General features: G+C 47.1%; 2 protein-coding genes and 1 non-coding gene across 5 annotated transcripts; 1 reads left to right on the forward strand and 2 right to left on the reverse strand.

Annotated features, from left to right (window-relative positions):
* The first annotated feature begins 15440 nt into the window (after positions 1-15440).
* On the forward strand, positions 15441-15654 carry LOC114702365. The gene has a single exon (XR_003735968.1). It is a non-coding gene; the product is annotated as a small nucleolar RNA U3 (small nucleolar RNA).
* Positions 15655-19824: 4170 nt separating this feature from the next.
* On the reverse strand, positions 19825-33129 carry Trmo (tRNA methyltransferase O). 2 transcript variants are annotated; one of them, XM_028882788.2, is made up of 5 exons: positions 32987-33129; positions 31647-31821; positions 30167-30324; positions 24772-26031; positions 19825-20235 (listed from the first exon to the last, which is right to left on the reverse strand). In XM_028882788.2, exons 1-5 carry the CDS (start codon positions 33060-33062, stop codon positions 19976-19978), a joined length of 1929 nt encoding a protein of 642 aa, XP_028738621.1. In that variant the 5' UTR covers positions 33063-33129; the 3' UTR covers positions 19825-19975. The 2 variants fall into 2 exon arrangements, with proteins under 2 accessions (XP_028738621.1, XP_028738623.1); XM_028882790.2 differs by lacking the exons at positions 30167-30324; positions 32987-33129 and having other exon boundaries at positions 31647-31722.
* Positions 33130-37169: 4040 nt separating this feature from the next.
* Positions 37170-56056, reverse strand: Hemgn (hemogen). Of its 2 annotated transcripts, none has more exons than XM_037202590.1 (5): positions 55906-56056; positions 45936-46067; positions 42829-42922; positions 39009-40276; positions 37170-37841 (listed from the first exon to the last, which is right to left on the reverse strand). In XM_037202590.1, exons 2-5 carry the CDS (start codon positions 46012-46014, stop codon positions 37732-37734), a joined length of 1551 nt encoding a protein of 516 aa, XP_037058485.1. In that variant the 5' UTR covers positions 46015-46067; positions 55906-56056; the 3' UTR covers positions 37170-37731. The 2 variants fall into 2 exon arrangements, with proteins under 2 accessions (XP_037058485.1, XP_028738577.1); XM_028882744.2 differs by having other exon boundaries at positions 38943-40276; positions 55906-56055.
* Between the last annotated feature and the right edge of the window lie 4892 nt (positions 56057-60948).

Below are 60948 nucleotides of genomic sequence, written 5' to 3' on the forward strand. Positions count from 1 at the left end.
CCATATGTAGCCCAGGCTGGCTCAGACTTGCCAATCCTCCTGCTTTAGCCTCCCAAGTTCTAGGATTACAAGTGTGTACCATACCTGACTTTACATAATTTTTATGTAAACTATGGTTTATTTCTAACTATGTGTGTGTGTGTTATATGTTGGTGTACCCACTTGGGGCAGGGGTGCCTGTAGAGGTAAGAAGAGGTCTTCAGATTCCCCCAAAGCTGGAGTTACTAGCAGTTGTGAGTCACCGGACACGAGGGCTGGGAACCAAACTCAGGCCCTCTGCGAGATCAGTCCATGCCCTCCTCTCCAGACCTCGCATAACACTTCTGAACTGAATAAATTATTGAAATAGAAAACCATTCAGTGACTACCGGGGGCTAGGAATGGATGCAGGTGGGAGGAAGTGGGATGGATAGAAAATGGTGACCTGAGAGACCTGTTCACCCTGGCCAGGCCTGTGCCAGCACCCTCCTTACAGGAGTGCCTCGCTACCCCGGGAAGGATGGGGTAAAGAACACACAGGGTCTCTGTGCGTGCTCCTAAAAATCATGAAAGTAGGGGGCTGGAGAGATGCTCAGAGGTTAAGAGCACTGGCTGCTCTTCCAGAGGTCCTGAGTTCAATTCCCAGCAACCCCATGGTGGCTCACAACCATCTGTAATGAGATCTGGCGCCCTCTTCTGGCGTGCAGGCATGCATGCAGATGGAACACTGTATACATAAATAAATAAATCTTTAAAAAAAAACATGCAAATGTTGAGGGTAAACAGCGGGCACTGAAAAGGTATGGTTCTGTTGGTTAAAAGCATAGAATGGATTAAACAAACTGACACCATTCTCTCATGGAGGCCACTCTTCCCGGAGTGATGTTAGAAAGATCTGCCTACTAGTTCAACACAGCCTCCTCAGCGTGGGCACCTGCTGTAACCAACACTGTGCCCAGGAAATGGTCAGGGGTGGAGCATTTTCCCAGAATTTTAGAGGCCTTGGGTTCAACCCCCAGGACTGCAAATAGTGGTGAGGAGGAGGAAGAAAATGATGAAGAGGATGATGATGAAGAAGACGACGACGACATCCACAGGCAGAAAGAAAGAACTGGTTAGGGGCTGGAGAGGTGACTCGGCAGTTCAGAGCACTGGCTGCTCTTCCAGAGGACCCGTTCTATTCCCAGCACCCACATGGCAGCTCACAACTGTCTGTGACTCCAGTTCCAGAAGATTCAGATATATATGCATGTAAAACTCCAATGCACATAAAATAAAAATAAATAATTTTTTTTTTAAGAAAAAAGAGCTGATTAGTCCCAACTAGTTGGTGTTTGTGCCAGGAGAGAAGGAATCAGAAAGACATATGGGAGCAGTTAGTCTATACCATCTTTCCTTAAGCTGGGTGACGAGTTCAAGAAGGTTCCTCTGGGGCTGCAGAGATGGCTCAGCAGTTAAGGGTACTGGAGGACACAGGTTCTGTTCCCAGGATCACATAGCGGCTCCAACTTCAGGTAATCGGATGCCTTCTTCTGGCCTCCACAGGCACTGCACACATGTGGTACACATACATACGTGCAGGCCAACACCCATACACATACGATAAAAATCAACAAATCTTCTGAAAGAAAGTTCATAGGATGCTAGTTGCCAGCCAACACACAGCTGTAACCCTCAAAGGGAACATGAGATGATTTCTTCTCAGGCAAACACGAGTGACCATAGCTCAGAAGTGACCATAGCTCAGAAGTGACCATAGCTCAGAAGTGACCATAGCTCAGAAGTGACCATAGCTCAGAAGTGACCATAGCTCAGAAGTGACCATAGCTCAGGGACAGATTAGGTTGTCCTGAATGCCATGTTCTGCTGTGGAATTGGTTACACAGGATTTCAATAGTCACAGAACAAAAACGTCATAAGCCAAGGCACTAAACAAAATGCCTGGGGGGGGGGGACGGCAGGTCAGCAGGTCAGCAGGTCAGAGCAAAGAAGAGTCACTGCTATGGACTCCAGATGACAGTCTCAGCTTTTGGGTCAGGGAAGCTAGTATCTGCTAAGTTAGTACATCTCAAAGGTTTTATGAGAGAGTGGACAAGACATCGGGTCAGACACAGAAGGGGGGTGTTAAATGGTCACTAGTGGGACTAAAGATAGCCAAAGATGTCTGGATGTGTAACATTCCAACTCTCTGCAGTCCGGGAGTTCCAATCAGTCAGCAGAGGAGAGTCTTCACCACGGAGCTTCAGCTTACATGGTGATGGTGATGAATGCAGTGTCTATTCCTTCTCTTATGTGGACGATATATCTCCTCAAAAATATCTGTAGGCCTAGGAGGATAGCTCAGTCGGTAATGTGCTTGTCACAGTGTGAGAACCTGAACTCCCAAAACTCGTGTTTTTAAAAAGCCCAGTGTAGTGACAAACAGTTGCAGTCCTAGCCCCGGGGGGGGGGGGGGGACAGGCTGGTTGGGGGGCTCCCTCACTGGCCAGCCAGCCGGCCTAGACTAGTAGACCAGCTCCAAGCCATAGACAGGCCCGATCTCAAAGATAAAGGGAGTGGGCCCGGCGGTGGTGACGCACGCCTTTAATCCCAGCACTTGGGAGGCAGGGCCAGGCGGATCTCTGTGAGTTCGAGGCCAGCCTGGGCTACCAAGTGAGTTCCAGGAAAGGCACAAAGCTACACAGAGAAACCCTGTCTTGAAAAAAACAAAAAACAAAACACACACACACACACACACACACACACACACACACAAAATAATAAAATAAAATAAAGGGAGTGGCAGCTGAGAAATAACATTCAAGGTTGACCTCTGGCCACACACACACACACACACACACACACACACACACACACACCTGCACAGTCACACTTTACTAAGGGGTCTGACAAGGGCCTGTAGAACAGGAACCTAGCCGGCCTCCTGAGCGCAGGGAGGGACTCTGACCACTGGGCTCCACGCTTCCCTTGAGTCCCGTCCTCTTGGGCCTCCATGGTTTTTCAATAATGCAAGTGCAGCTGGCTGAACCAAGGGCTCCAGGACGAGGCCACTGTGTACATGACCATCTGTGTGACGGGTGCCCCTAAGTGGGCAACATGGATCATACAACGTGGTATCCAAATCTGAACCTTAAGGGGAATTTCTGAAGGGAAAAAACAAAAGGAAGAAAACAAAAGAAATTGACTGCAGGTTCAAGATTGCCTATCCCCTGTCCCAGATGAAGGGGCTGGAGAGACGGCTCAGCAGTTACAAGTACTTCCTGTTCTTGCAAAGGACCAGGGTTTCCTTCCCAGCACCCGAGTCCGGCAGCTAACAACCATTTGTAACTCCAGCTCCCAGGGAGCGAACGCCTTCTTCTGGCCTCCAAGGACACCTGCACTCATGTGTGCTTACACACGCACACATAGAAATAATTTTTTGTTTGTTTGTTTTCCCGAGACAGGGTTTCTCTGTGTAGCTTTGATCCTTTCCTGGAACTCACTCGGTAGCCCAGGCTGGCCTCAAAAACTATTTTTCAAAAATTGTGAAGTTTTAGCCAGGCACGTTGCTTCACATCTGTAATCCCAGTCTTTAGAATGCTGAGGCAGGAGGATTGCCCCAAGTTTCGGCCCATACTGGGCTACAGAGTATTAAAAACTTAAAAAGGGCAGTTTGGAATCAAAACCATCCTCCGATACAATACCCAGCTCATACCCATCTCTTCCTCTTGTCCTAGGCTGGATTTTACCCTTCACATTACCAAGTATCGGCAAACCTGTCGCCCAGGGTCCCAGGTTGGTGCCTGCCCTGACCACAGCTGGCGTTCACAGGCTGTTCTCCTCCAGGTTCAGCATTTCCCAGATGTTTCTCTCTCCCCACGAGACCGTGGAGCAATCTCCCTGTAGCTTACGAACACCCACTCACCCAGGCTTTCACAGACGCCCCCTCCGATGGTCTCTTTCCCACACCCCGACAGCACTGCTAGATTCTCATTAGCTCTGGAAGTCTGAAACCTGAGGAAGATCACATCATTATTCACGGTTCTTAGGAAACCATGAAACCAGAACTTTCAACCTCCTCCCTATTGCTGTTCGGGGGGCCAGGTAACACTTTGCTTGGGGAATGAGTCCATGTGTTGTAGGACATGTGGCAGCCTCTCTGGTGCTGTCCCCTAGATGACAATACTCACCCACTGGGGGGGGGGGGGCGTGGCAAAGGTCTCCAGACACTGCCAGATTCTGAGGCTGCCCCTTGTGGAAACGGCTGCCCTAAGCCTCTGAAGGTGGGGCAGGGCCCAGTCACTCTGTGTTCCTGTGATTCTGATACTTGTCTGGAAGTATCATTGTTTTCCATCTTCATGGTCCGTTATGGCGGCACACATGTGTGTCCCTGGCACTGGAGAGATTGAGGCAGGAGAACAAGGCCAGCCTGGGCTACATTGTAAGATTGTAGCTGAATTTCCCACAGAATCAGCCCCACAGAAACAAACCAGCTTCCCGTTTTTCCAGGCAACCAGGGCATCTCTAACTGCTGTACGGGAATTTCACATTTTTTTGACTTAATGGGATTTATGGCCTACTCATGGACCACCCATGCGGATGAATGCCTGTGTCCCTTTGTTCTGTGTGGTGATTTGGGTTTAGCTTCCTGTCTTCCTAGAAATCCAGGCAGCAAAGAGAAATGACCTCCATGAAAGGAAGGTGAAGAGCGCAATGGGTGCTGGGGTCCAGGCCCAGACAAGACACACCCACATCACCTAAACCCTCAGACTGATGAAAGCCACCTCCCCCACTCCCAGGAGCAGACAGCAAGTCAGGAGGCAGAGTCCACACTGAACAGCACTTCCCAGGGATGTTTGAACACCGAGGAACCCAGGGAACACATCATGGTGGACAGCTAACTGGGCTGCTCACATCTCAGATCTCTCTCTCTCTCTCTCTCTCTCTCTCTCTCTCTCTCTCTCTCTCTCTCTCTCTCTCTGTGTGTGTGTGTGTGTGTCTGTCTGTCTGTCTGTCTGTCTGTCTGTTTCTCTGTCTCTCTCCCCTTTTGTTTTTTTCAAGACAAGGTTTCTCTGTGTAGCCCTGAATGTCCTGGCTTTCTCTCTCTGTAGACCAGGCTGGCCTCAAACTCACAGAGATCCACCTGGCTCTGCCTCCCGAGTGCTGGGATTAAAGGCGTGCACCACCACTGCCCAGCTTCAGATGTCTCTTTTCATCCCCCAAATACTTCTCCCATGGGTGCTATCATCCAGTCAAACTACCCAGATAAATTGACAGCAGAAAAAAAAAAATCCACTTTCTAAGTCAGAGTGGCCACCTAGGAAAGCTCCTGTCTCCCACATTCTCACTCTGCGTTCCACCCTGCGCCCTGGCAGGCATGGCAAATCCAGGGAGGAGAGGGGCCAGCTTGGGCTTCAGTAGGGTATGATCAGCACAGGACCCCTAGCTGCCTGTTCCAGGCTTGCTGCCCTGCATCTGTCCACCCACCTTCCCGGAAGCAGCTCAGGGAATTAGTTCTGATGCCACGCCCCAAGCTGGAGTTCTTGACACCTCTTCTTGGATCCCGGCCCTTTCAAAAGGAGCATTTCAAATAGCAGCCATCAACACTCCCAGAGGGTGGGTCTTAATCCACAGAGGATCATTAACTTCACCCAAGTGATGGGTCGTCTGTCAGCACCTCCCGTTCTTCCACCAATTATCTATCTGCTAATTATCTGGGATTAAGAACTGACACGGAGCGACATGGTCATTAACCACATATTTGCACGGCTTATTCATGTTAGGAGGGCAGCTCGGTCTCACCGAGTCTAATTGGACACGCCCACAATGCTGCAGAACACAGTTCCATCGACCAGGCTGTCAGCAGCCCATGAAGGACCAGCAGGATGTTGTGTTGACTTCTAAAGGGGCTTGTCCCGGCACAAGAGGGTTTTTTTTTTTTTTTTTTTTTTTTTTTTTTTTTTTTTTTTTTTTCTTCACGCTGGATGCCTTGGCTTTCTGGCAGGATGGATGACAGCTTAACTGTGAATGCACATGTGATCATTTGTCAAACACTCATTAGCCGAGGCACAGTACCAGGCACAGATTTGGCCCTAGGGGGTTTTACAAAGGTGAAAGAGACACCATTCGTACCAACCCTCAGGTTTCCCTTCAAGGAAATTACAGGCAAGCAGGGACCAGAGCTGGGAGCCAGGGAGGGGTAACACGTGGAGGTGCTGTGCCACCAGAGAGGCTGGAGAAACCTCACGGAGAAGGCCGTGTCTTCAGACAGAACCAGGTGAAGATTTGACTCCGTGCTGAAGACACAGGGAAAAGGCCTCCAGGACACAGAGCAGCCAGCAGAAGCAGGTGTGGCCAGGATGGCAGACAGACAAGGCACGGGTGGAAGGAGGCGGGCTGTGAGCATCCTGCAGAGCTTAGTCTGCTTCCAGCTTTGCATGATTCTCCTCTGGGTATGGGCACACGGGGAGGAGGCTTTCTCTCGGTGTGTATATGGGGGGAGCCAGGCATAGTGAGATTTCTTTTCTTTTTTTTCCTTTTATGTTTATTTTGTGTGCATTGGTGTTTTGCCTGAAAGTATGCCTGTATGAGGGTGTCAGAGCCTCTGAACTGGAGCTACCGTGTGGTTGCTGGGAACTGAACCCGGGTCCTCTGGAAGAGCAGTCAGTGCTCTTAACCGCTGAGCCATCTCTCCAGCCCCCCTCCAACCCACCCCCAGTGAGTTTCTATGGAAGTATAAATGATATATGGCAAACTTCTCAGAAACTGACCACACCTATGGAAACAGCAGTCAGATAAGGAAACCAATCATCACCAGGCACACCCAGAATCCTAGCGCTTGGGAGGCAGGGATGGGAGGATTCGGAGTTAAAGGCCAGCCTGGGCTACATAGTGAGACCCTGGGAAAGGAAAGAAGGAGAGTGGGGGTGGGCTGGGGGATATTAGGACTAGAGAGATGGCTCAGTGGTTAGGAGCACTGGCTGCTTTTCCAGGGGGCCTGGATCCAGTTCCCAGCACTCACATGGTGGTTCACAACCATCTGCAACTCAAATTCCAGGGTATCCAACACCCTCTTCTGACTTCCTCAACCACCAGACACATGATGCACAGACATACATGCAGGCAAAACACCCATACGCATAAAATAAATAATGTTATTTTGTTTTGTTTTTCAAGACAGGGTTTCTCTATGTAATAGTCCTGGTTGTCCTGGAATTCACTCTGTAGACCAGGCTGGCCACATACTCACAGAGATCTGCCTGCCTCTGCCTCCTGAATACTGGGATTAAAGGTGTGTGCCGCCACTGCCCAGCAATAATTTAAAAAATTCACACACACACACACACACACACACACACACACACACACACACACACACACACACACAAGATACAGTTGTTGGGGCTGGAGGGATGTCTTTGCAGTTAAGAACACTTGCAGTTCTTGCAGAGAACCTGAATTTGGTTCCCAGCACCCATTTCAGGCAGCTTAGTCTCCTGTAACTCCAGCTCCAGGGGATCTGGCGCCCTCTTCTGGATTCAGAGGGCACTTGCACTCCTGGACACATTCTCACACAGAAATATACATAATTTTAAAATAATAAAAACAATTTTTAAAAGGTACAAAGTGTTGCTAAAACTCCTGAAATCCATGGTGGTCCCTCTCAGGAACTCTGTACGCACAGACAAGTCCCATCGTGGCGGCACCAGAGACCTTCCCCTGTCTTACCCATGTATGTGACTTACTCCGCTAACCTCTCGGGTTTTCTCTTATGGCTCTGTAACACCCCATCCGTGGACAGCAATGCCCTGTGATGCTCCAGTGCAGTGGGTCTCAACTCTCCTAATGTACTGCGACCCTTAAATACAGTTCCTCATGTTGTGGTGACTCCCAACCACAAAATTATTTTCATTGCTACTGTTAGGAATCATAATGTTAGGAATCATAATGTTAGGAATCATAATCTGTGCTTTCCAGTGGTCTTTGGCAACCCCTGTGAAAGGGGTTGTTTGATCCCCCCAAGAGGGCCGTGACCCACACGTTGAGACCGCTGCTCTAGTGGCTGTGTATTTGCTGGGTTCAAATCTCACGGTAGTCTCGTCGGGCCATGGGTTGTGTATTCCCTCTTTAATAGACACAACTAGTTTTCCAGAGTTGTTTGCACTTCCACACACCCGCCAGGACCTGCACCGGGCTTGGGTTGCCCTGTGTCCTTGCCCACACTTGGTAGTGTCTGTCTTTTGATGCTTTGGACTTGTTCATAAGGGAATGAGGACCTGGTGGAGGCAGCATCCCGCATCCTTCGGGCAGCCTGAGGACACAGTGTTTGGAGAAGTGGCAAGTGATGGAAAATGGGGCCAGTCATGGCCCGAAGTTAGTGGTCAACATAGGAGCAACGGAATTGACAGTGACGGAGGTGGGATGAGAAAGGGCAAAAAGCTGCACCGTGAGAGGGCATGTGGAGGCTTGAACACACATGGAAACAAACTAAGCTGGAGATGAGAGCGGTGTCCATTTGAAGGCAGAGGAAACAGACCCCTTCTGGATACGCGTGAGATGTGGAGAGGGGATGAAGATGTTCCCGGGCGAGGGTCTCAGGAATGACGAGGTCAAGGCTGGAAACAGCTTGAGATCCACAGGGGTGAGGGTTTGAGTCAGGGGTGTGGCTGAGATCTCCCGGAGAGTTACGTGAAGTCAAAGCGAGGAGGAGGAGGAGACGCTTGCCTCCAGGGGGCAAGCAGAGGACGAAGTGGGGGAGACTGCATCGCTTCCCTCTGAAATGCTGGCATGGGCTGAGAAGCGTGAGTCAGGCACTCCCAGCCCCAACAACAGCCCAGGGTCCATCTAAGCAGCCGGGACTTTCTCCTGCAGGAGCTTGCATCACCGACCTGAGAAGCTGGTTGTGAAATCCGCATCAGGTTGCGTACCTCTGGCAGCGTCTTGGGGACAATGGGCACCGAAGACTCAAAGCATCTTGGTGTTGGAGTCCTCATCGCCTCCACAACATTGCTGCCAATTAGTTATTCCGCACCCCGGGCAGGGAACTCACAACTTCCCACGACAGCCCACTCCAGTCCTAAAACCAATCTCAACCACATGGGAAGTCAAAGAGAGCGATAAAGCTGTTTCTACTCCAGTGGGAATTGCCCTGGGTGGAGTCAAAGGCCAAAGACATCGTGGAAAATACTTTTCTACCCTACCGCCCCCCCCCCCTTCCCCGCAACACACACACCCCGTCCCTTCCTGCTGGGCTCGGGGTTACAGAGCCGGCTCCCCCCACCCCCACCCCACCCCACCCCACCCCCGACACACTCAAAGCTGCGGGGATTGCATCACCATTTGCACACGGCCCCGGAATGCGCTCAGCCTTGCAGGCATTCCTCTGGCTCCTTGCAGCGGGGCCTACACCGCCTGGAACCCGGCCAGGGTCTCAGGGCTGAAGCGGTGCGTGCTTCAGCGCAGACCCACTAGGTTGGACACGTGGGAGGATGAGCGGCCGTGGATGAGAACAGACCCGCTGCAAGCCGCTTCAAGCTTCCCTCCCTCGGTGTGACCCGCACCCTGCCCTGCGCTGGGCTCTGAGAAAGAGCTGGGCGGATCTGATTTCCCAAGGGCCCCTTGGGGCAATGGATGCTTTGAGAGACAGGCTCGCAAGAAGGAAGTGTGGGTCTGTTCTCTTTGGGCTTCGTTTTTAGAGGTTGGCAATGAGTTTTTTTCAAAGTAATACCATTAAGTAGGTTTTTGGGTTTTGTTTTCAATATAATTGTATGAAAAGCTTCTTCTGGCCGGAGCTTGTGTCCCTTGACCTGCCTTGAATCCCTCCCAAACTTGTCCCCAGAAGCTGTGGGAAGTCGTCTCTTACTTAATTAACTGCTATTACATTTCTCAACCAGATGCTGGGTCAGGGGTGACCGGCAGGTCTGCACAATTCACATTCTCCACTTTTAAAAAATACTTTCCCTTTTTATTTTGTGTGTCTGAGTGTCTTATCTCCATTTTGTATATGCAGCACATGACTGTAGTGTCCCAGAAAGCCGGAGAGGTGTCAGATCCTCTGCAACTGGAGTCACAGTGACTAAGCATATAGGTGCAGGGAATTGAACCCAGGCCTCCGGGAAGGGCAGTGGGGTGCTCTTAACCACTGAGCCATCTGGCCAGCCCCATAGGGCAATCTGAGGTACTAATCTTCAAGAACTTCATCCATCTCCTTAGAGACTTTTTTCAAGTAGGACGGTGTCCACCACCTTCATTTACTCACTTGGGTGTTCTGCATTGACCCCTTTATTATGTGAGCAATGAGAATTTGGCTTACACCACGTTCTTCGCCTCCTTAACAGAATCTTATCATAATTTCTGTCCCAGTGTTCAGTGTCTCTGATAATACCACTATTTAACAGGTTTTGTTTTTTTCTTTGAAAGAGGGTCTTGCCAGGTGGTGGTGGCACATGCCTTTAATCCCAGCACTCAGGAGGCAGAGGCAGGCAGATCTCTGTGAGTTCGAGGCCAGCCTGGTCTATAGAGCGAGATCCAGGACAGGCACCAAAACTACACAGAGAAACCTTGTCTTGAAAAAACAAAAAAAAAAAAAAGAAAGGAAGGAAGGAAGGAAGGAAGGAAGGAAGGAAGGAAGGAAGGAAGGAAAAGGAAGGAAGGAAGGAAGGAAGGAAAAGGAAGGAAGGAAGGAAGGAAGGAAGGAAGGAAGGAAGGAAGGAAGGAAAAGGAAGGAAGGAAGGAAGGGAAAGAGGATCTCTTTAAATAACCTAAGGTGACCTGGAACTTAAGATCCTCCTGCCTCAGATCCTCAGGAATAGAAGCAGTGTTGTGCACCACCTTGTCTGGCTAACACTTTCCCCAAGAACCCGGCGACCCTCCCTTTTCCAATTATATTGGAGTCAGGGTTTATATAGAAAGAAGGCCGGGGTGAGGTGGGTGGCTTTCATTGTAGCTTCCACATGAGTAAAATATATCATGTCTGTCTTTCTGTGCTTAGCATCTGTGGTGGTTTGAAAGAAAATGACCCCCATAGGGAGTGGCACTATTAGGAGGTGTGGCCTTGTTGGAGGAAGGATGTCCCTGTGGGGGTGGGCTTTGAGGTCTCCTGTGCTCAAGCTACACCCAGAGACACTGTTGCTTCCTGTTGCCTGAGGATCAAGATACAGAACTCTCAGCTCCTCTCCAGCAGCACCATGTCTGCCTGCTGCCATGCTTCCCACCATGATGGTAATGGACTAAACTGCGGAACTGTAAGCCATCCCCAGTTAAATGTTTTCCTTTATGAGAGTTGCTGTGGTTATGGCGTCTCTTCACAGCCATGAAAACCCTAAGACAATGTCTTTCACTTAACATCTTCCAGTTTCATTGGCATGAGGTTGGTTTGTTTGGTCAGGAGTTTTTTGTTTGATTAGTTTGGTTTTTTATTCTTTGTTTTTTTTTTTTTGTTTGTTTGTTTGTTTTTGTTTGTTTGGGTTTTTTTTTTTTTTTTTTTTTTTTTTTTTTTTTTTTGAGACACAGTTTCTCTGTGTAACCCTGACTGTCCTGGAACTTACTCTATAAACCAGGCTGGCTTTGAACTCAGAGATCTACCTGCCTCTGCCTCCTGAGTGCTGAGATTAAAGGCATTTGCCACCACCACCAGGTTGGTTTTTTGTTTGTTTGTTTGTTTGGCTTTTGGCAGGGCCACATAGCCCAGGATAGCCTCAAACTCCTGCCCTCCCAGCCCCACCTGCCAAGCGCAGAGATTACAGATGTGGACCAGGCCTGGTTTAGGATTTTACCTTTTTTAATGGTGAATAACGAATGCTATGTTGTAGATATATTAAAAGTTCCTTAGTCACCAAAATTTGTTTAGCTCCATAGCTGAACCAAAGGGCATAGTAGATGTTATCTATTTTGTATTATTGCTCTTTAACAACCTTCTTCACAGAAATCCATCCTCGTTCACCATTTAAGGATTTTGTTTTTATTTTTTTCTACTCACTCCTGTAAAACTCCAGCCTTCCACTGCATCCTGGAGTGTAGCCACTAATGCACAGCTTAACCTTTTCTTTTCTTCTTTATAGTAAACAACCCCAAAATTTAGTGGCTTAAAACTATAAACATCTTGCCTAGTTGGTGGTTGTCTTTAATCCCAGCACTCAGAGGGCAGAGGCAGGTGGATCTCTGAGTTCAAGACCAAATTGGTCTACATAGTAAGTTGGAGGCCAGCTGGAACTACATAGTGAGACCCTGTCTAAAACACAAACAAAATAAACAAAAATATCTCAACCAATAAACATCTCTCTCTCCTTCTCACTCCTGGTTTGGTTTGGTTTTGTTTTCTCTTTCCTGTACCTTGGCAGCCAGGCCAGGTCAGAAAGAGTTGGATGGTGTGAGATGGCCACTTCTCTTCCATATTCAGTTACTGGACTGATGTCCTCGGAGACTTGGTCTGTCACTGGCAGGCAGGCTGATCTGCAGAGGGCCAGTCCTGGTGCACACGCCCCTCCCCCCTCACTTCATGCGTGGACCCTACGCTCTCCTGATCTAACTGTCGCCAGTTTTCCCTTGCTGCCGCTCATTACTTAAGTGCTTTTTTTTTTTTTTTTGCATTTAGAGATGTTAAATGTTTGCATTGAGAATATTTTGTGTGTGATGTATGTGCACAGACACCTGAGGAAGGTATCTAGTTGCCCTGTTCCTCTGAGGCAGGGTCTCTCTCTGAACCCTGAGCTCTTGTTTTTCAAAAGACTGGCAATCAGCAAGTCCCAGTAATCCTCCTGTGTCTGCCTCCTCAGTGCTGGGCGTACAGACCCATATGGGACCATGTCTGGCTTGTCCTGGGTCCTGGGATGCAACTCCGGTCCTCATATTTGAGCTGCAGAAGTTCTTTTTGAGGTGTTTTTTTTGTTTGGTTGGTTGGTTGGCTTTAGTTTTCTCAAGACAGGGTTTCTCTGTGTTGTTTTGGTGCCTGTCCTGGATCTCACTCTGTTGCCCAGGCTGGCCTCGAACTCACAGAGATCCGCCTGCCTCTGCCTCCCGAGTGCTGGATTAAAGGCATGCGCCACCACTGCCTGGCTGCAGGAGCTCTTAATGGCTGAATCATCTCCACTCCATACATGTACTCTAAAGCATCTTTCAATGTAAGTGAGCATGCATCTTGGCAAGAATAGGAAGGCAGGAAGGCTCAGCTCTTAGGAGAGCTTCCTGATCTCACAGAGGACCCATGTTCAGTTCCCAGCACCCACATGGTGACTCATAACTGTGTAGCTTCAATCCCAAAGGATCTGATGCCCCCTTCTGGCCTCCGAGGGCACTGCACACATGTGGTGCATTTACATGCACCCAGGCAAAACACTCATACACACACAATAAGATAAATCTTTTCAACAATAACAACAATAATAGGAAATTAGGAAAGGGGGGGGGGAAGCCCAGAGGAAAACTCTCTAGTCTCCCTAGTGTTCCTAGACTGTATCTGCCTTGCTTGGCTCTACCAGTTCTCTTAAATACAGACTCCTCCTCCACCTCCAAGTCTATGGACAGTCCTACTGCACACCACACAGGCTCTGCCCCGCCCACATGCTGGCCTGGTCTTCCTCCTGCTCAATGCCCCTGCCCCGACACGACACGCACACACCTCAGTATAGGCACTCACTCAGTAGACACAGCCAGTCTTGGGTTGCAAAGTGGGTTTTTATTGCTGACTCAACTGACCAAGTTCAGGGCTCCCACCCAGACAGCAGCAGGCAAGAGGCAGTCCTGGGGACACCTGGAGAGCAACTTCTGCAGTCACAGAACAGGTGAGTGCTCTACGATGCAAGTACACGGTGGGCCAGTAGATGGCGACAACGCGTGAGTGCATCCTATAAGCAGAGCCCCTTAGTCCAGATGGGATGGACCGCTTTGGCCATTTCTGGACCAAGGAGCGCTGGTGGCTCAGACCTTGGCCAGCAGCACCATGCACCGGGACACCTTTTTACTCCCGAGAGACACAAGACTATGCCCAAAGGTCTGGGAGAGCAGGAAACAGCAGGCCACTCTCAGAGGCAAGGCTTCAGCCCCAGGTAGCCGCTTGAACATGCTAAGTTCGACAGCACATGTACAATGTGGGTAGGTTTTGCCTTCGTGATTCACAGGCAACGTGGCAGGAAAGGCCGTGTCCTTTATCGTAAAGGGAGGAAGGACACACAGTGGTGGATTTAAACACCGAAGTCTAACTCATTAGCTGACACTCCCCACATGTCAGACCCACTCCAGGTGGAATTGGGACATCTTCCTTATGCTCCTGCTCCTGGTCAGGAAAAGTGCACAGCAGACCGAGGAGAACACAGCAAGCAGTGCCTTTCCCAGTGAGTTCCAGAGAACCCTCTGCAGAGGCACCCCTGGGCTGGGGTGTGACTCGGGCACAGCACCTGCCGAGCAGGCAGAGGACACTGTTCAAGCCCCAGCACCAAGAAAGAAGTCATCTTCACCAGAACGCACGTCTGTCCTTCCAGAACCTCACGTGTATAAGCTTGGATTTGTATAACCTCAGTTTGTACACGTGGATGGGGAATATAAACGTAGGATACAATTTACTCCGCAAATTTACTCAGTTATAAAAACCCTTTTGTATCACAAGGAGTATCTTGGTATTTGTGTGAGAACATGAAAACTTTATTCACAAATAACTTTTCTGGAACTCAACCACCACTTGAGAGAATCAACAATCTAGTCAACGGCCCCAGTCTTTCTGAAAAGGACCAGTTAACAAATACTTCCAGCTTTGTGAGTCCATCTGTCATGGGTACTTTCTTGGGTTTTTGCTTTGTTGCTTGAGTAGTTTTCAATTATATTCTTCCTCTGACGATGTAAAGACCAATCTTAGCACCAGCCAGAGAAAAAACAGGCTTTGGGAGACCAATGAGACGGCTCAGTGGATAGGGGCACTTGGTGACCTTAGTTCAGTCCCCAAGATCCACTTAGGAGGAGAGAACCCGTTCCAAGAAGTTGTCTTCTGACCTCCACAGGTATGTATCTGCACATGTACATGTACATACACACAATTAAGTGAATAAATGAAAAAAAAATGTATAAAGAGTCGGCTTTGGGCCACTGTTAGCCACAGTAGTCTGAAATACTGTGGAGATACCAAATGAGGTAAAATACTTAAATTTGCTTTGTGAGTCGAAGTCTAAGGTAAAGAATTATTAGACATCTTTATTATGTAACGGTTGCATATGTCTTTATTTTAGAGTAGTGAAGGTATGAGGCAAGGTGCCTATGTGGAGGTCAGAAAACGCTATGAAGTAGTCAGTTCTCTCCTTCCAGCACTTGGGTCCTGGAGAGCGAACTCAGGTGGTCAGGTTTGGTGGCCAGCACCTTACCTGCTGGGCACCTCACCAGCCCTAGGGTTGTTTTGAATTATGATGTGGAATATGGGACTCTAAGGCTAGTCAAAAGCCCATGGCTCGGCACTACTGTCTTGTTAATGGTCCTGGTGTCAAACCGCCTCCTGAATATTTAAGTTTGTAAGTTTGAGGGATCATTTCTATAGTTCGTCTCTAGAGCACTTTCTCTGTGCAGAGCACCTGAGCCCATGAGGACCAGACAGCGTTCCCTCCTGAGCATGCAGCCGGCTCTAAGTGCTGCTCTCTGCTGAGCCTCCTCCTCTTCCACTGATGGTCATTCTTACCTCCCCTTGGGAGAGGGAGAGGGAGGGAATGCAGTCGGAGGGGGGTTAATGTATGTATTTATGTTTGCAGCCACAGATCTGTGCTGCCCTCAACCTTCTGTTACATGCCAGGGTACAGAGTATAAAGGATTACAGAATGCTCAGCCCTAAGAGGAACGGACATTGTACCACACCCCGTCCTCCCAAGGTTCATGGGTCATTACAAAAGAAGGGATGTACAGAGCAGAGGAGCCAGCGATGAAGGATGACTACAAGAATGTAGTATCTAGCCGGGTGGCGGCGGCGGCGGCGGCGGCGGCGGCGGCGGCGGCGGCGGCGGCGGCGGCGCGGCGGCGGCGGCGGCGGCGGCGCACGCCTTTAATCCCAGCACTCGGGAGGCAGAGGCAGGCGGATCTCTGTGAGTTCGAGGCCAACCTGGGCTACCAAGTGAGTTCCAGGAAAGGCGCAAAGCTACACAGAGAAACCCTGTCTCGAAAAACCAAAAAAAGAAAAAAGAATGTAGTATCTTCTAGACAGCAGGGCAGCTGCACTATGAACTCACAGTAGTGTGACAGCAAGGCTTGTGCCAGTCCCAGCCACCAAATCCCAGCACGGAGATGAGAATTAGGCATCAAATCCCACCTCTAGCCACGGGGCTATTGGCAATTGATGGCTGCTGGGAGGGGAAGAGAGAGATGTGTAAGAGCGTAGCCCCTGAGAAGCCAGCCACGCCCTATGAAAGGCCACACACCCAAAATTATTGGGCAGAGCAAACTGGTCTTGATGGGTTTAAAAAAAAAAAAGAAAGAAAGAAAAACAAAGTTGGGTGGGTGGGCAAGGGTGGACCTGGGAAGAGTTGGAGGAGTGAATATGATCAAAACATGCACAAAACTCTCAAAGAACTAATGAAAAAGACTTACAAGAGAGAGGGAGGCCGGGGAGACAGCTCAGTGGTTAAGAGTACTTGTTCTTGCAGAGGACCAAGGTTTGAGTCCCAGCACCCACATGGCACTCAGAGTCATCTGTAACTCCAGTTCTAGGGATTCTGACACCCTATTCAGAATTCCGTGGGTGCCAGGCATGCAGGCGATACAGATACATATACCCAAGGAGAAACTCCTGCACACAATTAACTCTACTGCTCTTGTAGAGGACCAGAGTTCGGTCCCTAGCACCTAGGCCAGGCAGCTCATAATCTCCCTGCGTACCTGTTCTCATATGAAATACCCACATACAAATGCACGCACACACATAACTAAAAACAATGAAAATAATTTTTTTTTAAGAGCTGAGGACCGAACTCAGGGCCTTGCAAGCGCTCTACCACTGAGTTAAATCCCCAACCCCAAAAATAAAATTTTAAAAAGGTAGGGCACATGAATTAGATAAGAGAATATAAAGCTAATTGTTTTTCTAGTTCTAATTCTGTACAGATCCTGCATTTCAGTGGTGGATAAGAGTATATAATATGGGGCTGGAGAGATGGCTCAGTGGTTAACAGCACTGACTGCTCTTCCAGAGGTCCTGAGTTCAATTCCTAGCAACCACATGGTGGCTCACAACCATCTGTAATGAGATCTGGCGCCCTCTTTTGGCTCGTAGGTATACATGCAGGCAGAATATGTATATATAATAAATAAATAAATCTTTTAAAAAAAGAATATAAAATATATTCAAGCAGAGCAGTGGTGGCACACACCTTTAATTCCAGCATTTAGGAGGCAGAGGCAGGTGGATCTCTGTTGAGTTCAAGGCCAGCCTGGTCTACAAAGGGTCAGGACTATTTCACAAAGAAACCCTGTCTCAGGAAAAAAAGAAAAACAAAACAAAAAAACAAAAAACTCACTTAAGCTGGTCATGGTGATACAGGCCTTTAATCATAGGACTTGGAGGAAGAAGCAGGCAGAGGAAGAAGCAGGCAAATCTCTGTGAATTCAAGGCCAGCCTGGTCTACAAGGAGAAGAAGGAGAAGAAGGAAAAGAAGGAGAAGAAGGAGAAGGAGAAGGAGGAAAAGAACTTGTGAGTTCCAAGACCGTGAAATGGATGTCTTTAAAAAAAAAAAAAAAAAAAAAAAAAAAAAAAAAAAAAAAAAAAAAAGTATAAAATATATTCAATACTGAAAGTAGAAAACTTAATGTGAAGTTCAACAACTTCTACTCCAAATGCTAACTCTAGCTGTATAGAAGTTCATTAAATCGTAGAGACACCGGCCAGGCAGGGGTGGCGCACGCCTTTAGTCCCGAGTGGAGGCAGAGCCAGGCAGATCTCTGAGTTTGAGGCCAGCCTGGGCTACAGAGTGAGTTCCAGGAAAGGCACAAAGCTACACGGAGAAACTCTGTCTCGAAAGAAAAACAAAACAAACAAACAAAACTGTAGAGACATTAGATCTGTTTTTTTATTTTGTTCTTTTTTTTTGCATTTTTGTTGTGGTTTGGGGGTGGCGGTGTCAATTCAGGGTTTCTCTGGATTTTTTCACAGTAATACTTTTCTTATGTGGATACCATTTCTGGACTCTACAAACGTGCATATATACACGATATACACCCACATGAACACACACACACACACACACACACACACACACACACACACACACGGGCATCAGAATCAGACTAAAGGGCCCAACTAATGCCAACCTCTTAGCTATAATACTTTAACATACTTTTAGATGTTTCCACTAGAAGAAGCCAGGCAAAGGCTAGAAGGAACCTGAGTTATTTTTACAGCTTCTTACAGTCTCTATTAAGAAAAAAAAAAAAAAAAAAAAGCTTTAGAAAAATCGAATTAAAGATCTTGTCCCAAAACATTGTGAGTAATGATAAGACAACAGAGCTACAGAGCAGACTTCCCAGGTGTGGAATGTCATCAGCCACAACTGGACAAGTCTCCACAGGCCGTGGGGTTCTTTCCAAACCATGATCAATCAGCTCTGAGATCTGTAGCTGTGATTAGGAAAGAGTGTCAAGTTGACAGGTGTCTAATTTGGCTACACCGATCATAAATCCTCAGTTATCTCAGAGCATCTCATTAAAAATCACCTACAGGCCACACATTCCTCTAATCGCTTCCTACATGGCACGGAACGTACAGTGTTAATTAGTTTATCAAACTGTAATACACTAACTCATTTATGTCCACTTCCTCCACAAACCATGACTTGAGGCACAAAACTTATCGAGCCAGGGATGGTGGTATAGGCCTATCATCCCAGAACCAGGAGACCGAGGCAAGAGGATCAAGAGTTCCAGGCCAGCCTAGGCTACATGAGTGAGCACCTTGAACTCTGCCCCACATTTTGTTCATCTCATGCTAATCACTAGAAGCTGAGTCACAGCAGCCTCTGAACAGCCAGTCAGAGACAAACTACTAGTAACTCTCTTGAGGTTGGGGGTGGTTTTCCTTTATGACTCAGGATATTCAAAGAAGCTCAGAGTTTTCATTTGCGTGTGTGTAACAAAGTCCCTCAAATGCAGGAATTTAATTCATAAAGACTTCTATAGTCACTTCGTTTTATTTGTTAGTCACCTAAGACATCATAACTCAGTGTGACTTACAATAGAGAGGTCAGGCTCTTGAGTGAGAAAAGCCAATATGAACTGATGAATGGATCAGCTGTAAAGCCCATTAGGGTGTTCTCTGTCACCGGGTGCGGTGGCGCACACTTTTAATCTCAGCACTCAGGAGGCAGAGGCAAAGGCAGATCTCTGAGTTCGAGGCCAGCCTGGTCTACAGAGAGAGTTCCAGGACAGCGACAGCCTGGACTACACAGAGAAACCCTGTCTTGAGAAACCAATGAAATAAAATAGGATGTCCTCTGAATCAAGCACCAAGAGTAACACGTGTTTTCAGGCACTCATCCACAGCAGCATTCTGGGAGGCTTCAGCACTGGAGCAAAGCACAGGGTGAGCACTCCATACTGTAGAGTTCTCAGTGAAAGAAGTTTATTAACATACATTTCCTTCACCAGGCACAATGGTACACACTGGAGGCAGAGGTGGGTGGATCTTTCTGAGTTTGAGGTCAGCCTGGTCTACAAAGAGAGTTCCAGGATAGCCAGGGCTACACAGAAAACCGTCTTGAAAAACCAAAACCAAAAATCAAACCATTTCCTTCAAATAAATATTTTATTTTATCTTATTTTTTGGTTTCTCAGGCTGGGTTTCTCTATGTAACAGCCTTGGCTATCGTGGAACACGATCTGTAGACCATGCTGGCCTCGAACTCAGAGATCCGCCTGGCTCTGCTTCCCAAGTGCTGGGATTAAAGGTGTGCGCCACCAGCACCCGGCTCAAATCAATATTTTAAAAGGTGCCAACCAAAGCAGTAAAACAACAAGAGCAGGTACATCCAGAGGTCAACTGGGCTGTCTAAAAACACCATGGGGCTCAAGACCCCAGAGCCACCAAGGACTCCTCAGGGTCAGTCATCTCAACAGGCTCAGAAGCCAGTTGAATCCGCAGAACCTCAGCAAAGCCATCGCCAAACCAGCACGTGACGTGCGCCGTGTCGACAGTGAAGAAGAAAAGGCGGTCCTGACAGAGCTTCCGTCGGTACACAGACCGAGGGTCTGCGGACAGCACAGCCTCAATGGCACACCTGGCTTCCTCTGTGGACTGCAAGTATTTAAAGGGCATCCGACCGGCATCTGCAACGAGAAAGACACAAGCTTGCACTTACAATCACGCAGGTCAAACCTGGAGACAGTGAGTTTCAGCATGAGATGTGGTAGCTCAGCAGGTCACGTGAAAGGAACAGGGTCTGGAAACCTATTAATGTCAGAGACTTGCGCCTCCAAAAGTTCTCTTCTACTGAACAAAATACTCGTGGTGCCTTTTCCATGAATCTCCAAAACAGGAGAGGCAAGCTTTCATTGCTGTCCACAAATACCACTCTTTCTATGTTCAATCTATACTTTAACTCCTGTCATTTTCCTAATGAAAGGGACACTGTCAAAGAAACAAGTGGCATTCTCAGTATTCTCAAGGCTGCCCACCCTCCACCCCAGACATCGTTAATTCCAGCACTTGAGAGGCAGGAGCAGGTACTATGGAATAATCCTTCCATACAGTGTGAATATGCATTACTCTCATTGGTTAATAAAAAGCTGACAGCCCGGTAGCCAGGCAGGCAGTTAAGCAGGAAAGCCAAACCGAGAATGATAGAAAGGGTGGATTCAGGGAAAGACGCCAGCCAGCCACCCAGGAAGCAAGACATGCTAAAGAGCAGGTAAAGCCATGAGCCACATGGTAATACACAGATTAATAGAAAAGGTTAAATGTGCCAGGCAGTGGTGGTGCACTTAATCCCAGCACTCGGGAGGCAGAGGCAGGTGTATCTCTGTGAGTTTGAGGCTAGCCTGGTCTATAAAGCGAGTTCCAGGAAAGGCACAAAGCTACACAGAGAAAACCTGTCTTGTAAAAAAAAAAAAAAAAAAAAAAAAAAAGAAATGGTTAAATGTAAGTTAGCTAGTAACAAGCCTGAGCTATCAACCAAGCATTTGTAATTAATAATCCTCTGAGTGATTATTTGGAAACTGGCGGTTGGGAGAGAAATGTCCAACTACAGGCAGGCAAGATCTCTGTGAGTTTAAAGTCAACCTGATCTACATAGTAACCCCCAGGCCATTTAGTGCAGAGGGAAGAAGGAAAAAGGAAAGGCAGAAGACCAGGCATCCAAACCCCACTGCTAGAAGCAATGCCACATTCCTAACAGATGGAGAGTCCAGGACAAAACTTCAAAAGACCATTAAGAAGCTCAGCATCCTCAGAGAGGCCCAGTCATGTATTTCAGGTAAACAGATGGTCACCCTTTCAAGTGACAAAACCTCCCATGTGTATGCATTCTTCAACAAAAATAAAGTATATATGGGCAGCTGAAGAGATGGCTTAGCAGTTAAGAGCACTTGTTTTTGCAGAGAACTCAGATTCAGTTCCTAGCACCCATATGGTGGCTGACAACCATCCTAAGCTCCAGGGGATCTAACACCCTCTTCTGACCTCCTTGAGCACCAAGTACACACATGGTGCACACACACCCATGCAGGCAAAACAATCACAGGCATAAAGTAAAGTAAGAAAATCATATATGTGTGAGTATGTGTATTTTAAGGACTGGTAAGAATGACAGTGAGTAAAGGTGTTTGCTGCCAAGCCTGACAACCTGAGTTCAATACCTAGTGGTGGAAAAAAAGAACTGATTCCTGCAATTCCACATAGGCACAATGGTGTGCACAGGTGCAACACACACATATACACGCACATATAAATAAATAGATAGGTAGATAATAAACAACAAACAAATAAATTTATGTTTGGGAGCTTTTTTTTGGTTTTTTGAGACAGGATCTCTCTGTGTAGCCCTGGCTTGCTTGGAACTCACTATGTAGATCAGGCTGGCCTTGAATTCACAGAGATCTACTTGCCTCTATCTCCTGAGTGCTAGGATAAAAGATGTGTGCCACCATGCCTGGCCAAATGGTTTTTGTTGTTGTTTGGGTTTTTGTTTGTTTGTTTGTTTGTTTGTTTTGAGACAGGGCTTCTCTGTGTAACAGCCCTGGCTATCCTGGAACTTACTCTGTAGACCAGGCTGGCCTTGAATTCAGAGAGATCCATCTGCCTCTACCTCCCATGTGCTGAGATTAAAGGCGTGCGCCACCACCACCCTGCTCCAATGTTTTTAAGTGGCATATAAAACCCCATGGGGCCTCATGCCCTTACTGTAGCCTCTGGGACCCTCCTCAGTTCACTGTGCTACAATGACCTCTCAGCAGCCACACCCCCTTCCTCTCGGGCTATGCACTGGCTCTCCAGAGGCTGGCTTCCTTTCCCTGGTCAAACTGACTCGCTCCTTCATCTCCTTGGTATCTGCTCTCGTGTGTCTCCTCAGTGAGGCCTCCTCTGGCCATCTACTTCCAAATGCAACCCTCTAACGCTGCCCTTCTCGGTTACGTCCTGGGCCACCATTACCTTCTAACAGTGTGTGCTTCTGTGTGCTTCACACAGCAGTGTGCTGACTTCCTATGCCTGGAGCTTACGTCTCTCCGCCCATTAGAATGCAAACTGTGGAGGCAGGGCTTTCCTGACCCCCTTTCCTCACTGAGGTTTCTCGCACAGGCAGGAACAGTGCTGGAGAGGCTCAGTGAGCAGCTGCACAGTAAACAAATGCACTTACCTCCCCCTACGGCCATGCTGGCTGTTTACTGAAAAGTAACACAAGAACAGCTCTCAACCCTGTGCAGATCTGTCATCTCCTTGGAAACCAGCTACTTCTTGCTAGCATCCTCATTCCCACCTCTTAACAGCCACCAGCTCCCTTCATTCTCCATCTGCTATGAACTGGGGAAATCAAACAACACATGCTAAGAACCATGCGTTAAATCGGCTCCCAAACAGAGCCCTGTGGCCTTCTTGTGGCAGGAAGTGCATGCCCTGTGGGGGGAAGCACTATGGCAGGAGGATCTTCTCTCTTTGTGAGATCCTGGGGTCCCCTGACAGAAGAAAACAGATACCTCTTTGGCCAGACAGAAAAGCAAGAAAGAAATTGGGTGTACCCAAGTATAAGCAAGCACAATCCACCATTTTCTGAATGCTGTCGGAAAAGAGAACAGAGAAAGGCAAGCAGAGCAGGGAGAGGGCTCAGTGGTTAGAGCACCCGCTGCTCATACAAAGGAGCTGAATTCCGTTTTTTACTCCCCACGTCGGGCAGCTCACAAATGCCTATAACCCCAGCTCCAGGAGATCCAGAGCCCTGCCCTGGTCTCCACCAGCACCTACATGAACACATACCCCCAAGACAGGCACACATGCATACACATGATTACAATCAAATAAATATTAAGTAAATGAAAGATGAAAGCTGCAAGTCATGGGCATCTCCTGAGGCAGCAGTCACTCTCAGATGCCTTCTGAGCACCTGGACTAACCACCAACCACACAGCTGTCAAACAGAAAGTGCCCTGTGATCGTGCATCCAGTTTATAATCCTGCTCTTTAGAAATCCAGTCATGGGGCTGAAGAGATGGCTCAGGGGCTAAGAGCATTAGTAGCTCTTCCGGAGGTCCTGAGTTCAATTCCCAGCAGATTCATGGTGGCTCACAGCCATTTACAATGGGACCTGATGCCCTCTTCTGGCATGCAGGTGTATATGCAAATAAAGCACCATATACATAAAATAAGTAAATTTTAAAAAACTATTTAAAAAGCTGGGCAGCAGTGGTGCACACCTTTAATCCCAGCACTCACAGCACTCAGGAGAGAGAGGCAGTTGGATTTCTGTGAGTTCAAGGCCAGCCTGGTCTACAGAGTGATTTTCAGATCAGAAACTCTGTCTTGAAAAAGGGGAAATACACACACACACACACACACACACACACACACACGTATATATAAATTAAAAGGGGGGTGCTGAAGAGATGGCTCAGTGGTTAAGAGCATGACTGTTCTTCCAGAGGAGCCAGGCTTATTCCCAGCACCCAAATGGTTACTTACAACTATCTTTAACTCCAGTTCCAGCAGATCCAACACCCTCACACAGACATACATGCAGGCAAAACATCAATGAATATAAAAATAAGTAACGGCTGGAGAGATGGCTCAGAGGTTAAGAGCACTGACTGCTCTTCCAGAGGTCCTGAGTTCAATTCCCAGCAGCCACATGGTGGTTCACAACCACCTAATGAGATCTGGTGCCCTCTTCTGGTGTGAAGAGAGAATACTGTATATATAATAAATAAATAAATAAATAAATAAATCTTAAAAATAGCTGGGCGGTGGTGGTGCACGCCTTTAATCCCAGCAGATTAGGGAGGCAGAGCCAGGTGGATCTCTGTGAGTTCGAGGCCAGCCTGGTCTACAGAGTGAGTTCCAGGAAAGGCGCAAAGCTACTCAGAGAAACCCTGTCTTGAAAAACCAAAAAAAAAAAACAAAAAACAAAAAACAAAAAACACCCTTATAAATAAATAAATAAATAATCACACTGACAAATATTCCATAAATATAACTGCTTTTGGAAGTGCCAATCCTGGCTAGATTTCATATAAAGGAAAGCTCATCGTGTGACTGGGTCTGTAGCTGACATGCACAGGCCCTGACCCCCAGCACAATAAGAAACGATACAAAACAACAGAACGTGCGCCCATCTCTCACTCGGGCCTCAGGGACCCTAGGTACCCTGCCTGGCTTACCTCCTGAACTGAGCTTCCTCAGGTCCATGTCTGCATGAGGAGTAAACCGGACTCGTAAGGAGGCTGCAGGAGCCTCCCTCACCCAGGTGGGGACGGCACTGCAGGGCGCTCTGTCGGCTGTCCCGGCGGCACTGCAGGGCGCTCTGTCGGCTGTCCTGGCGGCACTGCAGGGCGCTCTGTCGGCCGTCCCGGCGCTGCAGGGCGCTCTGTCGGCTGTCCCGGCGGCGCTGCAGGGCGCTCTGTCGGCTGTCCCGGCACTGCAGGGCGCTCTGTCGGCCGTCCCGGCACTGCAGGGCGCTCTGTCGGCCGTCCCGGCACTGCAGGGCGCTCTGTCGGCTGTCCCGGCACTGCAGGGCGCTCTGTCGGCTGTCCCGGCGGCGCTGCAGGGCGCTCTGTCGGCTGTCCGGGCGCTGCAGGGCGCTCTGTCGGCTGTCCCGGCGGCGCTGCAGGACGCTCTGTCGGCTGTCCGGGCGCTGCAGGGCGCTCTGTCGGCTGTCCCGGCACTGCAGGGCGCTCTGTCGGCCGTCCCGGCACTGCAGGGCGCTCTGTCGGCCGTCCCGGCACTGCAGGGCGCTCTGTCGGCTGTCCCGGCACTGCAGGGCGCTCTGTCGGCTGTCCCGGCGGCGCTGCAGGGCGCTCGGTCGGCTGTCCCGGCACTGCAGGGCGCTCTGTCGGCTGTCCCGGCGCTGCAGGGCGCTCTGTCGGCTGTCCCGGCGCTGCAGGGCGCTCTGTCGGCTGTCTGGGCGCTGCAGGAAGCCCACGGTGTCTCTGCGCTGCTCCCCTGCAGGGCCAAGGCGTGGTCCATGTTCCCTGACCTATCTGTGCCTTCGTTCCGAGAGCTCTTCGGATCCCGTGGGCCAGGCTGCTCTTCAGCCATACCCACGCTGTCACCTCTGCTTGATTCCAGCACCAAATCCACTCTTCTCTCTCCATCCTCAGGTACAAGGTGCTGGGTTCCCGTGCTGTCTCTAGACTTCCGGGAGTTTTCTTCTGGGGTTCTGTCTTCAAGGCATTTCGGTGTCTCCTCAGCGCTCTGGCAGTGCTGTGCTTTCCCACACCCTGAGAGCAGGCGCTGGTCACAACTGTCAGCTGTGCCAGCAGCCTGGGACGCAGCCCTCGGCTCATGGCGGTTATTCTGCATAGTCAAGTCCTCCAAAGGCTGCAAGTTCTGTGGTGAGTCATAGTCAGCAATGTAGGGCTTTATGTCGAGCACAGGTGTGCCGTGGATCATGTCAATTCCAGACAGGTACACAGCGCCACCTGAAGGGGAGAAAGATCCTCTGGCGTGCTTACAGTGGACAGCGGTACAGGAAAATGGAGGGAGGGATTGCCCACTAAGTCTCTCTCCAACCCTCCCCCCCCCCCTTGCACTTCACTGAGCCCACTTGGACTGTCCTGCCTGGAAACCCACATCCTCACCTGCCAAACTCCTCCTCCTCACGGCTCACACAGAACACGTCACTACAGACCTTCCTGGCTCTTTCTTCTCAGTCCCACAGAGGCATAAGTGAATAAACCTCCACTCAAGCCTTCTCATACAGAATGGCAATGGCTTTCGATGCCTCTGTGCCTTGACAGTGAGCAGGCCCCCGGAACACAAGCTGGGGTTCACTCATCTCTGCATCACTGCTGGGCACATGCCAGTCTTCAGCAGGTCACCAAGACCATTGTATATTTCTGCTGGGGCAAGCAGACTTTAGGAGGCCTGACATGCTCCCCAACTTGGTGCCCACGCCCTGTGTAACCCCTTCTCTGAGTTTAACTTAATCTAAGCCAAAGAATATGGCAAAAGAGTTCTGATACCCTCCAATGATGATTTCCATATAGGACTCCTTGCTGGCCACAGACGCAACCTGACCAACTCTCCCTGCAACCTGGTGAAATGCACAAGCATGCTGGGAAGCCAAGCAGCCATAAGATGCCCTAGAAATGTGGGCAGCCTTCAGGACCTCAGGGTACCTCCAGCCAACACCAGCATAAAGCTGGGGCCCTCAGTCCTACACTTATAAAGAAATGAACCTGGCAACAACCTCACTGCAGAGGACCAGCAAAGATGAGCCAGCAAAAATGAGCCCCAAAAGCTCATATATTTGAATACTAGGTCCCCATCCTGCAGACCCCTTGAAAAACAGCAATGTTTTAACACACCATCAAGGTGTGCTGCCTAAACAGATACACTTTGGATCATTTTATTACATAGAACTAGAGATATGTCCATGAAGACTCAAAAAAGTCAGCAGGGTACAAGACCCTATAATTAAATATTAAGACAGGTCTCCAGTTGTCCCACTCAGATAGCTGTTGTCCACTTCCTGCTACTCGTACAGAGTCTCCTACCCTGACTCTTAGAACACTGACTGAATGAGAACCATATAGAGCAGGTGTTCACATTGATTCTGACTCTATTTTAGAAAAACATGGTTGCAAGAAGACCCAGATGTCTGAAACATACGATGTGCAAGCCTGGAACTGGGTAAAGATGGCACAGGACTATCTAAATGACAGGTCTCACAGGAGAACCCAAGAGTTCAGAGGAAGCTCCCATGCTGCTCGTGGCTCCAGGCTGTCATTTGTCCCTGCGCGTGACCATTACTTATTCTGCTTTTCTCTTATCAACTGCCTTCTGACACAGGAGTGACTGGCCCATGATCTTTATGATGGCTATGAAAAGAAGCACTCCTGTCTCCACCCCTACACTATTCATAATTGATTAGTGTCTGCCCATTCACTTTTCTGATTTCACCTCCGTCAACAGAGAGAGGCTAAGTTCTCTGCAAGCAGGAATTTTCATCTGAGTTAACCACCAATGTATCTCTATCATCATCTAAAAACAAGATGTGTAGTGGTGGCCTGAATGAGAACGGGCTACAGAAGCTCGTCTATTTGAATACTTAGTCCCCAGTTTGTGGGACTGTTTGCGAAGCATTAGGGGACGTGCCGTGCTGGAGAAGGTGTGTCACTGGGCATGGGGTCTGAAATTTCAAAAGCCCATGCCTTTCCCAGTTAGCTCTCTCTGCCTCAAGCTTTTGGATCAAGATGTAAGCCCTCAGCTACTGCTCTAGCACCATGTCTGCCTGCTGCCATGCTGGTGGACATGGACTATAATCTTCTGAACAAACACTTTCTCTTATAAGTTGCCTTGGTCATGGTGTCTTACCACAATAATCGGGAAGTAACCAAGACAAGCAGTTTACGTGCATGCTCAGAAAATGTTCTAGAGCAGTTGTCCAATTTGGTAAGCCATCTTTTTTTGGAGGCGGGGGGTTCAAGACAGGGTCTCTCTGTGTAGCTTTGGAGCCTTTCCTGGAACTCACTCTGTAGCCCAGGCTGGCCTCAAACTCACCGAGATCCGCCTGGCTCTGTCTCCCAAGTGCTGGGATTAAAGGCGAGCGCCACCACCTCCCAGCTGGTAAGCCATCTTAATAAAACCAGGTGGATAAGCAATGACTTTGCTGGAAAACCTACCAACAATTGAGCACAATTCAGCACAGTTCAGGTCCCAAAAAGAACAAAATAGCCTCTTGACTGTTTAGTCCAGTGTCCTGAGGAGCACTGAAAACCTACTGGGTAAGATCCTCAGCAACAAAAACTCTGTAGAGTCAGAGAGGCAGGCCCATGCTTCTGCCCCCTTCAGGAGCAAGCAATCAAGATGCAGCCTGGTGTTTGAAACCAGGAACTTATGCAGGGACACTTGGCTTTGTCTGGGAGGAAGGGACTGGACCTCCCTGGACTGAGTCTACCAAGTTGATCACAGTCCTCGGGGGAGGACTTGTCCTGGAGGAGGTGGGAATGGAGGGTGGGCTGGGGGTAAGGGGAGGGCATGGGGGGGGGAGAATAGGGGAACCCATGGCTGATATGTAGAACTGAATGGTATTGTAAAATAAAAAATATATATATCAAAAAAAAAAAGAAAAAGAAAAAGAAAAAGAAAAAAAAAAAAGATGCAGCCTGGATGGTTTCTCAGAAAATTAGGAATCGAACTACCTCAAGACCCAGCCATACCACTCTTGGGCATATACCCAAGGAATGCTGATTCATACCACAAAGGTACATGCTCAGCTATGTTCATAGCAGCACTATTTGTAATAGCCAGAACCTGGAAACAACCTAGATGCCCGTCAACTGAAGAATGGATGAAGAAAATGTGGTACATATACACAATGGAGTACTACTGAGCAGAGAAAAACAATGACAGCATGAAATTTGCAGGCAAATGGATGGAACTAGAAAACATCATCCTGAGTGAGGTAACCCAAACCCAGAAGGACAAACATGGTATGTACTCACTCATAAGTGGATTCTAGATATAAAGCAAAGAACAATCAGACTACAACCCACAGAACCATGAAGGCTATATATATATATAGCATGGGGGACCCTAGGGCGACTGTGGCTTATAATAAATTTTAGTTTTACTCAAAAAAAAAAAAAAAAAAAAAAAAAAAGATGCAGCCTGGAATGGGCTCCTACTCCTATCTACATGCTGTCATCCTCTGCCTCCCTAACAAAAACTTGGTCTGTTAGTCAAGAGTGAGCGAGAAGCTCTCTGAGCTCCGGTAGAACTCAGTGGGTAGAGTGCTTGCCTATTATGCACAAAGCCCTGGTTCAATGCCAGCACCACCTAAACGGAGTGTGATCAGTTCTTGGGAGGTAGAGGCAGGAGATCAGTAGTTCAAGGTCATCTTCAGCTCTATATGGATTTCAAGGTCAACTTGGATACTTGAGACCTTGTATCAAAAACAATAATAAAACAAAACCAAGAAGCTCTCTGAAAACCTCCCATTAAAAGCAATCCCATCTTCTACAACGGCACTTCTACGGTCTGACAGACGTTAAAGCCAGTAATGTAACATCCCAGGCCACTAAAAACAGCACAGCTGTGTGGCCTGCACTGTAGTCTAAATGTCTCTTTCCTTCAGGCTGCAAAGAAGAAATAACACTACTCCTCTCCTGCTTTTCACATGTGCATGAACAACTGGGCACTACACATCACAACTGAAAATAGTCAGTGAATTTTAATTATCTTGTATTTCTTACATCCTAAGTCTTAAAAACGTTATTACTAATCTAATGATTACAAAATCTACGAGTTTTAAAAGTAGCACTGGTTTTTTTATAGCAGAATGATAAAAAACAAGCTCTGAGCACCTCTAAGAGTTGGTTTTGTAGTGTCCCCAATGCTGACACCTTTTCAATCATTGTACTTCCCTAAGTGTCTGAGGGCTCTCAAAGGTGACGCCACCAGTGTTGGCATGAACAGCAGCTAACAGTGAATTCTAAGCTGATTTGATAAGACTTTTAGGAGTAAGATAGGAAAGGTCAAAGCAGAAGTGAGTGAGCTACCTCCTCCTTGCCCAGCGTGGCCAGCATTAGTAGAGTACAATGAGTGAGTTACCTTCCACCTTCTCCAGCCTGGCCAGCGTCAGTCCTATCGCATTAGGGCGATGTGGGCTCCTTGTGGAGAACACTCCAGTCTTCGCCCCATTCAGCCTAGGCGGCTGCACTTTTGCCTTGTAGTTCAAATGGCCATTTTTGTGAAAAACAAACAAAATCCTATTGAAAATAAACCAAACCATTTGTTTAAAAAGAGGACAAATTATTTTAGTATAATGATTTGAGAAAAGAATGTAATCTCCCACTAATTAACAGAAAGAATAATTTTTCTTAAATTATCAATCACAGAAAATGAGCTCTCCCTCCATCCTTGTGGGAAGAAAGTCATCTCCACATGCTTAGTACTCAACACAAAGACGGCATACAGCAAGAACTTAAGACTTGTATGTGGCCAAGTGAACACCACTCTGAAGTGCCTGCTGTTTGCCATGCAGTATGCTAACGTTTTCATACCCATTTAGTACCGTAACAATCCTAGGAGGTATTATTTAGCCCTCACTCTGAGGGTGAAGAAATCGAAGCTCACAAAAGTTCAACCTGGCAAGGCCTTCTAAACAGAATATGAAAGCCAGAAACCATGAGGAAAAACAATTAACAGGTTTGAATTAATTAAATCATTCAATCTAGGTCTAGGAGATGTTTGCTATACGTAGTGGGTTAGCTGATATTTACAATATGTAAGTCATTCTTACATAAATCATCAAGTAATGAACTCAACACAGGACTCAAAGCAAAGAACAAGAATGTGCAACAGCTAACACTGAGTCTCAATAATAATTCAGAGGACAAACAAAAAACCTAACACTGTATTTCTCTACTGGGCAAGGTAAACATGGACAGAAATCGAATTCCTAGTGAGAGCAAGTAGTATCCAAATTTTTAAGGCTTTCTGTCTTTTAGGAAGGGTAAACTGAATTCTTCAAAGGCCTACAACAGAGCCTTTCTCTAAAAAAGGTCAGATGGTAAATAGTTTAGGATTTGAGGCCAACCAGTGGCGGTTTAAACTATTCTGCTACCAGAGCAGAATTTTACAGTGGTGGCCACACACAATACATAAACCAACAGTATGCCATAGACAGTATAGATTCAGATCATGCTACACATCGGGTGCAGCTGTGACCCCATAAGCTAATGTACACAAATAAGCAGTGAACCATATGCGGTCCCCAGGCCCCAGTTTGCTGAGAGGCCAGCATAAAGACCCATGGGCAGAGTCAAGGAGGTCTATGGTTTCAGTTCAACAGAAGGGAGCCATCATGATCAGAACAAGCTGTAGTTAAACATGTTCCCTTAGTGACTCCCAAGATCCTAAAGGTGCCCAAATATGCAAAAAACCGAGTACACAAGCTGAGTGTGGAAATCCATACATGATCCATAATCGTAGAGATAGGGATGGTATAGATGGCAGGCTCCAGAGCTGCCTTCAACGGGCGAAATTTCTCAGGGCCCAATCTATCACTTCTAACTATAAAACAACTTACCAAACATGAGAAAACTGTTCTAGGCCCATCAAGGAATGTTCAGGATTATTAAAGATGCTCTTTCTGATCTTCAAACAGGCTCTGGAGTGGCTACAGATGGATGGCTGCCTTGGAGTACCATTCTTGGCCGTGAAACATGATTCCAAGTAGCCTATTGGCTCAGTGAAAAGATTTCCTATGAAAGAAAATTGGGTAAGATTACTCAAAAGTTCAAAGATGTATTGGTTTCATAGTTCTAAAATCTAGGTAAAACACAATTATTAACGACATTATGTTTAAATACAGAGTCCTGCTATGTAGCTCAGGGCAGCCTCGAACTCATGAACCTCTAGCATCAGCCCCTTGGGATCACAGCTGTGCACCAGCATACCCACCCCAATTTTTATTTATAATTATATAAATACATAAATCATATTAACATAATAGTATTGATTATATATTGAGGTACAATTTATAATTATAATTTATATTTATAATTACTTCTTTGTATGTTCTTTGAAGAGATGCCCCAGACCTCCATTTTACCTCATTTGCATTAAATCTTATTAGCACAACCAGTAAGATTATAAATCTGAGACTGTCTTCTCACAGAACATTTCCTTACTTTTTACTTTAAAAACTCTATTACTTATACAGAGAAAAAGTTATATGTAACATGTATGTAAGTTAAAGGATAATGTACCAACCAGCCACACCAACCACAGTGCTTATACTAACTGCTTGTATCTCTGTAGACTGCTTCCAGGAGCTGCAATCTGTGCTTTATCATCATCCGTTTCCTTCCAGAAGATGATCTTATATGTACTTCTGACCCTAAACAATACTTCTTTTACTCTGAAAAGCAGACACCACACTGTAAATTATCTTCCTAGACTGGCTTTCTCTGTCCCTCTATATTGTGTATGTTTCTGACAACTTTCAAGTTTTTTTCCAAGAGTATTTTTGGGTACTGCTGTATTATTTTTGCTTGTTTGGGTTTTTTTGTTTGTTTGTTTGTTTTTAAATCCTCGTCCATGCTCCTGTGGAAGAGGATTAAAAACGAAGAAACTATCATCAGCCACATACATCCTAGCTCCCTAAGGAAAAAGATCATAAAACACACATGATCGACCCAGCCAGCTACTGTGCTGGGACTAGGGCCAGGCCACACCCCGTAAGGAGCATAATACGTCACTCTCGTTGGCCTGGGCGTGCCACGTGATCACGGGGACACGTGACCCTGACTTTGGCGGCAAGGACAAGAACGCCCGGCAGGCAGTTCGCGTTCTTCTCGGTGAGGAAGCCAGCGGCTGAACGTGATGCTGCCCCGGGCGCGGCGCCTCCGGTTTCCTATAGTTTACCTGTCTCCAGGGCCGGCTGGGCGCACCCGCACGGGGCTGCCGTGCAGCTGGAACCCCGCTCCGCCAAGCCGCGCATGGCTGCGGGCCGCTGAGTCGTCCCCACGCCGTGCGCAGCTTTCTGTTTCCGCTTCCGCCCTGTAGGCCTGGGCGCCTGCGCACTAGTCGCTCGGCGCCGGGGCTCGGAGGACGCCGGTCATGGCGGCCCGGCTGCCGCGTGGAGGGCGAGTTGGGCGCCGAGAAGCCGAGCGCGCGGCCCACCTTCCACCCTTTATGCGGCTCTGGCGCTCTTGGAAGAGCCTGCAGTGTGTCCTCCGCAGATGGGACACGTGGGTAAAGATGTCCACGCAAAGATAACCCTTGAATTATAAACGGCCTCCATGACCAAAGAATGACCCCGTTTCAAAGGGAAATGGTGTGAATATCTGTGATCACATAGCAAGAGCTGGAGTTTAGGGGGCTTTTTTTTTTTTTTTTACATTCATGTGTGCGTGGGAGCGTGTGGAAGTCAGATGACGGTGCGGGAGCCGGTTCTCCCCTTTCTCCGCGTGGCTCCAGGGATCCAATTCGGCTCGTCGGTGTTACCGGGTTCCTTCACCCGCTAAGCTAAAGAACGGAGGTCAAATGTTTAAAATTCTGCTTGGGCGTGGGCTACGGGTTATATTTACCATTCTGCTCCGCTTTTTCAGCAATAACTATTTGTTGAATAAGAAGCCCAGGTAAATCAAGAGTGGTGCATGTTACAGCCAACCCAGGCTAGGAGTTAATGTGGTCGTTTCTTGAGCGCCAAACCACAGGAACCAAAATGAGAGTAAAGAACCAGCACATACATTGGAAAGCTGGGATTTCAAAATCTCGTGGGTTTAGAAGGAGGTGGGATGGGGAATCCACCACACATTACCTGTTACATAAAATATTAAAAATAACGCAAGTCCGAAGATTAAAGGTGTAGCCATGAAAAACTGTTTCTTCTAAGTTCATTGTCACTGACTAGCAAGTCACTAGTAGGAAATAACCAATATTAGGAGGCAGGTTTTAAAGAAGAAATTGTGAGTCTTTTAAAAATTAAAACTGATACTGTGTCCTCTATCAGGAGTTTTGTAAATGAAATTAGCAAAATGCTTTTTTTCCATTTTTCTTTTAGGGGCTACTGGTCTTGTCTAGCTAGAGAAACAAGTTTTGAGTTTAAAAAGAGCTGAATAAGCTGCAACTGCCACTAGTCGGCGCTGTTAACACCATAGTCAAAACAGAAAAGTGAAAGGTTTTCTCCAGAAAGACGTGCTAGTCACTTGATAATCATACCAAAAGTGTGTAATTGCCAACTGTGCCAACTACTGAAACTCAAAGTAGACTTGGAGGCACTAGACCTAGGAATCTGCCTTTAAAAACAACGGGGGGGGGGCGGGGGGGCGGCTGGAGTGATGGTTCAGCAGTTAAAGCACTGGCTGCTCTTCCAGAGGATCCAGGTTTGATTCCCAGCACCCATGTGGCAGCTCACAACCGGCAGTAACTCTACTTCCATGGGATCTGATGCCCTCTCCTGGCCTCCACAGGCACACACACACACACACACACAAAATTAAAAGCTGGGCATGGTGCATCCCAACACTGGGGAGGCAGAGGCAGGCTGATCTCTGTGATTTGGGGGCCATCCAGGGCCACACACACATTTTTTTTTTAAGTCTTCAGATGTAGTTCCCGCATGCCCAGACTCCTTGCTGCCACAGAAGAGGACAGCACAAAGTGGAGCAAAGGTGGATTCTTGGGGAATTATAATTCATGATCTCAAAGTTCTAAACCAACAAGAAAACAGGAATAATTTGATGCACACTGGTGCCTGGTGTAATTAAGAAAGTAGCGTGGATTTATAGGGAATGGTGAAGGAAACAGGACAAGGGTCGAGGGAGATGGCCCAGTGGGTACAGTACTTGCCATGCAAGTAAGGGACTAGAGTTTGGGTTGCCAGCACCCATGTAAATGCTGGGTAGGTGTAGTGGTCTGCAGAAGACAAGTAATCCCTGGAATAAGCTGGCTAGCTCAAGTATCAACTCTGGGGTCAAGTAAGACCCTGCCTGAATATACAAGATGGAGAGCAATTGAGGAAGACAGACATCAATATCTGGTCTCACATGCATGTGCACACATGGGCACCCATGAACCCACACACTTTCACTAGACCCAAGAACACTTTTTTTTTGGTTGTTTTTTGTTGTTGTTATTGTTGTTTTTCGAGACAGGGTTTCTCTGTGTAGCTTTGTGCCTTTCCTGGATCTCGCTCTGTAGACCAGGCTGGCCTCAAACTCACAGAGATCTACCTGGCTCTGCCTCCCAAGTGCTGGGATTAAAGGCGTGCACCACCACCGCCCAGCTGCAAGAACACATTTACACAGACCTTTTTTTTTTTTTTTTTAAGCAAACTGGGGATGTAGCTCAGTTGGAAGAGGGTTTGCCTAGTATTTGCTCAAACCCTCACATTGCATAAAGCCAAGTAAGGTGACACATGCTTATAAGGTGAGTTTCAGGCCAGCTTGGACTCTGTAAGACCTGTCTTCAAAAAGACAAATGATAAAAGAAAAACATGAGTAGTGAAGAGCACTTGTTGCTCTTGCAGAGGATCTGGGTTCGATGCCCAACACCCACATGGACAGGCATAACTCCCTGTATCTGTAGTTCTAAGGGATCAGATGCTGTCTCCTGACTTCATGGGCACCAGGCATGCTATGGTACACAGATGTACATGCAGGAAACATACACATAAAAAAATTGACTGTTTAAAACCTTAGAGCGGGGTTGGGGATTTAGCTCAGTGGCAGAGCACTTGCCTAGCAAGCACAAGGCCCTGGGTTCGGTCCTCAGCTCTGGGGAAAAAAAAAAAAAACAACCTTAGAGCATAGGCCATTCAAAAACAAGTGTATCTATGCCTAGATGTCACCTCAAGTAGAACCCTGGAGGAGAGTCCTGAGCACCCATATTCTTGAAGGCTCCCCTGGTGGCTCTTATGTACCATGAGTGCTCTGTGGCACCCATTGTGAGGGGTGGGGCTTGCCTTTTTGATACAGCCTCAGAACCTAACACATGAGTGAGCTTTTATTTGCCAAAGTTTGTCATATTTTTAGTCTCCAATGATAACCCAAGGAAAATCCAAACCAACTGGACACCAGGGAATATTTTCAAATATTTTCCCAGAATTGTTTGTGTCCCTGCCTCTGGTCTCTTGTCATTTTCAGTTCACTGTGACCATTGTCACCAGATGAATTCCTGAAATACAAAACCTTCAACTTCTTTGGAAAGCCTTACTCCTCGGTTATCTAATAAATGATTAGGTCATTTACGTCTACAAGACTACACCCCGGCCTGGAGACATGGCTCAGGCGGTTAAGACTACTTTCTGTGGCCACGTGTAGTGGTGCATGCTTTAGATCCCAGCACTCAGGCAGAGGCAAGCAGATCTCTATGAGTCTGAAGCCAGCATAGTCTATATGGCTGGTTCCAGGGCATTTTGGAGCTACACAGTGAAACTTTGTCAAAAGGAAGAATAAATACACTGCTCTCCAAGAGGACCCAGGTTTGCAGGTTGCTTCTTGGTGCCCATGTCGGATGCCTCACAGCCTCCTCTAACTCCAGGTGCGGTGGCTCTCTACGCTCCAATAATAGATTCGCTGCCTCGTGACAGATCTTAACATGTAAATATGGACCTGACACATTGACTCAATTAGCGTGCAGTTCTCTTGACCTTGAACTAGTTTGGGTGTCCTGTGCAGATCCTTCCCGTCCTTCAAGTCTCCACATCAGGATAGATGAGCGCTCCTCCCGTTACGTGTACTATGCATATGGCAGCAGCACTGTTGCCTTTGGGGGAGGTTATAAATGATATTTAGTGTAGATTTGAAGTATGAGGGTTAAGAGAGAGCACCTCTCATAGGAAGGAAAACACCCCCGAGAGCAAGGGCATAGGCTCCTCGGAGAGGAAGCTGCTGTGCTCACTGCTTACTTTTGGAATGATTTGTTTCCCAGTGAGACCCGGTTAACCCCTAGTGAACAAAGATGGTTTTGGTGTTTTTACCACCCCACCCCCACCCCAGCACATAGCAAGATGCTGTCTTGGTAACACAGCTTGGCCCATAGTAATGATTTCATGTACATTTTTCACAAATACAGTTAAAAAAATAGAAATAAAAGGTCCAGATTCACACACAGAAGTAAATGACATTTATCAACTCCAAAATATTTTGCAAGAAGTTCCAGAGTAAGAATTGTTCAGATTAGCTCAGAGAGCCTTGTAAAGCTTGAATAAAATTCTGATATTACATCAATAACTGACAAAATTCACAAGAAACTATATACTTTCAAAATATTAAGTGTTCCTATCAAAATGCTATCTTCTCAGAATTACCAAATATATGTTTCTTCTTAGAGGGGAAAAATCAACTACTCACCCCTTCCCCTGCTCTTATTCATCCCTCCCTCTACTATCTCCCCCCATGTACATATGTACATCCTCAGACAGCGCACACACACACACACACACACACACACACACACACACACACACACAGGCACACCACTATTGTGTATGTGTTAGAGCCTTTAAAAGTTAGTTCTCTCTTTCAGATAAGATCTACATGGAAAAAAACACCAGCTAAAATAGTAATACAAATTGTAGCAGTTGCTACAATGTTTCAGTAAAATCATACAAGAGAAGATGTGTATGCTCCATTCATTTGGACTGCAACTTCATCCGAGTAGGGTTAAATCAGAACATAGCTATAGGTGTCATCTTCTCGACAGATCTCTTGAGGACCCTGCGGACGTGATGGTGTTGCTGGATCTTGACTTCCTTTGGCTTTTTCCTCCAATTCTGTAAAATCAAATAAAACACAGGATAACAGATTCATTAAACAATATTGGCACAGTCGGTTACTCACTTGGGAGAGGGAAGCCATGCCACAGACCACGCACACACATTTTAGCTCGGTTAGATACTTAGATATTAAAATGCCATGTCACAGAAATGGTGTTTCTATACTCTTGGAATTTTCTTTTTAAGTTTTTTGAACAGGGTTTCTCTTGTGTAGTCCTGGCTGTCTTGGAACTCACTTTGTAGACCAGGCTGGCCTCGAACTCGAAGAGATCCGCCTGCCTCTGCCTCCCAAGTGCTGAGATTAAAGGTGTGTGCCACCACCGCCCAGTGGGATTCTTTTTTATAGAGAGCAATATGTGCTGTTTTTTTTAAAGATTTATTTTTATGTGTATTTGTGTGCTACGCTCATTTGTGTGCACCAGGTGTGTGCAGGAGCCCTTGGAGGCTAGAAAAGGGCATTAGATCTCCTGGAATTAGAGTTACAGGCAGTTGTAAGCCACCAAATGGGTGCTGGAAACCAAACTTGAGTCTTCTGCAAGAACAGTACATGCTCTTAACCACTAAGGCCTCTCTCCTCCAGTCCAAGGTGGGTTTTGTTTGCTCGTTTTGTTTTTGGAGATAGAGTCTCATTATGTAGTCCCAGCTGTATGGAACTCACAGAGATCTGCCTGCCTCTGCCTCCTCAGTCCTAGGATCCCTCCCCGTGGATCTTTTTTAGGGCTGGAGAAATGACCAAGTGCTTAAGAGCACTTGCTACTCTTCCAGAGGACCAGCATTTGGTTTCAAGCAATAAAACCAACCAGCATAGTTACATAGTGAGTACTAGCTCAAAAACCAAAAAAGAGCATTTTTTTTGCACATAATTAATCCTATTCCAGATTTGTTTCTCTTACTATAATTTCTCAAAATGGGTAAATAGAATTTTCAGTTATTTACAATTTTTGGAAATGTGCCAACAGAATGTTGGTCGCCTGAAAGAGACATTGTACTTGAAAGGATCCAGTGCTATTCACAGCTCCCATTGAGATAACTGCGTACTGTCAAAGACAGCTTTAAATCACAAATTCTGAGGGAGTTGTTGCTATACAAATACCCTACCTTGAGAGAAAGCACAAGCGCCCTCACTGTCCTGGTGGGCGTTAGAGTCCTGTCCTTGGGCCCCACCTGCTTCCTGGGTGTGTTCTGGAAGGCGGTCTTTAGGCCCATCCCTGTTCTCACAGGTCTTGAGGGAGAGGTCTTCAGGCCCAGGCATTTCATGGCAGGTTTCGGGGGAGTAGTACTCCAGCCCAGACATTGGTTGACATGTTTCCGGTGAATGGTCTTCAGGCCCAGGTGAGTCTTGGCTTGTTTGATGAGAGGAGACTGTAGGCTCAGTGGGTTTGTAGGTCTCATGAAAAATGAATTCAGGCTCAACTGCTTCTTGGTGTATTTTTGAAGAAATGTCTTCAGACACAGGGCATTCTCGTGTTTCAGAGAAGCAGCCTTCCGTCACAGCCATTGCCTGATCTGCTTGGGAAGTTTTCTCTGGGGTGACTGATGTGGGGCATGTATCAAGTGGACAGCCTTCAGGCACACCTGACTGGAGGAGAGCTTCAGGAGAGCATCTTTCTGGGCCAGCAGCACCTCCAAGTGTTATCCAGGGAACAACAGCCATCTCTTGACGTGTTTTAGGGGAGACGACTTCAGGTCTGGCCACATCTTGGCACATTTTCGATGTATGCTCTCGAAGCACAGCTGGTATTTGGCACATTTTAGAAGAGAGAGCCTCGGGTCCAGCCGTATCTTGGGGTGCTTTGGAAGAAAGGTTTTGGGGCACAGCTGTTTCCTGGCACATTTTAGGAGAGAGCGCCTCAGGTCCAGCCATATCTTGGGGTGCTTTGGAAGAATGGTTTTGGGCAAGCACAGCTGTTTCCTGGCACATTTTAGGAGAGAGCGCCTCAGGTCCAGCCATATCTTGGGGTGCTTTGGAAGAAGGGTTTTGGGCAAGCACAGCTGTTTCCTGGCACATTTCAGGAGAAAGCGCCTCAGGTTCATCCGTGTCTGGGCACATTGCAGAAGAGTACTGAAGTACAGCTCTTTCTGAGCACGTGTTAGGAGAGAGGTCTTCAGGTTTGGCCCTGTGTCTGTGTGCTTGAGAATGGTTCTGTGGTGCTAGATCCTGGCACTGAATGCTTTGTTGGTGTGCTTCAGAACAGTGTTCTGCCAGCCCAGCTTTGGGGGGGCAAGCCACCAATGGGAGGGCTTCAGTCACAGGGTTGACAGGGTGCCGGGTTTCTTCCTCAGCGGGGTCCAATGCTTTCTGCATCCTTTGCTTCTCTGTCGGTGACTGAGGTGGTGACTGAGGCTGTGCCCTCGCCGCTGTGCCCCCCTGTCTCTTCGGGCCCCTTGGGTTTCCTCTTCCTGTTCTTTGACACTTGCGTTTTTTCTGTTCTCTGCAGAGAGACCAGAATTAATGTCAGCCACAGGGCTGCAGGGTCCAAATGAACGCTTCCAAGATCCACCCCTGTCCTTGTGGCCCTGTTACATGATCTTAAGCCCTTACTCTCCCCAGACCTAGGTGCTCAACTGCTAAGAAAGTAAGTGTTCCTGTAGGACTTTATGGTTTTAAAGTTAAAGTGGTGTGTGTGTGTGTGTGTGTGTGTGTGTGTGTGTGTGTGTGTGGTGTATGCATGCATGTGCGTTGTGTAATGGGGGGAGGGGAAGAGAGAGAGAGCACGTTTGGGGAGATAGTAGTTCCCAGGGTAAAGGGCTTAACCGAGTTCTATCTTCAGCACCCAGGTGAAAATATAGAGTTTGTGGTGCCGTGAGTTTGCGATCTCAGAACTGGAGAGGCAGAGGTCCCTGGACTTTCCTGACCAGCTAATTGAACCCAATTGATAAACTCCAGGTCAGTGAGAGACCCTGTCTCAAAGGAGGTGGATGGTGTTCCTGAAGATGACACTTTTGGTTATCTTCTGGCTAGCTCATTCTTACACACACACACACACACACACACACACACACACACACACACTCATGTACCTGCACATACACATACATTAATAAGAAGGAGGGGTGTGTTAACCCAACCTAAGACTGTATGAAAAAGCCTGTGGAAACTCACTGCTTGGCAAGCTAATTAAAATTTTAATTAGGACGAGGCGGTGGCTCAGCACTTACTGCCAAGCCTGGTGACCTGAATTCCCCCCAGGATCCATACAGTGGGAGGAGAGGACTGACCCCCACACGTTGTCCTCTGACTTCTACCTGCGTGCATGCACCCACACACTCGCGTACTAAATAAATCAAATATAACTTAAAATATAACTTTAAAAATAGAGTTTGGGACTGGAGAGATGGCTTAGAGGTTAAGAGCACTGACTGCTCTTCCAGAGGTCCTGAGTTCAATTCCCAGCACCCACATGGTGGCTCACAACCATCTGTAATGAGATCTGGCGCCCTCTTCTGTATACATAATAAATAAATAAATCTTTAAAAAAAATTTAAAAAAATAGAGTTTGGCTGGAGAGATAGCTTAACAGCTAAAAAGTACCTGCTACTTTTTCCAAGTACTCAAATTTGGTTCCCAACATCCACATGGGGCAACTTACAACTGCCTATAATGCCAGCTCCAGGGGGATCTCATGTACCTCTGGTCTCTGGGTGCACCTGCACTCATGTGCACACACACACACACACACACACACACACACACACACACACACACACGTAATTTTTAAAATAATAATAAATCTTTAAAATACAAAACAAAGCCAGTGAGATGGCTCAGTCGGTAAAGGAACTTGCCACCAAGCCTGATTCATCACTGGGACCCTCATGTTGGACATAAAGAACCAACTACTGAAAGTTGTACTCTGATTCTCTCTCTCTCTAATAAATAATCATCATCATCATCATCATCTTCAAGGCCAGAGAGATGGTTCAGTGGCTAAGAGTATGTCTATACATGCAAACAAAACACTCATTCGGATAAAATAAAATGTAAAATAATAATTTAAAATTTATTTTAAAAATACCCGAGTGGCCTAAAGTTTAGTCCATGCTCCCTCATAACTAGGGCAAGTCATTCAACATTCAACCTCTCCATTTCTTGGCTACCTTATAGGTAAGATGAGACAAATAATACCTTCTCGTTTTGTGTGGTGGCTTTAAGAGTTACATACAACTTAGGTGAGTGACTCACAAACACAGTATGAAGTAGAACTGTGGTGTGACTGTAAGAGCCTTCTCTAGTCTTTCCTGAGCCTCTGGCACTGTCGGGGTTTACTTCTGTTACTTCAGGCTACGCGGTAGATGCCGTTATCTCCATTGTGCAGAGGACGAAACTGAGGTGTGCTGGGATGTTCCACAAACTGTCCACGGTCAAGGACTAGGAAGTTGGGGGCGTTAGGGCGGTCATCTTTGCTCATCAGCTGGGGCTTGCCCACCTGCCCTCTGATTTTAACGTGCATGGATGCTTTGCCCGCATGTACATCTATACCACAGGGGTTCTGGGAGCGATGCTCCTGACTGCTGAGCTGCACCTCCGGCCACTGGTTTTTGTGTGTTAACATGTGTTCTCACTAAGCCCTGTGAGGCCTAGAACTCATAACTTCTAACCGCCACTCTATCGAGTGCTGAGATTACTCATCTGCACTACCAAGTCAGGCCTTAGGCACCTTTTTTAACACCAACAAAACCAATAAAGGGTAGCAGGAGCTACCCTGCATGGTCCAGCTTCAGTGGCTGGAACCTGCCTCAGGGGATGGTAGAAACAACAGAGAAAGCAAGCAGGAGAAAGTTCTGTTGTCATGACTACCACTGAGACATTAGGCAAGAGAGTTAACCCATTGGAGACTACTTTAAAAACAAACAAAAATAAAAATTTAAGCATGCGGGGCACAACACCACCTGACTTAGAGGATACTTGGGAAGGTGGTGTGGGCAAGGGCATGGCATGGCATGTATCATCCACACCCATCCCTCTCCCGGGTAAAGAACCTACCCAAAGTTCCATTGTGACGTCTGCTTCTCCTGCGCTTCAGCTTTTCTCTTCCTGAGTTGTTCTCTGTTTCTCAAACTCCAGGTTCCAACGACATCTGCCAGGTGAAAAGGAAAGTTACTGGGGAGCGTGACAGTGACCTGGGGGGTGCCTCAGCAAGTATCCCACCACAGAAGTTTTATTTATCTAGTTATTACTTATAAATCTTGTTATTTCATGTGAATAGTGTTTTGTCTGCATGGATGTCTGTGCAGCACATGTATGCCTGGTGCCCAAGGGGGCCAAAAGAGGGCATTGGATACCTTGGACCTGGAGTTAGAGACAGTTAAGAACCACTATGTGGATGCAGGGAATTGAACCCAGGTCCTGTGAAGATCAGCAAGTGCTCTTAACTGCTGAGCCATTTTTCCAGTCCCTACAGAACTTTAGACTTCCTCTCTTGAGTTTTGCCCTTGTTTTTTGAGGCCAAGGACCATCTCCTCCTTATTCTTCCACCTTCAGAAAATGTGAAGGAGATTTTTTTTTTCTTGAGACATGGTCTTACACTGTAGCCCTGGCCTGGCACTTGCTGTGTAGAGCCAGGCTGGCCTCAGACTCAAAGAGATCCACCTGTCTCTGCTCCTGGAGTGCTGGGATTAGAGGCATGTGGTAATACACCCAGTGTAGCTAGCAGACCTTTAGTGAGCATTTGAGTGTGAAAAGCTTCAAGACCTACACAGATGATACTGTTTGTAAGAGTGCTGTTGACCTACTGACTTATTCAAAATAAATTTATATTTGTACAAGTAATAAAAAAAAATAGATCATGTTCGGTCATCTTTGTCATAGTAACCTGTTTTCATTGTATTCCCTATTTCCATCCAGGCCATATATTATACAAAATAGTTAAGATAGCACACCATGATTCTATCTTTTATTAACCTAACTTAGATAAAAAATAGTTCCTTGACACAGCCTTCAACACTATAATTTTCCAGTGACATGGTACTGAACCTAGCTGATATGTTCCCTAGCCAGTCACTCCACTCCTGGGAAACACGTAGCACGTCACTACTGATTTTTTCCTTATGTATCAAACTGTACTAATATCCAACTGATAGCTAGGCGATGGTGGCCCACTACTTCTGTGATCTCAGGAGACAGAGGCAGGCAGATCTCTGAGTTCCAGACAAGACAGGGCTATACAGAGAAACCCTGTCTCAAAAAAAGAAAAAAAAAAACAATAAATAGTAATAATAAAACTGAAATAAGCATGCTCACTCATATAACTGTTTTTTTTTTTCCTTTTGGAGGGAGGAGTGGTAGATAGGGTACCTATCCTGTCTAGAGGGAGCTGGTACATCCATGGTTGGCCTTGAATTCCCTAGCCTAAGCCTCCAGAGTGCTCCACCACACCCTGCTCAACTTATGCTTTTGTTATTAGATTTTGCTCTTAGGAATGTGTTTCTTAAAATTATTTGGGATACTATGGGTCCTGTGAAAAGCAAGTTCTGGGCTGGGCTGGTGGCTCAGCAGGTAAGTACTGCCACAGAAGTGGAAGGACCACAGTGCATATCTCCAGTGCCCATGTGTGGGTTAAGTGGGGCTGGTGGTCGCCATGCAATTCTAGTTTGTGGGGCCTGGGACAGGGACTCCCAAAGCAAACTGGCTAGGTAGACTAAAACTGGCAAGCTCTGGGTCCACGTTGGACACTCCAACTCAATAAACAAGGTAGAGAAGGATGAAAGAAAAAGACACTTGATGTCAACCTCTGGCCTACACACACACACACACACACACACACACACACACACACACACACACACACACACAGGTCCACATACATGCAAATATGCATCACACACACAAAGTTTGCAAGAAAAAAATTTTAAGAAGTCTATGACCACCTAAATTTGAGAAAAACTAGTAGGTCTTTGAGACTGCCCCTCTCAGCCTGTGGGGGTGTCCAGTCTACACGGGAACTCCGAGAAAGGAAATGCCCTTGGACCAGGGCACTTCTTGTTCTTAGGACAAGAGTTTTTCTTCTTTCTTTCTTTAGTTCATTCTTTCCTTCCTTCCTCCTTTCTTTCTTTCTCTTTTTCTTTCTCTTTCTTTCTTTCTTTCTTTCTTTCTTTCTTTCTTTCTCTTTCTTCTTTCTTTCTTTCTTTCTTTCTTTCTTTCTTTCTTTCTTTCTTTCTTTCTTTCTTTCTTTCTTTCTTTCTTTCTTTCTTTCTTTCTTTCTTTCTTTCTGGTAGTGCTGGGAATTGAACCTAGGGCCTCACACATGCTGGGCAAGCATTATTCCCAGGGAGCTTTGTTCCCTGTCCAGGGATTCTTGATGAGGAAAAGTCATATTTTTACCAACTTCTAAGTAAATTTACATTTTCTTTCAAAGTGTGATTGTAAGTAAAAGCCACAGTGGTCTTAGCAGTGTGGCACTTTATCACTCAAATAAATTACAGAATTCTTTCCTATATGACATTATAATTCTTGCACGTAGCTTCAATGATCACTTGTGGATATGGGTCTGTTGGATTTGATACTATGTTTATACTGTATCGCATGACTTAATGCATCTATAAATAACACATACATTGCTGTGTCACAATTTTAGCAATCTTGGTAACTATCTTAATACAATGATGACCTTTGTAATCACATGTATTTAATATTTTTTTATTTCAAGGAAAGATATATAGATTCATCAGAAGCTAACAGTTTTCACACTATAACCTAGGGTATCTCAGAGCCCAGGGTTCCACAAAATATTTTGAGAAATGCTGCTCTAGAACAGACCTTAAGATAAATTAGAAGCCAAAAGAGTGAGCATCAGACAGATCAGGCCCTGGTGGAGCTCCGTTACCACATCCTTCCAGATGTCCTGCTGGCTTGCTTTGCCACAGAACAGGAGTGTCCTGGGTATTTTCGCTATCTTTCATTGAAGAGACTTTCTCACTAACAGTTTGTTTACGGCCCCTGGGTTCTTACCACCAAAATGCAGCTCTTCGGGTCACAGTCCATCTTCCCCTGGACGTACCCCACTGCTGCTTTCTATCCGACCCATACCCAGTCAATAAAAGAGGAAAATGATGTGTCCCCCGCAGCCACCACCTCCGAAGGTCTGTCATTACCTGGAGCATGGGCTCTCCGTGGATGAGGTTCAGGTGTCTGGAGGAACTTCAGAGGAGATCCATCCTTTCCCACGTCCATTCTGCCACAGCGCCTTCTTGGTATTCTCTCTGACTTCACAAGCACCCTAAAAGCTTTTTTTAAATGTCAAAACTAACACTTAAAAACACACACACACAAGTTTGCTTGTCACTTCCCGCCTAAAAGTTTTATCTGTTTGGACCACAACTGTGGGCAAATTCCACTTTCTTTATCACACTGCACAGGTGTGAAAGGGGAAATGGCTGGTGCCGGCCCTGTCATCCTGCAAGCCCGATATTTATATAGGGCACCCCTCTGGCACAGTCTGGCATGTGCAGCCTCCCGCCCAGCATGTGGCTCCTTGTGCCAGCGTGTGCCTGGATTCCTTTTAAGGCACCAAATGACTGGGGCCTGTGCACTCCAGGCTGTGGCCAGAGGGATGGTTTTTTGTGGGGTTTTTTTTCTGGCGTGTGTGTGTGTGTGTGTGTGTGTGTGTGTGTGTGTGTGTGTGTTTAATGAATGGAGATGGCCAAGTACAGAAAGAACCCTGGATCTAGGTTCTGACCAACTCAGTGGCCCAGAGCAATCCACAGCTCTTTCCTGTGCCTCTCTTTGCAGAGTGAGTCAACAGTCACTCTCTCGCTTATTTCTTACATTTCTTATGACAGTGAAGATTATGGAGTTAGCTATTGATTAATCTTCCTGGGTGTGGCTCTTTTCACCGTAACCTACTGCAAACGACTAGCAAGCCTTGCAGTGTTGTGCCTAGAATAGACAGTAAACAGACACAAAGCCCTAACTAGGCATCCAAAGCTCATCTTTACACTTGTGCGCACCTGCGCAGAATGACCAGTGAAGCCCGCTGTCAATTCACCCAGGGGAAGCTGGAAAACCTCTCTGAGTGAAAAGACACAGCATTAAGAAATGAAGCTGAAACCAAAGGCACTGTTCTCTCTCCAATGGATCACCAGATTGATGAAGGAGAGGGGCACAGGAGACCGTGGCTCAGCCAGGGAGGGAACAAAGAGGCCGAGGTCAGGAGACCCAGGGCCCAGTGTGTTCTGGAGCCAGACTGAGAGGGAAAAGGTTTGGACTCCTGAGCCACCCTAGTTCAAGTTAGAGTTGAGATGATACAGACTCGGACCGCCGAGACCATAGCACTGGCTGGGTGGGTCTGCAGGGATGGTAAAAATCCCCCAGCTACGTAAGACATCTCCCTATGCCTCGCACACTGACCAGTGGCACTTTTGGTATCTAACATGCTGAACCTCGATAAATGTTAATGAAAGTGTGGGCCCAGCATAGTGGCACACACTGTCATCCTGGAACTTGGGTGGCAGAAGGATCAGAAATTCAAGGTTGAGCCAGGCCACAGTGGCTTGCACCTTTAATCCCAGCACTCAGGAAGCAGACCCAGGCAGATCTCTGTGAGTTCAAGGCCAGCCTGGTCTACAGAGCAAGATCCAGAACAGGCTCCAAAATAACACAGAGAAACCCTGTCTCGAAAAACCAAAAAGAAGAAGAAGAGGAGGAGGAGGAGGGGCTGGAGAGATGGCTCAGGGGTTAAGAGCACTGCCTGCTCTTCCTAAGGTCCTGAGTTCAATTCCCAGCAACCATGTGTAATGAGATCTGGTGCCCTCTTCTGGCCTGCAGTCATATATGCTGTATACATAATAAATAAATCTAAAAAAAGTTAAAAAAAAGAAGAAATTGTTTAAAAAAAGAGGAAGTTTAAGGTCATCAGCTACATAAGGAGTTAGGAGTCAGCCTGGGCTACACAAGAACTTCTTCCTCTCTCTCTGACTCTCCTACTACCTTCTCTCTCTTTATGTATACATGTACATATATATGTATATATACTGTCTCTAAAATACATATAAAGGTGGTAATCAGAGAATGTGGTGGTACACATGAGTTTCTTAGTGAATTTAAATTATAACTTGATCTGCCAAATTCTAGTTACTTTCTTTTTTCTTGTTTGCTTTGAGACAACAGTCCAAGCAGACCTCAACTCACAAACCTCCTGCCTCAGCTTCTGGGTGCTATGATTGCATATGTGTGTCACCATGCTAGCTGAGTAATAAGTTTTTAAATATACTGAAGAGCATTGAGAATGATATAGCAAACACCCAAGTTCCTGACACTAAATTGTATCTTTGTACTGAGCGAGCAAGACTTAGGCTTCATTCTGTTTCTTAGTCCCCTGACCTTTCTCTTATGTAAGCCACTAAAAGTTCAGGTAACTCTGGCGGGGGGGGGGGGGGGGGGGGGAATGGGAGGGGAGAGCTAGTCGGAGGAGCCTCATAGAGAATAGTAACAGGTTTTTTCTCTAATTTACCTTTTAAATTTTTTGAATTTTTTATGTATAGGGTTAAAGGTCTCAATATAATTTTGAAAATTATGTTTTATTATCTAGACCAGAATTTTGAATGTTGTAAGGTTTTTGTTTATTTTGTTTTGTTTTAGACATGATGTCTCTACACAGCCCTGGTTGTCCTGGAACTCAGTATGTAGGCCAGGCTGGCCTCGAACTCACAGAGATCCGCCTGCCTCTGCCTCCTGAGTGCTGGGTTAAAGTCATGTGCCACCATGTCTGGCACTAGAATGTTTTAATTCTTTTTTTTTTTTTTTCTGAAAGAAGGAGGCAGAGAGAAGAGATGGAGGAGGAAGAGGGAGAGGGAGTAAGGAGAAGGGAGGGGAGAGAGAGAGAGAGAGAGAGAGAGAGAGAGAGAGAGAGAGAGAGAAGAGCTGAGAGCTGAGTTGCTGACTTTCTAGTTTGGGGAGTTTTGTCTGTTTTGTTTTTTTATTTGTTTATTAATTTGATGTGTATTAATTGCCTGCATGCATGTGTATGACATGTGTGCTTACTCCCCACAGAGGATAGTTCCCTGTGAACTGGAGTTACAGGTGGTTGTGAGCCATCATGTGGGTGCTGGGAATTGAACCCGGGTCCCCTGGGGGACTGACAAGTGCTCTTAACCACTGTGCCATCCTCCAGCCCTTAATTCTTGATATTTGGGTGATAGTTCAATATAACAGTGTTATAGAATCCTTCTGAGAACACCTTCAGAGGATGGCAGAGGTACTTCTAAATCAGATTTTCCCCAGAGCTCTTGACACCTGTTCAGGAATGTAGCAGACTAGACAGGATGTCCACTCTGTGCTACCTTCTGAGCAAAATCGCCAGGCTACAGAAGTGGGCGTTAGAGTCCCTGAGCTCTGAGTACTCAGAAGGGACAGAGGACATGCTTTTGGTTTTAAAGTCAGAGTTTAACGTATCCCAGGATGAGTTTTGAACATCTGATCCTTCTGCCTCCATCTCCCAAGTGCCAGAGGACTGGAATTACAGGTGAGCACCACCAGGCTCTTTTGGTGCTGAAATGGAACCTAGGACTTCATGAATGGAAGTACTCTACCAGCTGAGCCATATTGCCAGCCCAAGGACACACCTTTTGTTGTTGTTGTTGTTGTTGTTGTTAAGGGCACACATCTTTATTGGACGGAAATAGAACTTAGATCCTTTGTGCCCCATGATGACTCCCCAAGACCATTCTCTGCCTCTGCCCCACTTTCCTTGTATCTAGAATGGTGAGAAGAAACCTCCAGAGGGTGGGGTCTCAAGTTAACAACCTGAGGTGATGCTGGGCGGGGAAGACGAGTGGAGACACTTTGGAGGGACCTAGATTGGAAGCCAGGCAAGGTGTCTCTGGTGTGATAAGCAGTCAAGAGCGGGAAATTGGGACAGAAATAACCACACTGTTATTTTGCAAGCCTAACTTATGGCCCCTCCATCTCTAGAAAAGACTAGCTTTATTCCCAGAATGTGAGAGGCTAAGCATTCTACTTATAAGGCCGGATCTTTTTTTTTTTTTTTTTCATTTTTCTTTATTAAGAAATTTTCAGGGCTGGAGAGATGGCTCAGAGGTTAAGAGCACCGACTGCTCTTCCAGGGGTCCTGAGTTCAATTCCCAACACCCACATGGTGGCTCACAACCATCTGTAATGAGATCTGGCTTCCTCTTCTGTGTACATAATAAATAAATAAATCTTTAAAAAAAAAGAGAGAGAAAAAAGAAATTTTCTACTCATTCCACATACTATCCACAGATCCCCCCTCCTCCCTCCTCCCCCCCCCCAGTCCTCTTTCCCAAGCCACCCCCATCCCTACATCCTCCAAATCAAGGTCTCCCATGGGGAGTCAGCAGAGCCCAGCACACTGAGCCTAGGCAGGTCCAAGCCCCTTCCCACTGCACCAAGGCTGTGCAAGGCATCACACCATAGGCACCGGATTCGCAGAAGCCTGCCCATAGACCAGGGACAGATCCTGATCCCCCTAAGGCCAGACCTTTTTAACAAAAACTGCATTAGTCTAGAGATATGGGCTATGTACATAACCTCCCTCTAGGCTACAAACTCTTGGCAGAATAGGAAAGTACCAGTCTTGAGTCAACTGGCCCCGTCTTGAAGGAGGCTTGGTTCCAGTCATCTCTGTAAGCGCCCACACTGCTGTGTGTGGGGACAGCTTCCTGGAATGAGGGACAGCTTGGCTGCTGTGATTTCCTTACAACAATGCTATGAGCTATTCTAGAATTCTTTCTACTGTCATTCACCCGATACCCAGCTCACAGGAAGCTAAAGGAGGCTGGGAAGTGTAAGGCCACCCTGAGCCACTAGTAAGACCTGTTTAAAATTAAAAAAGAAAGTTCCTGACATTATCTAGTTTTCAGTTTTTGTCTTGTTTTGTTTTGTTTCTTTGTTTTTGTTTGTTTATATTTGGTTTTTTGAGACAGGGTTTCTCTGTGTAGTCTTGGCTGTCCTGGCACACTCTCTGTAGACTAGGCTAGCCTATAACTCTGAGATCTGCCTGCCTCTGCCTCCTGAGTGCTAGGATTAAAGGTGTGTGCCACCACTGCCCAGCATAGTTTACAGTTTTTAGAAGAGGAACAGAAAGCAAGTAATATCAGTGTATCCAATGACACAAATAGCCAGGAATGCAGGGATAAGAATAAAGAAATGGGGTTGGACAGTGGTGGCACATGCCTTTAAGTCCAGCACTCAGGAGGCAGAGCCAGGCAGATCTCTGTGAGTTCGAGGCCAGCCTGGTCTATAGAGCGAGATCCAGGACAAGCACCAAAACCACACAGAGAAACCCTGTCTCAAAAAAAAAAAAAAAAAAAAAAAAAAAACCCAAATAATAATAGTAATAATAATAATAATAATAATAATAATAATAATAACAATAATAATAATAATAATAAAGGAATGGGGGCCCAGCAGTGATGATGTAGCAGATCTAGACCAGGGGTCTTGAACCAGACCAGTGACTCTTGTGATGAACGCCTGCATGCACAAATGTATGGATACAGGGGTTTTCTGTGTGGCTCACTGTGTCACACTGCAGCTTCCATGATGAGGTTTCCCTTCCTCCCTTTCTTTTTTCCTTTTTTCTCTTAAATTTTATTTTGTTTTATTCTGGGAGAGAGGGTGATGGGTGGGATCAGGAGGCATGATACGAAAGACAATGAATAAATAAAAAGAAAGTTAAAAAAAAGAATGAAGGGACAGTCACAGAGGTGGCTACTGAAGACTGCTGTCTTTAAGTAATGTGGGAGCATGAGGCTTGACTTGAGGAGGAAGAAGAAGAAGAACCAGGGTGCTGACAGCGTAGAGGCCTCCCAGGAAGAGGGCCTGAGGAGAGAGAGTGGGATAAGAAGGCTCAGAGGCGAATTACTGGGATGGGCAGCCATGGATGGTCTGAGCAGAGGCCTAATACAACTTGACTCCTGACTCTAAAAGACGGTTCTGGTTCCTGTGTGGGCTGGGAAGAAGGTGGAGCAGGGGAAGCAGTCAGAAGAGCATTTCCGTGATCCACGTGAGAGATGAGGAAGCTCGAACTTCAACGGTGGTGGAGAAGCGGCGGTCAGAAAGTAACACGGTGGCCGAGTTAATTTACAAATGGGATGTGGGCTGAAAAGTCAAAGACAAGGGTTTGGGTCTGAACAGCTGGGAGGGTGGAGTTGTCATTGCCGGGAGGGGAAGATGTGGGGAAGAAGAGCAGTATAATATGAATGTGCTGCCCCAGAGGGAGAGCACAGCCAGCGGGAACAGCCAAGGGCCAGAGAACTGGAAAAGCCGGATGTGCAGGAAGCCAGGTGCAAGGTTCTTTAGTTGGGGAAGACTGATGTCTCCCTTAAAATTCGTCAGATTTTGCTGGTGTGAAGTAAAGGAAGGCCCTAACAATTTCTTTCCTAACAATTCAACTGAATTGTTAATTACAGACTATGGCACCCAAGGAGGTTAAATATAGATTTGGCTGCGGACATACAGGTTAGACCAGATACATAATTTGCTGGGGCCCAGGGTAAAATGAAAACCCAGGTCTCTTCCTTTGAACATCATGAAGGTGGCGGAAACAGACAATTAACCTAACACAGGGCCTCATTTGGCATTTCACGGGGTCCTTGCAGCATCCTTACAACACAGCTCTTTCCGTCCTCCATTCCCAAATCAAGAAACCCCATCAGGACACTGGTGTAACTAAGGTCACAGAACTGGACTGACAATTCGAGCCTCCAGCTCTGGCCCTTCTTAAACTGTATGAAGCCGGTACCAGTAGAGGGGATGGCTCTCCTGTGTGGCCACCTGGAGCAGGCCCAGCTAAGGAGAGAGGTCTTGGCTGTGCCTTGCAGAGGCCCAGACAGTCTGGAAATGTGGGAGGGAAGGAGGCATACAGCTAAGACCCCCTGGCTGGAGGTCTTCACGGAGACGAGAGAGCACAGGGAAGCAGCTCAGCCATGGAGCAGATATAATTTACTCAGTAACAAAACTGATTAGAAAAAGAGAACATCGCCAGGCAGTGGTGGCGCACACTTTTGATCCCAGCACTCTGGAGGCAGAGCCAGGTGGGATCTCTGTGAGTTCGAGGCCAGCCTGGGCTACAGAGCGAGATCCAGGACAGCCTGGGCTACCAAGTGAGATCCAGGACAGGCTCCAAAACAACACAGAGAAACCCTGTCTCGAAAAAAAACAAAAAACAAAAAAAAAAGAACTCATTTATTTATTTGAGTGTGTGTGTGTGTGTGTGTGTGTGTGTGTCTGTGTGTGTGTGTGTGTGTGTGTGTGTCTGTGTACGTGTGCCATGTGCGCCCTGGTACACCTTACACCACATGGATTCCGGAGACTGCACTGAGAGTCAGGCTTGGCAGCAAGTGTTCTACCCACTGAACTACCTCACCAGCCCTAGACGTAAACTCTCAATCCTCCTGCCGCGGCTCCCCAGGCTTCTAGAACCACAGGCCTGCATCACTGACTGATAGAATTTTAGAGGCCTTAAAACAAGGGCAAGGGAGCCTGATCTCCTCCTCAGCTAGCCTGGTGCTGGGAAGGCGCTTAACCCTTTCCACTCCTCGGTTTCATTCCCCGTGAAACAGAAAAGCAAGGCAAATTCTATCAGGACTAAGGAGAGAGGAGAGCTCTCTAGGAGACGAGCTCTGTGCAGATGTGAGGCCCACACGTCTGCAGCAGTCATTGCATGTCGGAAGTGCCCCAGTGAGGCACCTGGGCCTGTCCCCAAAACACACTGGGTAGAAGAGTCAAAGGAGGAGCCTCACTGCATAGCCTTGGCTGTCCTGGAACTCACTAAGTAGACCAGGCTGGCCTCTAACTCACAGAAATCCACCTGCCTCTGCCCCCTGAGTGCTGGGTCAAAGGCGTGTGCCACCGCCACCCGGCTGCACTCCTTCTTGACAAAATACTTTCTGAAGCTTCTGGTCATTCCTCGGAGAATGGAAGGAGCTTGGTTGGCTCTTCTTTCCCTCTCAGTCTGTGGTCATGTGATAAGGAGGGCTTTCCCTGCACACACAGATAACGTGTCCTCCCGCTGTAGAATGGCTAAAGCCTGCCTTCCTCTAGCCATTACCTTAAAAGTGCACACATACACTTTCAATATTAAATTTGACACTATATTGTACGTGTGCATGTATTCTAATGGGTGTGTGCACAAATACGACAGCATTTAACAGTAACTCAGCTAAGCATTGGTGAGTGGACCTTAGGGAGCGGCTGCTCACCTGGGGAAAGACAAGTGTGCTTCCACCTTAAGCCACACTCTGACCTCTGTCTATTTGTCCCCGAACTACGGAATCTCAGATCCTCCTCCTCCCACACCGCTTAGTGGAGTGAGAAGTGTCGCTGAGAGGCAGAGCACATGCCGAGCAAGGGGCTGAGTTTAGTCCCCAGCCCTGCGACACGCCTGAACAGCAAGACCTCCCACCCGCACTTCCGTCCCAGGCACCCGACTCCAGCTTTTCCTTCCACCTAAGACGTCAGTGTTCCTAGCGGTGATCCGAGTGGTCCCTGATCAGCTTCTCTTCTCCAGCTTCTCTGCAGCTAGCTCGCTCGGAGCACTGCCTTCTTCCTCGACTCTCACTCGGCTAGATCGAGGTTTCTCTAAGGTGTTCGTCTCCACTCTTTCCTCTTCCTCCTCACAGGCTGCTCTTTCACTCCCCTAGATGTGGGTGGGGTCGACTGAGGATGAGTCCCTGTCCTTGACTTTATACTCTCATCTGAGAAGCTGAGTCAGCCATCTGCTCTCAGCTATAACAGCTATGCAGTAGTACCGACATAAATGGGTACGAAGATCCCATTGTCAAGCATTCCCTGACGATCACTTGGCTGGGGGGGGGGGGGGGGGGGATGGGATAGGCTCAGCTCAGCAGATAGCGTGCTTCGCCTAGCCTGGCTGACGTCCTGAGTTTGCTCTCCAGCATTGCATGAAGTCGTGTGGTTACAATCCCAGAACCAGGAGGACCAGAAGTTCGAGGTCATCCTTGGCTACATGAGATTCCTTCTCCCCAAAGGAGAAAGGAAGGAAGGAACGAAGGAAGGAAGGAAGGAAGGAAGGAAGGAAGGAAGGAAGGCAAAGGGAAAGGGAAGGGAAGGGAAGGGAAGGGAAAGGAAGAAAAAAGGACTAGCAAGGGAACCCAGAGGAAGGATGTTTAAACATGATAAAGGGAAACAGTCAAAAAGCCTTACGAAAGCTGGGCGGTGGTAGCACATGCCTTTAATCCCAGCACTCGGGAGGCAGAGCCAGGCGGATCTCTGTGAGTTCAAGGCCAGCCTGGGCTACCAAGTGAGTTCCAGGACAGGCTCCAAAGCTACAGAGAAACCCTGTCTCGAAAAACCAAAAAAAAAAAAAGAAAAAAAAAAAAAGCCTTACGAGAGATGACCTTGATATTGTTTGGGGGATGGACAGGAAATATACATTTTGTGGAGCTTAAGCTTGAACCCAGGGCTTTGCACATGCTGAGCAAGCACCCTTATACTGAGCTACACCCCAGGTCCATTTTTTTTTTTTCATGACAAGGGTTTTTGTTTGTTTTTTGGGATTTTTTATTTTGAGACAGGTCTCTCACTACATTGCTCAGACTGGCCTTGGATTTACTCCGTAGCCAAGGAGGCCTTGAATTTGCAGCCCTCCTGACTCAGCTTCCAAAACAGCTAGGACGGGACTCCAGGCTGTGCCACCAGGCCCGGCTTTCCCCTGGCTCTTTCTTCCTCCTCTTTCTTTTCTGTTTTATGCAGGGTCTCACTAGGCACAGCCTTGCCTTGCCTGGAACTCACTCTGGAGAGCAGGCTGGCTGCTGCCTCCAGAGTGCTGGGACTAAGGGCAGGTGCCACCACGCCTGGCAGGCACCTCTTCACCCCACAGGCTCTCTTGCCATTGTCCTCCTGCCAGTCTTGGTTCTCCTCATCCACCTCTACCTTGCCCACCGCTTTGTTAGAAAGTATGGGGAAACCTCAGGAGAGCTTCAGTCTCCTGTATTTCCGATCGCTCTCCCAGCCCATCCTGCACAAATAGCTACAAGATTTCTCCTGTTGCTGGCACTGAACCACCACCACCCGGTTTAGAATCCTAGAAAGTCTCCTCACGCCTGTGGAAGAAAGACTGACCTTGGTCCAGCGGGTAATGTCAGCTTCCCGGTGTTCTCTCCCATTCCAGTCAAACAGCACCACTTGGCCTCCCTGTTTCTCCTTGGATCTTTCCAGCACACCCAGTACCTTTGGTTACCCAGTATTCTTTCCTGTGCCCAGCCGTCCAGGCAGTAAGTGTATCCATCACAAAGCCTTTGATGATGATGCTGAAGATGCTGGCCAGATGATGAGACACTCTGTGAACTCATAATGGATACCCAACACTTACCTGAATGATCTGACTTAGGTTTGCCAACTAATATTATTCCCATTTCACTGGTGAGAAACCAGTTTAAAGAGTTTAAATAGCATCCTATGATTTCAGAAGAGACAGAGCTAAGGCTCAAAACTACAATTTCACTGCCTTTTCCTATGTACAATAATTAATCTCTTTTCAGGACCATGATCTTACTTGTTAGTACATATTTTTATTTTCCATATATAAATACATCTGCTATGTTATATTCATTCACCAAACATTGAATAAATTTCTGCTGTCATTTTTTTTTTGTGGGGGGAGGCATGATTTTGAGACAGGGTTTCTCTGTGTAGCCCTGGCTGTCCTGGAACTAGTTCTGTAGACCAGGTTGGTCTCCAACGCACAAAGATCCGCTTGCCTCTGGCCTCCTGAGTGCTGGGATTAAAGGCGTGCGCCACCACCACACCTGGCCTGCTGTTGTTTTTGTTTGTTGGAGACCAGGCCTTTCCACGAAGCTTGGCCTTGGGTTTGCCATCCTCCCAATCAGCATCTGAGTGCTGAGAGAACATACCAGCGTCACCCTACCTGGCTACACTGTGATTCTTTAAGGTTGATATCTCTGTGTTCTGAGGGTAGAAATGGATACCTAATGCTGCTGCCAGGGGACTGAAAAGGTGAGGACATTGCATGTTGTAGCCTATGATGATCCTGGCCTTGGCCGTCGGCTGGAACTGGAAGGATAGCGAGCTCTTTTTGACATATAGCATCTTGTATTTTTTCCTGATAGGGATACATTCTTCACTTTATTTCCCAGAAATAAAAGCAATAACTAATATATACTAAGCCTTTGCTTGCCATATCTTAGGTACTGTCCTACGTATGTCATGCATGATAAAAACTCTTTAAAAACATCCTTCAAAGCCAGTACTGTTGAGGTCTCCATCTATAGGAGAAGTCCCAGAAGCATAGGAACTAAGCCCATGCCCTATGTCACACCTCTTCACATTTCAGTCCTTGCTGTGATAAAACACTGACCGAAAGCAACGGAGGAGAAGAAAGGGTTTGTTTTAGTTTATAAGTCACAGTCCATCACTGAGTGACGGGAAGGAACTTGAGGCCAGGGATGCCTGCTGTTCCATAGCATTACCAAGGAACTCATACACAGCCAAGGAAGTACAGCAGAGACCAGAGAAGAGTGGAGCTTTACTGGATCGACTCAGGCTTAGCTAGCTTTCTTATACAGTCCGGGACCACCTGTCTAGGGAACGGTGCCACCCACAGTGAGCTGGGTCCTCCGATATCAATGAACAACCAAGACAATCCCCCCCCCCAGACACGCCCACAGACCAACCTGACCTGGGCAGTTCCTCAAGTGGGCCCTCCTCCAGTGATCACGTCATTTGACAGTTAAAGCTAACTAGGATAACATCCTCAGAGGCAAAGATAGGCAGTTGGACTGAGAGGCTGGTCCTGTGTTTCAGGACCTTGCTGTCCTGCCTCTTCAGCCTGCTCCCCTGGTGTTCAATACGATAAGGTAGCAGCATGTTTTCCTTCCGAGTCCTTTTTTGTCTTTCCCTCCTTCACACTTGCTCTCTCTCCACCCATTTGTTGATTATTCTATGCCCAGAACTATGCCAGCTGCCGGGTATACAAAGGCAACTCCCCCCTCCCCCGCCTCAAAAAAAATAAAACCCCACTGAAGATAGAAAAGTAAGAGAGGAACACACCTTAATCCCAGCACTCGGGAGACAAAGGCAGATGAGACTCCATGAGTTCGAGGCCAGCCTGGTCTACAGAGTGAGTTCTAGAACAGCCAGGGCTACACAGTGAGACCTGGGGGCAGGGGGAGAAAAAGGATTAAAACCAAGGGAAGGGAAAGGCGTATGGCTTCATGGCAGGGGTCGTGCTTTCAATGTGCGGTCAGGACCAAACAAAACCTTAATGAGAAAAGATGAGTTACGGGTGCTGGAAAGTTGGCTCAACACTTAAGAGCACCTATTGTTCCCAGCCCTCCCACGCCCCCCCACAAGAAAAGCTGGGTGATGGTGGAACATGCGTTTAATCCCAGCACTTGGGAGGCAGAGGCAGGCGAATCTCTGTGAGTTTGAGGCCAGCCTGGTCTCCAAAGGGAGTACCAGGACAGCCAGGGCTGTTATAAAAAAAACCCTGTCTGGTGGGGGGAGGAGAAGAGCACTAGTCGCTCTTGCAGAGGGCCTGAATTTGATTCCCAGCGCTCTCATGGTGCCTCACAACCATCCGTAACTCCAGTTCCAGGGGAATCCAACATCCTCTCCTGACCTCTGTGGGCAAGCATGGACTAAACACACATACAGACATGAAGACAGAATACTCATACACAGAAAATAAAATGAGCCAATCTTTATTATTTTAAAAAAGAGGTGAACATGGTCTTGAGGAGCAACGGGAATGAAGACCCGGGACACAGCGGTGATTAGAGAGACAGGCCAGCAGCAGGCCTCAGATCTCAATCCAACCAAATGGGACTCTTCAAGACGCTGGGTCAGCCACTTCAAGTCCCCAGTGTCAGCTCTCCGGTGTGGGCATCAGAGCCCATACCGTTCAGGGCTCTTAGGAGGATTAAGAACAGCGACCTATTGACAGCTTCCAGCACAGTGCCTGGTCTCACTGTGTGCTCTCAACAGTGTGGAAAGGTCTCTAAGCACCAACTCCCAAAGCTGAGGACGCTTTCCTGCATTTCACAGATGAGGACGTGGAGGCCCAGACAGAGACGGCTGTTTTCTAGGCTCGGTGGCCGCTGAAACTGACTGTCTGGCATTCTGAGTTCCCGTTGGCCATCCACCCACCTTGTCCCCTGGCCTGAGGAAGCAGCTGCACAATTCTCAGGTTGTTAGTAGTCTGTCTTCATTTCTCTTGCATTATTACTCAATACTTGTCCTTGAATAAACTAATTTTTCCATAAGCGTTCAAAATGAAATGTTTATGTCACTGTCGTGAGCAGGACACGGTGAACATCATCTGTGGAACCACAGGCCAGTGGTATGGCAAATTACATTTCTTCTAAAATGCACTTAAATAAATACCAGCCTATCAAAATAAAAGCTTTCTCATCTACTACACTGTGGATTTGAGGCCAGCCTGGGATTAATGAAACCTTGTCTCAAAAATCAAAACAAGTTGGGCATAGTGGTGCCCACATTTAATCCCAGTACTCAAGAGACAGAGGCAGGCAGGTCTCTGTGAGTTTGAGGCTAGCCTGGTCTACAGAGCAAGTTCTAGGCCATTCGTGAATCTACAGTGAGACTTTGTCTCAAAAAAACTTAAATAAATCATTTATTATTATTATTAATTTTAAAATTTTATTTATTAGGTGATTTTTTTGAGACAGAATTTCTCTGTGTAACAGCATTGGCTGTCCTGGAACTTGATTTGTAGACCAGGCTGGCCTCACAAAGATCCACCAGACTCTGTCTGGCTAAATAAATAAATTTAAAAGGAATATTAAATTTATTTTCTTACTCAGGTGGCCTGCTCCTCACTCGCAGTGTATTTCTTATCTGTATTATCACTTTGCTTTTGAATAACGTGGTTCCTTGCTACTTTGCAAAATTAATAAAGTTAAAAGAAAATACAACAGCAAACAAAAAAGGGGGATGTAAATGTAGTTCAGTGGTGGAGCATGTGCCTGGCATGGGTAGAGCCCTGCATCCAATCCCCATCACTGCAAAAATACGTAACTTTTAAATTTACTTTCATGTTTGGTTTTTAATGAGGGAGGGTCTCCAACTAGCCTCCGTCTTAAGAGGAGGCTTCCTACTTCAGCATCCCACGTGCTGGGATTACAGCCACACCTACTGTTCCTGGCCACTGATTTACTGTCGTAGGACTTGGAAACCAAGTCCAAATCTGTTCTGAAACTGAACGAACTGCCTTCTGCGGGGGCTGCTTTATGCTTCAAAGAATTAGAGTGAAGGACTGAACTCACTCCCTGGACTGGCACCCACCACTGTTACTCAGTCAGCTACTTTCTGAGGTCGATAGATGCTAAATTGTCCAGTTCTAGCTGCCTTTTTAGTTCTAGTTGCTTTTGTTTGTTTGTTTGTTTTTTGAGACAGGGTTTCTCTGTGTAGTTTTGGTGCCTGTCCTGGATCTCGCTCTGTAGACAAGGCTGGCCTCGAACTCACAAAAACCCGCCTGGCTCTGAGTCCAGAGTGCTGGGATTAAAGGCGTGTGTCACCACCGCCTGGCTGGCTGTTTTTTGTTTTTTTTTTTTTCTTTCACCCCTGAATTTTAGCTTCCCTGCATAGGATGTGTGCTAGACCCTAACCTGATGTCTATCCCCATTCCTTTGGAAATTTTAACACTCTGCTTCTAGCAGATTCTGTTCCCTGGAGCTGGGGTTTAGAGTTGTAATTACCTACAGCAGACTCAAAGGAGACATTCCAACTGTGGTGGCTGCTGGAGGATCCAGGGAATGAACACACAAACACACACACACACACACACACACACACACACACACACACACACACACACACTCAGTATCATCTCTGTGTGAACCAATCAGGCTACTGGTGCCTCTGGTGGACCTGAATGATAACTGTGTGATTCTGACTGGTCTGCTGGGTCCTGAACTCTGGCTCTGGCACTTTCCTCGGAGGGAACCAGTCTGCCCCTAATCCTCTGGTAATTCTGTTTCCTCTTCCCTCTGGGTGACTTAAGCACAGAGAGTGTTTGCATACCAAACACTTAGCTAATTGACAGTCTATTGCATTCTGCTCAACAAATGTTAGGGTTTTTCCTGTGTGCTTTGTTATTACCCAGCGACACTTGGGTTGTATTTT

This window comes from Peromyscus leucopus, chromosome 2 (assembly GCF_004664715.2).
Source record: "Peromyscus leucopus breed LL Stock chromosome 2, UCI_PerLeu_2.1, whole genome shotgun sequence".
Classification (NCBI taxonomy): domain Eukaryota; kingdom Metazoa; phylum Chordata; class Mammalia; order Rodentia; family Cricetidae; genus Peromyscus; species Peromyscus leucopus.

Coding starts and splice junctions, on each gene's coding strand:
- Trmo (XM_028882788.2), bottom strand. CDS start 33,062: ATGCGCGGCTTGGCGGAGCGGGGTTCCAGCTGCACGGCAGCCCCGTGC. Junction 31,822..32,986: donor CCAGCCGGCCCTGGAGACAG/GTAAACTATAGG, acceptor TTTCTTTCATAG/GAAATCTTTTCACTGAGCCA. Junction 20,236..24,771: donor GAGGAAGCTCAGTTCAGGAG/GTAAGCCAGGCA, acceptor TTCTCGTTGCAG/ATGCCGGTCGGATGCCCTTT.
- Hemgn (XM_028882744.2), bottom strand. CDS start 46,014: ATGGACGTGGGAAAGGATGGATCTCCTCTGAAGTTCCTCCAGACACCT. Junction 40,277..42,828: donor ACGTCACAATGGAACTTTGG/GTAGGTTCTTTA, acceptor GTCTCTCTGCAG/AGAACAGAAAAAACGCAAGT. Junction 37,842..38,942: donor CGCTTGTGCTTTCTCTCAAG/GTAGGGTATTTG, acceptor TTGATTTTACAG/AATTGGAGGAAAAAGCCAAA.